Genomic DNA, 70,690 nt, shown 5'->3' with positions numbered 1-70,690 from the left:
ATCAACATTTTTGAAAATCAAAGGTTAAACTCGATATTTCACTAAAACACAGGGTATATATGTGTTATTTTCTTACATACACAAATGATCTGCTACAACCTTGTTTAGCTAAGCATGGATGTGTGATTGCTGACATGGCAGCTCCTTCGACAGTTACTCACCAATCAAGAACCATGCCGATTTGTTATTATGCATATATGCTTATTTCAACTCTATATATCCAAATATAAAATGAATTCCAAATAATGTAATGTTTACACATTTAGTACTTAATTTAGTTTAGTGATAATCTCACACGACTTACAAAGCAGAAGATGTTGGTTAAATGTTCATCAATAGCAAATACTTAAAAAAAGTGATATTTACGCATGAAAACTCAGTCATGATTATTTATATACCATGCAAATGAGAAAATAAAATAAATCATGTAGCGAATATCAATAAGAATAATATATATATATATATATATATATATATATATATATATATATATATATATATATATATATATATATATATATATTGGTTTCGATTCCTACTCTTAATACAGGCATTTTTTTTTAACTTTGTTTTCAGTTTCACCTTATTTACTTATCTATAAAATAATGTCACATTCAATAATATATCGTTTTTAATTTTTAATGACTAATACATACCCTTTTTTAAGCTTTTCATAGTAAGTCCAAGTATAAGGTGACAAAAATCACCCTACTAAATATTTGTGGGATTCTTGAAAAAAAAAAAAAAAAAAAAAAAAAACCCTAACATTTATGCATATTATATATTTAAGGGCTTTAACTTATACTTAGTATAAGGTCCATTAAGACTAACGTTTTTTTTTATTTTTTTATTTTTTTATGTAACCATTAAGACTAACGTTAATGAGTAGAAATATGGATATGTCATCTTCTTTTTTCCTTAACGCACAAGCGTTTCTTTGACATTAAAAAAATTATAAAAGATGACAGCCTATTAAAAATGCAAGTCTGTCATTTTTTTTTTTTTTGAGGAAAAATCACTTGGACTGGTCATTGGTTGGGCATGTTTGCCGAAATGTTCTCCCACAGACCGGCAGGACTGTAGTCATACCAGATGGCTAGGCCAAATCACGGCAGGACTGTAGTCATACTAGATGGCTGGGCCAAATCACTTGGACTTGTCATTGGTTGGGCATGTTTGCCGAAATGCTCTCCCACAGACCGGCATGACTGTAGTCATACCAGATGGCTGGGCCATGAAAACTCAGAGCCATCTTAACTAGGAGATGAGCTACATTATTATATTTTATGGGTGTGTAAATAAGAATATAAAAAAAGAGAGTTGCAACTTGATGTCTTCGAGAATAGCTCCGCAGTCGGTGATGGGAAGGGAGGTGCCACCAAGAGAGTCAGAATGGTGAGACAATCGGTCTGGACTTCAATGGATTTCAATCCATGATCAGTGGCCATGCGAAGCCCGTGAGCGCCTCCGCGTTGAGCGGGTTGAGGTCGTTGTTTGCTTGAGAGAAAAAGGAGCACTTGACGTATCCGGTGCTGCTGCGAAGGACGCCCCTAAAGCCGCAGTTGCCTCCATTGGAGAAAGCAACGTCTGTGTTGATGGCAGTGGTCCCAGGTGTCGGAGGAGACCAGCGTGTGGGCCTGGAAGTCATCTCGGCCGAGTCGCCCGGCTTGGAGGGAGAAGACGCTCGGAAGTCCTCGAGGAGATGCATCGTGAGGTCCGGTCGGCTACGGGTTAGAGAATGTTGCCATGAATCCCAGCGTTACGGTGGTTCCACGAGCTCCACACTATCATCACAAAGACCTCAAAATCACTCGAGCCGATGGAGTTTTGAGTTCGAGTGAGAAAGTCTACCATATCTCCTCGGAATCCATCTTTGATCAACGGCCACCAACCAAGTACTTTCCAGTGTTGTTTGCTCTCTCTGCAGGACCAGAGGGCGTGGAAGATGGATTCGCGCTCCGTACCACAGCGAGGGCACCTGGGGTCAATCTACATGCCATGACGAGCGAGAATACCCATGGTAGGGAGCCAGCCTCTGCAAGTTTTCCAGAAAAAGAAGCGAACCTTTGGGGGAAGGTGAAGCTTCCAGATAGCAGCCCACCAGCGCTGAGTGGTTTCGGGAGCAGAGGATTTTGCCACGTCGAGGGTATCCGAGGCAACCCAGTAGCCACTCTTAGCCGAGTATTCACCATCTCGGCTATGGTGCCAGCATAGAGCATCCAAAGAAGACGTTGAGACTCCCAGGATTCTCCGAATAACAGATCTATCTTCCGGGAAAAACCAAGAAGTGAGGCGGTCGGTGTTCCAGTTTCCATAGGGGAGGGCGAGGTCGGCTACCCTAGTCCCTGGGGGGATGAGGTCCTTGTTCCGGACGTAGAAGTCCCCGGTCTGAGGCAGCCATTTTTTCGAGCGTGCTTCAATCTCCATTTTGTTACCCACGCGCCATCTAGTACCTCGGTCTAGGATCTTCCTTCCCCAAATGAGGCCGCGCCAAAGGCTGGAAGCGCAATAAAGGGTGGACGAGGCGTTGAGGAATGATGAGTCGGGGAAGTAAGAGGCTTTGAGGACCCTAGAGGCAAGGGCAGAAGGGTTTCGGAGAACTCGCCAACACGTCTTAGCGAGGAGGGCTTGATTGGACCATTCGAGATTTCGAAACCCGAGACTTCTTTTCGTCATCGGAGTGCAAAGCTTGTCCCAACTTCCCCAATGCGTTTTCTTACCATCCTCCTCGCTGCCCCAAAGGAAGTTTGCCGCAAGCTTGTAGAGATCCGAGATGATGTATTTGGGGAGTTTAAAGCAATGCATGATGTAGCTTGGGATAGCTTGTATGACGGCTTTAATGATTACCTTTTTCCCGACCATGGCAAAAATGGCAACCTTTGATCTTGTTCCAAACTCGCTCCCAGAAAGTGGTAAGAATCTCGGCTTTACTTCTACCCAAAGAGAGAGGAAGGCCGAGATACTTATGTGGCCGGTGGTGAGCTTAACCCCGAGGGAGCGGGCTAGGCAAGCTCCCACTTCCTCCTTGACTTTTTGATCAAAACAAATCTCGGATTTATCATAGTTGATGAGCTGTCCGAAAGCACGCGTGTACTTATTTAGACAACGAAGCACGGCTCTCCCATCATCCTCCGTGGCTCGGAAGAAGATGAGACCATCATCCGCGAAGAAAATGTGGGAGAAGATAGCCTCATTAAAGCTTGGTGAGTCTCCGGCCATGGAGTCTCCCATATTTTATTAAAAAAAAATGATCACATAGTAGTTTCCATATCATAGGTCGTATTTGATTTATGACCCCATATCTTACAATGATCTACTTTGTGTATTTAAGCTAGGTTTTTCTTATTTATATATGTAACAATTGTTCTAGGGTTTTGTTGTTCCCTTTTGGAGAATCTAAAGGGTTGTTCACATATACATTATATATATATATATATATATATATATATATATATATATATATATATATATTTCTTCTTTCTCAATATAAAAAATAAAATATTACACAAGAGAGATAGAGAAAGAAGAAATATATATATATATATATATATATATATATTTCTTCTTTCTCTATCTCTCTTGTGTAATATTTTATTTTTTATATTGAAAGAGTGTTCTAGTACTCTTCTTAAACACCTACTACATAAGAAAGTCATACAATCCTAAAAATATACATCGAAAAAATTAAAATATACGAGTTAAGAATGACCGTGTTTTATCTAAAGCTATACATAATTACAATAAAATCATTAGGAATTCAGCATACATGACTCCTATATTATTCAAGTAGTGACACTCACTACTACAAATGTTGGATTATACAACCCACTTTCTACAACGCTTAACATAAGCGTTGTAGAAACTAGGGATTCTACAACGCTTAACATAAGCGTTGTAGAAACATAGTGTTTCTACAACGCTTATGGCTAAGCGTTGTAGAATCTCGGTGTTTCTACAACGCTTATGGATAAGCGTTGTAGGATATGATAATTTCTACAACGCTTAAAGCTAAGCGTTGTAGAAGTACATAAATTTCAGATTTTCCACAACGTTTACACTATCCGTTGTAGAATCCTCGCCGCGGCACCACGTGATTTATGCCTCGGCGAGAACTTTCTACAACGCTTTGTAAGAGCGTTGTAGAAGGTTTGGTCTCGCCGCGGCACAATTTAAACATCGCCGCGGCGACTAGTTCTACAACGCTTGTTACAAGCGTTGTAGATTCATGTCGCCGCGGCGAGAAGTATTTCTCGCCGCGGCGAGTTAATTTCGCCGCGGCTAGAAATATCCTCCGCCGCGGCGAGGTGGATACCGTGGCCAAGCAGTTTTTTAAGAAACTGTCTCGCCGCGGCGAGTGAGGTATCTCGCCGCGGCGACATGTTCCTACAACGGATATTGAAACCGTTGTAGGACCGTCTCGCCGCGGCGAAGACATATTTTCGCCGCGGCGAGAGTTTTTAGGTTTTCACTATAAAAGGCCGTTTTCAGTTTTTTTCTCATTTTTTCCAATACCCACACACGAGACAACCATTTTCGGCCGCTTCTCTCCAGTTTTTTTCTTTCAAAATCCCTCGCCACGTCCTCGCCGCCCCAAAATCTCGCCGTCGCCTCGTCCTCGCCGCCAACTCTCTCTCGCCTCGTCCTCGCCGTCACTTTTCTCTCGCCGAGTCCTCGCCGTGCTTCCTCTCGCGCCTCTCTCTCTCTTGCCGTGTCATTGTAAGGTATGATTTTAAAAGTTTCTTAAGGTGTATATTGATTTAATTTGGTGTTGTTGATATGGATTTCTTGTTGTTTACCCGAATTGCATATAGTTTGATTTTTTGAATTCACAAATTTAGGGTTTTGTTTGATTTTCTCTTATTAGAACAAGAAATTAGGGTTTGGGTTTTGTTTGATTTCCTCTTATTCACAAAATAGGAAGCGGAGCCCCTATTGCGCTTACCAGCGCCTCCGGTAATCGACCCCGCCACCATCGACTACATTGCTCATTGCTCCAACTATCTCGTCGGCGGGTTCCAACACACGCAACAGTACATGCACCAACAAGCGGAGTATGGCGCCTCTCACATCAATCAGTTGAACGATCTCTACTCTCGGTGGGACATCAACCAAGAGAATCAGGTGTTATTTCCTCCATATCCTCAGTACTTCGACTATCCGTACGCACCACCACAGTGGCCACCGCATATGGCACCTCCTCAATATCCGGCGAACCCACCACCACCACCACCGAATGACGAGTAAATTTCAAGAACCAACAACACCAACTCTTCCATATAAATTTCAAACTCTTTTTAAATTTAAGTTTCAGTTTAAGACTCGCTTGGTGTGTTTTATTTATGTGTTTGAGACTCGTTTGGTTTGTTTTATTTGTGTGTTTGAGACTCGTTTGGTTTGTTTTATTTATTGTAGAAATTTTAATGGAATGATCATTTTTAGTTGGAGAATTGGTTAAACATTGCAAAAAAGTGAATGAGTACCTGGTAGAGTGCTTCTTCGCCGCGGCTAGGTACCTTTCTCGCCGCGGCGTATCTATTCTCGCCGCGGCACAGTATATTTTCCGCCGCGGCGAGTGATCTACGCCGCGGCTAAAATATCACCTCGCCGCGGCGAGAGTTTGATTTTTTTTATACCGAGAGTCTGTATTTTTTAAGAACTTGTCTCGCCGCGGCGAGTTGATATTCCCGCCGCGGCGGGATACCCTCGCCGCGGCACGTAATATACGTTGCCGCGGCGAGGTTTCTACAACGCTTATTTAAGCGTTGTAGAAGTGTCCTCTCCGCGGCAGGATTTATATTTCGCCGCGGCGAGAAATTGATTTTTTTATACCGTGAGTCTTTGTTTTTTAAGAACTTGTCTCGCCGCGGCGAGTTGATATTGCCGCCGCGGCGGACTGACCTCGCCGCGGCATGGAATATACGTTGCCGCGGCGAGGTTTCTACAACGCTTCTTTAAGCGTTGTAGAAGGGTCCTCGCCGCGGCAGGATTTGTATTTTGCCGCGGCGAGATTTTCATTTTTTTATACCGAGAGTCTGTGTTTTTTAAGATCTAGTCTCGCCGCGGCGAGGTAATATTCCCGCCGCGGCGTGATATCCTCGCCGCGGCATGGAATATACGTTGCCGCGGCGAGGTTTCTACAACGCTTGTTAAAGCGTTGTAGAAGGGTCCTCGCCGCGGCAGGATTTGTATTTCGCCGCGGCGAGATGATCCTGCCACGGCGAGAATTGTACTCAGCCGCGGCGATGTCGGAGAAATGTAATGTTAATGTAAATGACATTGTATAGAGAAATTTTGAATGAAAAATAACGTTGTCCACAGGAGAATAACATAAAATCCAAAATGAAAATACATTATCTAAATGTTCAATATCAAACAAAAGTAGGATCTATATCCTTACGAAGTAGATGTGAAACATCGTCATCATTACAATCATCCACCTCTTGATCAATTGGCGGTAATCCTGATGTGAACAGAGGAATGCTAGACATGTCTTCGTCTTCTTCTTCGTTACCGTTTCTCGCTTTCATATGAACCACTAACGATAACTCAGGATTTGCTGGATCTGAAACATAAAACACTTGACTTGCTTGCGAAGCCAAAATAAATGAATCATTCTCGTAGCCAATCCGTCTAAAGTCGACAATTGTAACTCCTTCATTATCAACTTTAACGTGATTATTGTCTGCCCATTTGCACTTGAATAATGCGACTCGCAACCCGCAATAATCAAGTTCCCAAATATCTTCAATGTATCCGTAATACTTCATAAAAGCATGTTTTGGATTCTTATCTTTTGCCGACGAAACATGTAAAGCTTCAGCAAACAATGTAACACCGCTATTTTGTACGGGATGCTTGTTGTCTCGTTCCCTTGTGTAAAATGTAAAACCATTAACAGACCAAGCAGTGTACCTTGTAACCATTGAGGACGGCCCGCCAGATAGTTTACTCAACGTAGATGAATGTCCTGCCTCTATAAATATGCGTTTTCCAAGCCAGTTCTGAAACAAACGGTTGTGCTCTTCTTGCAACCATTTTTCATTTCTACCCTTCTTTGGATTATTCACTCTCAACTCATTCAAATGAATATCCACAAATGGCTTGACCTCGGAAACGTTGTGTAGCACATGGAGACTTGCTTGCTCCCATTCTTTTCGGTTGACGATCGAATAACTACCTATATATAATGAAACAAATACTTAAAAATAATGTTCATATATAATTTAAATAAACAAATAAAGTGTTAAAAAAAAATACCTTTAGATAGAGCTTTTGAATCAAAATTGGTATTCTTGGGTAACCCAATTTCGTCTGTTTTAGCTAAATACTCAGAACAAAACTCAACCGACTCTTCTGCTATGTAATTTTCAACTATGCTCCCTTCCGGCCTATTGTAGTTCTTCACGTAGCTTTTCAACACTTTCATATAACGTTCGATTGGATACATCCACCGTAAAAACACGGGCCCTCCTAATTTCACTTCACGTACCAAGTGGACGGTTAAGTGGATCATTATGTCGAAAAACGAAGGTGGAAAGATCTTTTCGAGCAAGCACAGAGTTTTCACCAATTCTGACTGCATTAAATCCAATCGAGTTGGATCGATGACCTTCGAGCAAATCGAGTTAAAGAATACACATATCTTTGATATTGCAAACCTCACATCTTTTGGCACAATTCCTCGTAAAGCAAGAGGCAACATTTGTTGTAGCAGCACATGACAGTCGTGCGTCTTCATTCCAGTAAGTCTCAAATCTTTCAAAGACACGAACCTCTTATAGTTTGACGAATGACCTTCGGGGACTTTAATAGAAGCAAACCAGTTACACAATTTCTTTTTCTCCTTTCGATCTAGAGTGTACTTTGCCGGTGGTAATTTTGTTTTTTTCCCACCCCCCTCCTCGGGATGCAAAATGCTTCTTATATTCATCTCTTTGAGATCCAATCGAGATTGTATTCCGTCTTTCGATTTATTTGGATCATCAAGAAGTGTACCAATAAGCGATTCGCAAACATTTTTCTCGATGTGCATAACATCCAGACAATGCCGGACGTAGTGTGTCTTCCAATAAGGAAGGTCGTAGAAAATCGATTTCTTCTTCCAAGGATTCTCTTTGAACGATTCTTTAGTACTAGCACTCCGCTTTCTTTTCCCAAGCACTTCATTGACGTTTTTAACCATCTCATAGACATCTTCACCAGACAAAATTCTAGGAGGGGGTCGTTCTTCTGAATTTCCATCAAACGCTTGTTTCAATCTTCTATACGAGTGATCTCTTGGTAAGAATCTTCTATGACCCAGAAAAACAGTTTTCTTACCATGCTTCAAACGGATGGAAGATGTGTCTTTCATGCAAATCGGACAACCAATCGAGCATTTCACAGAGTATCCTGACAAGTTTCCATAGGCCGGAAAATCGTTAATAGTCCACATTAACATTGCCCTTAAATTGAACGAATCTCCACGGTAAGCGTCTTTGACTTCCATCCCTTTCTCCCATAACATCTTCAAATCATCGACCAACGGTGCCAAATAGACATCAATATCATTTCCTGGTTGATTCGGTCCTGAAATCAAAAGCGTTAACATCAAGAACTTTCTCTTCATACATAGCTTTGGAGGGAGATTGTAGTTCACAAGTATAACCGGCCAAACACTGTATTTACTGCTCATCATGCTGAACGGGTTCATTCCATCAGAAGCTAGACCAAGGCGCAAATTTCGAGTATCAACACTGAAATCCTTATACTCTAAATCGAATGATTTCCACTGTGCAGCATCAGCAGGATGTCTCAACATACCATCATCGATACGCTTTTCGGAGTGCCAAACCATGTTCTTCGCGTGTTTGACACTATTAAACATTCGACGAAAGCGCGGCATTGGAGGAATGTACCATAACGACTGAAATATATTTAACGAAAATCAGTAATAAATAATGAATATGAGCTACATGTATTTCCTAATCAAGTGATGAAAATGTACGTACCTTAACTGGAACTCCTTTAACCCCGTTACATGGAATTTTACCCTTCTTCCACCGTGACTCTTTGCACGTCGGACATTCATCTAGATCTTCATACTCGTGTCTATATAAAACACAATCATTTGGGCACGCATGGAATTTCTCGTACTTCATGCCTAATGTACCCAAAGTCTTCCTTGCTTCATACATACTTAAAGGTACTTTATTGTCTTTCGGAAATGCTTCTTTCAGTGTTTCCAACAATAGAGTAAAACTAGTGTTAGTCCAACCCCCCGACGCCTTCAAATGAAATAATGTAACTAAAAATGACAACTTCGAATAGCTTGTACACCCTTCATATAATGGTGTCTCCGCATCATTCATCATGGACTCAAACAATTCCGGTCGCTCAACAAAATCGTCCTCCAAATCATTCATCATGCCGCACATATCATCAATATCATCTTCAACATCATCCTCATTTGCCGTAGAACGAAAAACCTCACCATGGTAGAACCATCTTTGATACGAGGTCATTATTCCATATGCAAACAAATGGGTCCGAACGACATCAATCGAAAAATGTCTATGATTTCCACATTTAATACAAGGACAACGAATAGATTTCAAATCTACCATGTTCTCTCTAGCAAAATCACAAAACTCATCTACACCTTTCCGATATATCTCATTCAATCTATTCTCCCACATCCACTTCCTCATATTCATAGAAAAACCCTAATTATACAAAAAATTACCAATTCTAATTAGTATAAACTATCAAGAGAACAACAATTAGAAGAAGTTAAAGAAGAACTTACAAGATTTGAATGTGTAGATGAGACTAGTAAACGAGGACGCTCTAGAATGAGTAGAAAAGGTACTGGAAATATTTTTTCGAGTGAGGTTATGAGAGAGTTCAAAGTGAAAAAGACCAGAAATGAGAATTTATATCACCAGTCTCGTGTCACTCGCCGCGGCGAACTTTCTACTTCGCCGCGGCGAGACATTCTACAACGCTTACCAGAAGCGTTGTAGAATGTCCTCGCCGCGGCAAAAATATGCGTTCGCCGCGGCGACGTATCACGCCGCGGCGACGTATCACGCCGCGGCGAGGTACAAATCCCGCCGCGGCAGGAGTCCTGCGCCGCGGCGGGAACAGGTCGTCGCCGCGGCGAAAAACTTACCGAGAGCACCATGTTCCAGACATATCATCTCGCCGCGGCATCATACAATTCCCGCCGCGGCGAATGTATTCCTCGCCGCGGCGGGAATTAGCCTTCGCCGCGGCGAGGCTTCTACAATGCTTACTTAAGCGTTGTAGAAACGTTTCGCCGCGGCGGAAATTGTATACTGCCGCGGCGAGGACATCTAGGGTTACCTCGCCGCGGCGATGACACATTTTCGCCGCGGCGAGACGTTTCTGGGTAACTCTCGCCGCAGCGAGAATTTGGTTTCGCCGCGGCGAGGCTCCTACAACGCTTATTCTAAGCGTTGTAGAATCATCTCGCCGCGGCGAGAAATACACTTCGCCGCGGCGAGCTCCTACAACGCTTAGAATAAGCGTTGTAGGAGCGTTAAAAAATCTGAAATTTTCAAATTTTTTTAACTACCCGCGCCCATTCATATTATACTTAGCGTTTTTTTTTTCCTCTCATTTCTCATTCTCATTTCTTCTATCTCTCTCGTCCTTCTCTCTCTCCGCCCGTCCCTCTCTCTCTCTGCCACTCTCTTGCCGCCCGTCCCTCTCTCTCTCCGCCACGCTCTCTCTCTCGGCCCCTCTCTCTCTCTCCGTCCCTCACTTCGCTGAACTACCGCGCCCTCCCGCGCGTTCTCTCCGACCCTCAACTCCCTCTCCTCGCCGTGCGCCGCGCCCACGCCGCCCTCTCTCACCTCGCCGTGCGCCCACGCCGCCCTCCCTCGCCGCGCGCCCTCACCTTGCTCGTGCCCACCCTCGCCGCGCGCCCTCACCTCGCCTCACCACCTTCTCTTCGCCGCCCTTTTGCTCGTCCAACTCCGGGTAATGTTTTTGAACATTTTTACATGAACTTATTTAGTGTGAATTCGATTTTGATTTGAAATTAGGAGATATTGTATTGGATTTGAGTTTATTGAATTGAAGTTTGATATTGATTTGATTTGAGAAATATATTTGATAGTAGATTGAATTGGGATTGAAATTGTGTTTTTGTTTAGAATCGGATTGGATTTGAGTTTATATTGTGATTAGAGTTGAGTTTATATTTGAATTTTGTTACATTTGAGTTGAAATTTTGATAACATTTGAGTTGAAAATTGAAATTATGATTTGAATTTTGTTTATTAGATTCAATGTCGTCCACTACTACTACTTCTAGCGGTAGTGGTAAAAGAAAAATTAGAAGACAACTAGCGCTTAACTCCGATGAACAAGGAAAACGAAGAAACACTCTTATGGGTCGGGTTAATAAGGCTAAAACACTTGGTAAAAAAATCCCGGTACAATTTGATGATAAAGGGCAACCAATCGGTAAAGAGGGTGATGAGTTGTCGAGTTACTTTGGCGTGTTAGCAAGAGAACACGTTCCACTTTCGATGCGTGATTGGAGATGTAAAGACAACGCCCAAATTAAAGAACGGATTTGGAACGAAATGCAAGAAGGATTTACGATTCCTATCGAACAAAAACACGATTGCCTTATGAGAGTCGGAGAAGCCGCAAGGTTATTTCGTCATGAGATATACAACGATCTACTCAAAGACATAATCAACGAACCAATCGCCTTAAAGAGACCGGCTTGTATTTTGAAATACTATACAAGTATCACCGAAGAAGATTGGATAGCATTTGTTGAGTATAGACGAACCGAAATGTTCAAACAAACATCGGAACATGGGAAATCAAATATCGGAAAAAGTGTGTACAAATCTCGAACGGGCCGAAATGGATATCGAAAGCTTGATCAAGAAAAGGTTAGATTCATTTTTTTCTTTTAGTTATTTCAAATGTTGCAATTATTTTTTAATTTATTATATAATTACTTCTTACTAGCATGACGAAACGGGGGAATGGCCTACAAAAGAGGAACTTTGGATTGACTCGCGAATGAAAGACGTAGATAACTACAAGGATGAGAAAGACAAATTGATGGGAGACAAAATCGTAAGTTCTTTACCTTTGTTATAACAATTAACCTTGTAATTTTATTTTCAAATAATTTTATGTGTAGAAAACGTTATCACAACAAGCATCGCAAGGGACATGGTTGCCGGAATCGGGAAAGAGTGTTTTGCAAGAAGCTTTGGGAATGTCGCGAGTTTGCGGTCAATCCAAACACACGTCGCGTTTTAAGTACTTTGTTCCTCCAACGCCCAACGAAGAAGTAATGAAGATGCGTCGGGAAATGAGCGAGTTAAAGTCTTTGGTGATGAAGGCATTCGGTGGAAATGGTAGCATTAATGTCGAGTCGCCTAGTGTCGAGCAAGTGAAAGAGAATCTCAACGCGAATGTTGTTGATGATAAAGAGATGGCAAATGTTGAAGAACACGTCAATGAAGCGGTCTCTTTAGGTATGTTCAATTTTTTTTTTATCTATTTATTAAAGATAAATGTTTTGGTATTAAGTTATTGATAAAATTCTTGATTCGCTTAGAACACGACGATGTTGACGATCGTCCGAAGATCGATCCTATCATTGTTGATGATCGTCCGAAGATCGATCCTATTGTTGTGGAAAAACCAAATAGTGTCCGTGCTAGTTGCTCTTTGAATCCAACCACGCCGGTGACACCGAGTTCGGATGAAAGCGTCGAGTGTCTTCTTTTCATTGATGACACCGAGTTCGGAGGCACAATTCATGTTGCAAATGGGCGAGCGTACATGAATGGAGGCGTAGTTCATTTCTCACCTTTGGAGGAAGGAAACGTACGCGTGGCCGTTTTGGGGGTTTTGATTAAAAAAGCAAAATTGCCAATTCCCACCGAAGAAGCTCAAACCGTTGAAGATGCTATAGGCGGGTTTGTCTCGTGGCCGAAGAGACTCATGGAAATTGACTCGGGAATAGAGAGTCGCGGTCCGGTTGTCAAACAACTCTCAAAGCTCGGTTTTGAGAGTGAAGCTAGCATCGATGATGCTAAGAAGATTCCGTACAAGGTGATTAATCCAAAGTATCGATTGCTCGCTCAACATGCCAACAAAGTAATGTTACCGGAAGGGGATGTGATTATGGTCAATGTTAGTCCAAGTCTCGCGGCTATCCCGATTCCGGTGTCATTTGAAGACATTTCCGATTTTTTGCAATACTTGGAAATTGGCGCGGGGAGCATAACGGTTTATATGGAGTAAGAGTTTTCTTTATATGCGTTTTTTAATATCAATATTCAATATTTAGTGTTTTGATCAACTAAATATTTGTTTGTCATAGCTATCTACGATCGAGGCTAGAAAAGGCGAAGAAGACTCGAAATTTTTGTTTTATAAATCCGAGCTTAAGTTCGTATATACAAAATGACGACGAGGAGGCTTATTTGTCAAAACGAGTCAAGGACGTTGGAAACGTGGTACGACATTGCAAATTTGGTGAACTAGTTTTGATGCCGTATAACAAAGGTGCGCATTGGATGCTCGTTGTCCTCGACCTTTGGAGAAATAGCGCTATGTTCTTTGACCCGTTGAGAAATAAAATCCCAACGGATTTAAATCGATTGATAAAAAGGTAATATTTTGATTTCTTAAATAATTTTTATTATAAACCGTTCTAGATGTTTTTTCTCTTATAATCTCCGTGTTATATAGGGTTCTTGTTGATTTCAAGCTCGAGCATCAAAACGCCAATAGTAACGGGCAATCAACGTACATCAAGGCTTGGGACGCTCCGAGACAAACGGGAAACACGGAATGCGGGTATTTTGTCATTTCTTATATGCGTGATATAGTCGTAGGAGGTGTAGGAAAATTAGAAAATAAGAAATCCTATACAAAAGAGGATTTAGAGAGAGTTAGGGAAGAATGGGTAACTTATGTACAAACATTTATTAACTGTGACGATTAGCTAGTTTTTTCGAAGATGTATATATTAGATTTTGAATGTTTTAAAGATGAGGATATTTGAGATGAATGTATATATTAGATATTTTTTGTATTGAAGATTATTTTCAGGTGCTAGTATCGTGTAAAAAACAAATTGTGGATTGAAAATAAATGATTCTCGCCGCGGCGAACTATACTTCTCGCCGCGGCGAGACAAGATACCGAGAGCAAGCAAATTAGAAATCTTAGTCTCGCCGCGGCGAGATTTTTTCTTCGCCGCGGCGAGTTTTTAAAAAAAAATTCATCGCCTTCCTACAACGCATTATATCCATTGTAGAATCATCTCGCCGCGGCTAAGATTTGACTTCGCCGCAGCGACTTTCTCGCCGCGGCGAAGTATATTTTTCGCCGCGGCGACGTGCTTCTACAACGGATTGAATATCCGTTGTAGAATATTCTCGCCGCGGCTCGGAACGTACCTCGCCGCGGCAAATAACTCGCCGCGGCGACGTATAATTCTAGCCGCGGCGAGGACCTTCTACAACGGAAAATCAATCCATTGTAGAAGCACGTCGCCGCGGCGAAAAATATACGTCGCCGCGGCGACATGTGTGAAAATATTTTAAAATTACACAATGGAATTAGACCGTTGTAGAAGCTTCTACAACGCTTAAGATTCCGTTGTAGAAGCGTAGTTTCTACAACGGATAATTAAGCGTTGTAGAAAGCTGTTGGATTCTACAACGGATTTTTAAGCGTTGTAGAAGCTTCTACAACGCAGGATTCTACAACGCTTAAGAAGCGTTGTAGAATCATTCTACAACGTTTTTTAAGCGTTGTAGAATCCTATTTTTGTAGTAGTGACTTCAATTACTTTTCTTAGATTTATCTCATTAAAATTGTAATTTTTCATTGCACTTTATATTTTATTCTTAAGTTTCCATACGTAATAAGATGATATACTATTAATTAAAAAAATATTTTGAAAAATACTATATGTTTACAAATTAAAATTAAATTTTTATTATGATACATTTTGAAATTTATGTATCTATCTAAAAATCAATTATTACTAATATTTTACGAAATAACATATTAGATTATTAAAATACCCTTTAATGATAAATAAAAGGGCCGGCTAAAGAACTAGCCAAAATGACACCCCCACTTTAAAATTATAGCCAAACTATTAACATATTTAGGAAAATAGCCAATTTATCATGACAACATTCCAATATTCCAATTATACCCTTAGGTTAATATTATTAACTATCATAGTAAATAATATCATCCATAACAAAAAAAATTAGTAAATCTAATTAACAATAACAAAAACTACATTAAATCTTATTTGTCGTAACAAGAATAATAGTAAATATTATTTACCGTAACAAGAACAATAGTAAATCTTATTTACCGTAACAAGAAAACAATAAATTTTATTTACCGTAATAAGAACAACAGTAAATCTTATTTACCATAACAAGAACAAAAGTAAATTTTATTTACCGTAACATTTTGTAGTTAATCTAACAAGAAAAGTATCAGAGATGATGACTAGTTAATCTAACGGTAAATATGATTTACTAACTATTTCCGTGAACAATCGAGGACTAACAATTCGACAGTAAATCATATTAACCATTGAGTAAATCATTCGTTTCTATGGTACATATGACTAGTCAATCTAACAGTAAATACGATTTACTAATTATTTCCGTGAACAATTGTGGACTAAAAATCCGACTGTAAATCATATTAACCATTGAGTAAATCATTCGTTTCTATGGTAAATATGACTAGTTAATCTAACAGTAAATACGATTTACTAATTATTTCCGTGAACAATCGAGAACTAAAAAAATCCGACAGTAAATCATATTAACCATTGAGTAAATCATTCGTTTCTATGGTAAATATAACAGTAAATCCTACTTCCGCAAGTCCGTCGTCGAGAACTTCCATGCCTCCATCGCTAAGACCTTCCCAATCATACAGGAGATCAAGTTCTCCGGCGTCGAGCTCCCGGAGTTCCGGCAATCTCTGCTCGACAGGTTCTCCGAAACCCTCCGCGAAGGTCTCAAGCTCGTCGACACGGCTCTCCGTTCAAATCACTACAACGTCTATAAGAACTACAAACTCACGCAGAAGATGGAGAGGAAGGTGAGGAAGGTGAAGGAAATGTTGATCGGAAGGGATGACCTAAGCTTTAAACCCCACAACAACGTATAAATAGAATACATATTTACCAACCGATCCTGAAGATTAACTTGATTCTAGGTTAGTTAATCAGATTAACTTACTTAGTAAACTAGATTAACTATCATATTTACCAACCGATTTAAACATTTGCTTAATTCCATGTTAGTTAATCAGGTTAACTTACTTAGTAAAATAGATTAAGTAACATATTTACCAACAGATCATATTAACTTACTTAGTAAAATAGATTAAGTAACATATTTACCAACAGATCATATTAACTTACTTAGTAAACTAGATTAACTTACATATTTACCAACCGATTTATACATTAGCTTGATTCCAGGTTAGTTAATCAGGTTAACTAACTTAGTAAACTAGATTAACTAATATATTTACCAACAGTTTGTGAAAATTAGCTTGATTATAGGTTAGTTAATCAGATTAACTACAAAAGTAAATTAGAGCTTCAGTCAATCAATGCGTTCAAACAGATCAGTGAATCAAACAAATTTGAAGGCCAGATCGACCGGGAGTGCGCGCGACGGAACCGATGACCGGCGAAGGCTGGGAGCAAGCCGCGTCGGAGCGATTGGTGGCGCGAGCGAAGGAGATCGTGTCCGGCGAGGGCTAAGAAGTGCAGAACCGAGCGACCAGCGCGCCAGATCGGGCGCGATTCCTAGATCTAGATCTAGAAATCGCGAGGACGAGGCGCGCGACGATCTTGAGCTTGAGCTTGGAAGCACGCCGGCTGGAGGAGAGTGGGGACTTGGTGGCTGCGCCGTGGACTGTCTCAGCGACTTCGTCTCCCTCACCGTGGACCCGAAGGTCCACCCTGACGAGGTCTCCATAGCCAGAATCAGCGGCGACCATGCCGCCAAGCTCAGCCAAAACCCGCTGTGGGACTGCGCGGGAATCGCTGCCATCGAGGTGATGAAGTCACTCGGCGTCCGCTCCGTGGGGCTCTCCCTGACGCTCAAGAAACGCCTCCCACTGGGAAGCGGCCTCGGATCCAGCGCCGCGAGCGTCGCCGCCAGAAATTAGTCTCCGAAGAACCCTAGATGATTCGAATCTTTTAGGCGAAATCAAGAAAAGAAAAAAAAGGACTGAGATCGAACCTGAAGGATTGGCTTTCGAAAGGCCTTTTTGACCTCGGATACAGAAGCGTCGTGTTCGATCCTCAGAGTCTTGTAGGAATCGGCAACGACATGCGAATAGGAAGCTCGGCGGAGTCTTGGCTGTGCTCGTTTGGAGTTGCGTAGGTCTTCCCGAACCGCTTCTTGAAGAGCGAGAAGTGGTGGTGCTCGTCTACCACGCCTTCGGAGTCCACGACCTGCCTGATGAGAGCATCGTCGCCGTCGGAATCGCCGGAGAGAATCTCCAACGAGGCGTAGCAGAGGAGAAAAAAGGAGAGCGATGGAAAGAGATAATTTCCGACGAGTCGTGGCAAAGGAGAAAAGAGAGAGAGAGAGAGAGAGAGAGAGAGAGAGAGAGAGATGGGAAGAGAGAATCTTTGACGAGGTTTGTGGACGAGCTGATTTGGGAAAACTGATTTGGACGATGCTGGTGGAGGTATTTTTGGTAACTGAATTTCACATTGGCTATTGTTTTAAATAAGTTAATAGACTGACTATAATTTTAAATTACTCCTTATAATCAGGCTAGTTCTTAACAATATGTGCAACTCGGGCATGGCATTTGTCATCTAAAGATAAATAAGTAAAAATGTATTAATTACAGCATCAAAATGTTAGGCAAATGAGCTGACGGTCCCAAGTGTTAGAGTTAGTTGTTGTATAAAGTTTTGCTGAGTTTGGTAAAATTAATTAGAAACTATTGTAACTAACCAATAAATTATAATTGTATGAGTTGATAGTTGATGTATAGGATTTAGATGACAAATGGGATCGTGAATTTTGTAACAACATAAATTTTGATTATTATTGGCTAATCATAAGTTTTGTAATAGTGCAAAGGACCCAATTCAAAGCTAACAATTCAAATTGGTTTTTATTTTTTATTTTTTTTTTATAGGTAGTGATGCGGCCCAATCTGGAGACCCGACCCAATCCATCAAGAAGCAAGCGCTAATCTTTGACGGACCATAACTTCGGCCTCGGCGTCGAAACGGATCCCCATACAAGCTCTACGCCAGGGATAGTTGCCGATCCCAAAAAGGGTATTGACATTTTTAGGAGTAAATTATGGTGTTTGGACATATTACTATCTTTTTTGAAAAATGACACATCTAGGAATGTTCAAATGAAAGAGAAATATAGTCAAAAGAAAGATAAATAAAATTTATCTAATGTACCCTTGTTTTTTTTTTTTGTCTATTTACTACTTTATTCCACTTAATATTAAATATTTAAAAATTATCAACCAATCAATACAATTTTTCTCTCTCTCTTTGACCCCACCATTTTTTCTCTCTCCTCATCTCTTCTTCCCATATCAATTTTCCTCTTCATCCTTCTATTTCTCTATTCCTCCATCTTTTTATCTATTCTTTTTTTACTTATTTATTTTTATTTTATTTTTTTCTTCTATACTTTATTTTTTTCTTTCTTTGTAGCAGTTTTTTTTTGTTATTTCTTTTTTTTTCCCTACTGTTATACATATGTTTTATCTAAAAAATACATTTATAAAATCTTGTTTTAAAGTTTGAAATCTGAAAAACGAAATTCAATTTTTTAAAAAAATCATGGTAATGTTGTACATATGTTTTATCTGAAAAATACATTTATAAAATCTTGTTTTAAATCTTGAAATCTGGAAAACGAAATTCAATTTTTTTTTAAAAAATCATGGTTTTGTTTGTGATTAGTACATAACTAATTCATCTTATTTAGTGAATATTAAGTAACTACTGATTCACCTTATTTAGTGATTAGTACGTAATTAATTCACCTTATTTAGTGAGTATTAACTAATTCACATTATTTTGTGACTATTAAGTAACTAATTCACCTTATCTAGTGAGCCACTCAACCGTTGTCCAGATCTTGTAGAACCAATTCTTCAATGCAATGATTTCAACACGAAAATCGAAAGGTGGTCGTAATTCTTTTTCAGCTTCGTTGTACATAACTTTAGCTCTCTTTTTTAACAGCAAATATTACATATATGAGGATGCTTTGATGGATTGGGAAATCCTCTTGTAACCTTTTAGAAGATCTTCAGCTCATGTGTTGGAGTATAGAATACTAGAGCCCGCCTTACTTGTGTGATCTTTCCGGGGTGTCATAAAGTGAAATAAACACAAATATCACTATCTTTGCTATATAAGTAACTAACATATAAGCACCCCTCCAGCCGCCGGTGAATTAGCTCCAAACATGTAACTAAAATATGTATATTAGTTACATACACGTAACTAATATATGTTTACAAGAATGTAATTTTGTGTATTAGTTACGTATATGTTACTAAGCATGACGTAAGGCTGAATTAGTAACTACGTTATGTGAATTAGTAACTGATGTGTAACTAATTTACCTTATTTTGTGACGGTTAAGTAACTAATTTACCTTATTTATTGATTATTTAGTAAATAATTCACATTTAGCGACAATTACGTAACTAATTCATCTTGATTAAGTGACTTTCAACTAATTCATCCCTTGTGGACTCCTCTTCTGCGCATGTTGGTTCCACTCCGAGCACCAGAGAGAGTGGTTTTCCGTGAATTGAAGATCCAAAAGCAGCTCTCGTGCCGCCTGCGATGAATCGTGATTCTGATATCTCCGATAACATCTCTAAAGAGTCTCATCTGCTTTCTGGAGAACCATCTCATATCACCAACGACAGAAACATATCTGACACAAGTGAGAGTGAGTCCCCTCTAGTCGCCGATGAACCGAGCACCCCTCCAATCGTCGGTAAATTAGTTACAAATATGTAACTAAAATATGTATATTAGTTACATACACGTAACTAATATATATTTACAAGTATGTAATTTTGTGTATTAGGTACGTATATGTTACTAAGCATGAAGTACTGTTGAATTAGTAACTTAGTTATGAGAATTAGTTACTAACGTTTAACTAATTTACTTTATTTAGTGACTGTTAAGTAACTAATTTATCTTATTTTGTGATTATTAACTAATTCACCTGATTTAGTGACTAGTACGTAACTAATTCATCTTATTTAGTTACTTCTAACTAATTCATCCTTTGTAGACCCTCTTTTGACTAGTACGTAACTAATTCATCTTATTTAGTTACTTCTAACTAATTCATCCTTTGTGGACCCTCTTTTGCGCATGTTGGTTCCACTCCGAGCACCGAAGAGAGTGGTTTTCAGGGAACTGAAGATTCGGTTGGCGGCTAACGGAGCACCCCTCCAGCCGCTGATGAATAAATTACAAACATGTTGTTAAAATATGTATATTAGTTACATACACGTAACTAATATATATTTACAAGCATGTAATTTTGTGTATTAGTTACGTATATGTGACTAATAAATATTTATTAATTAGGAACACGTAACTAATATATATTTATTAGTTACATATACATAACTAAAATCTGTTTTTTAGTTACAATTTTTTTTTTGTATAGGAGCGACTGTCATCGGTGCACGAGTTTGAGGTCATTGCACTACAATAAATATGACATTTAGCTACGAAACTATTAGCGACGACTTAATCGTCGCTAATATATCGTCGCTAATCATGCTTTTAGCGACGAAATTATCGTCGCTAATTATTTGGTGCCAAAACTTTTAAAGTTTGGCGGCAAAGATAATTAGCGACAATAATTTCGTCGCTAATTGTTTTTTGTCGTCGCTAAGTTCGCGGGAAATGATTTAGCGACGATAATATCGTCGCTAAATTGTTTTGAATTCATTTAGCGACGATATTATCGTCGCTAATAATTTCGAATTAATTTAGAATTTTTACGAATTTTAAAGAGGAAAAAATCCCTCCAATTTAATTAAAACAAAATGATTTAGCGACGATATTAGCGACGATTAAATCGTCCCTAATAGTTTTCCTACATATTTATTTTAAATTTTGACGAATTTTGAAGAGGTAAAAATCCCTCCAATTTAATTAAAATGAAATGATTTAGCGACGATTGAATCGTCTCTAAATATGTAGGAAAACTATTAGGGACGATTTAATCGTCGCTAAATGCCTGGTTATGAACTGAAAATGTAAGTTCATTTAGCTACGAAAGTTAACCATTTAGCAACGATTTTATCGTCGGTAAATGTGTTTAAATACCAGGTCGCGCATAAGTTTTCCCCATTTCATTTCGTGACCTAAATCTGATTTTTCCTCTCTCATCCGCCGAATTCTCGCCCATTTCCTCCTCTCCCGCCGTCCGCCGTGTGCCGTCCTCCGCCGTGTGCCGCCGACGTTGTCCTCGTCCTCCCCGGTTAGTATCTCTCTCCTCACTTCTCTCTCTCCTCACATCTCTCTCTCGTCACTTTTCTCTCTCTCCTGCCTGCAGCGTCTCCGCCGTTCCTCCGCCGCTCCGCCGCCGACGCCGTCCTCGTCCTCTCGGTCCGGCTCTTCCTCCGCCTGCACGGTAAGTTTATATATATATATATATATATATATATATATATATATATATATTAGTTATAAATATAAAGGAATTAGTTATATTTACATAATTTAGTATAAATATTTATGGATTGTGATGTTGTTACTTGGATTCATGGATTAAGAACATTGTTTGGAGTTTTTCTTGAGATTTTGGCCGAATTTACAACAAGTTAGGGTTTATGTGGATTTTTTATTTGGGGGTTTAGTCGCGGACGTGTATTAGTGATTCTTGGGTTGGTTTATGATTAAATTTGTGATTGTTATGGATTTTTGAACGAGTTTGGTATGGTTTTTCATATTTTTGACGGGTTTGGTTTAAAAATTTTGGTGTTTGGCTGTGAGTTTGTGAACGTTGATGTTTCCGTGGTGGTTAGCTTGAGATGATGTTAATTTTGTATTTCCTTAATTGAACTGAGGATTCAGAATGATTTTTTTATGTACGGAATCTTATTTCAGTTTTGGTAATGGTTGTTCGTCAAGGCCTCGGCGGCGTGACTTAGAGGCAGAGAAGAAGAAAAGCGACCCGAGGATTGTAAAGAAGAACGTCGGAGACCACGTTAAGGCAATGAATCTTTGATTCCGTTTTCTTTTGTTCGAGTTTCAGAATTGGAAAATTTGATTTGGGATAGTATGATCTGATAATGGATTTGAGTTGTTTGATGAAAATTACTTCGCTCGTTGTAAGCTGGCATGACTATGGTTTTGTGATTTAGACTCGTTTATGAGTTTTGGGATTTAAAACTCAGCTTTAATTTAACGTTTAATTTCTCGGTTTTAGTGTTTTCTAGGTTTCTCAAAAACGAAAAAAAATTAAAAAAATTAATAATTAACGATGAAAAAAATTAATAATTTCAAAAACAAAAAAAAAATAACAATTTAATAATTAGCGACGATAAAATCGTCGCTAAATATATTTCACAAAATTAAAAAAAAAAAATTGTTTATACATTTAGGGACGACTTTATCGTCGCTAATGTCGTCGGTAAATATTTAGCGACGATTATTTCGTCGCTAAATATATTTAGGCACGGACATTTAGCGACGATAAAAATCGTCGCTAAAATCGTCGCTAAATAGATTTAGCGACGATTATGGGGTTATTAGCGACGAAAAAAATCGTCGGTAATGATGAGATTTGTTGTAGTGTTGATAGAGATAGTCAGTCCTGAGCTATAAATGTGACGATTAAGACATGCTCATGGGCTGTAAATTTGACGAATAAGACATGCACGTGAAGAGTAATAATCTAGGCATATGTAGTGCTAATAAATAAGGTATACATCAAAGGAATAAATCAAAGGGATAAATAAGACAAAAAAAAATAAATAAGATATACATCAAAGGAATACATAACTTTGTGACTATTAAGTAACTAATTCACCTTATTTAGTGGCTATTAAGTAACTAATTCACTTTATTTAGTGACAGGTACGTAACTAATTCATCTTATTTAGTGCCTTTTAAGTAATTAATTCACTTTATTTAGTGACTAGTAAGTAACTAATTCAACTGACGTGTAACTAATTTACCTTATTTAGTGACTATTAATTAACTAATTTACCTTATTTAGTAACTAATTCACCTGATTTAGTTACTTTTAACCGATTCATCCCTTGTGGACCCTCTTCTGCGCATGTTGGTTCCACTCCGAGCACTGGAGAGAGTGGTTTTTTGGGTACTGAAGATCCAGAAGCAGCTCCCTTGTCGCCTGTGATGAATCGTGATTATGAAGAGTCCCCATGTTGCCTGCCGCCGAACCATCTCATATTCGCAACGACGGAACCAAATCTGACACAAGTGAGAGTGTATGTGACTAATAAATATTTATTAGTTACGAACATGTAACTAATATATATTTATTAGTTACGAACATGTAACTAATATATATTTATTAGTTATATATATGTAACTAAAATTTTTTTAGCTACAAGTTTGTAACTAAAATCTATTTTTTCGACGTTGTATAGATGCGACCGTCATCGGTGTACGAGTTTGAGGTCATTGACGATTAAGACATGATCTTGGGCTGTAAATTTGATTAATAAGACATGCACGTGAAGAGCAATAATCTAGACATATGTATTGAATTTGTAATTGAATTTGAATCTCCTCTCGATAAAGAGCAAAGATCTCAGTATGCATGCTACTAAACTCTTTTTCCAAGTTTGCTAATCTCTCCTGAAGTAAAGGAACATTAAGTCTATGAATTAGTTACAAACATGTAACTGATATATAAAAATTTGTTACATATTCGTAACTAAATCTATAAATTAGTTACAAACATGTAACTAATATATATTTATTAGTTACATATTTGTAACTAAAATATGTGAGTTTGTTACAAACATGTATTAGTTACATCATAGGTATTCTTGTTGAAATTCGAGTTATTAATGCATTATGTATATTGTTTCATGAATGTATAATGGGCGTAGGATGAGTTCTCGCATATGATGCCTATGGGTATTAGTTCTTTATATCTTCTTGTATTTAGTTCCGGGGGAATACGTGTAAAGAGAGCAAGTTGGAGTATAAGGTATAGAGCCTAAGCGCGGTGGGGTGTGACAAAGGACGTAAAATCAAGTCTTAATTCACAATTTGCGACTAATTTCAGAGAACTAGTTACAAGTTTGTCATTAATTTCAAAATTAAGTGATGTAGTGACAAGTTTGTCACTAATTTCAGAGAATTACAAATTCTTCATTAATTTCAAATAATTAGTTACAAATTCGTCACTAATTCTTGAGAATAAGTTACAAGTTTGTCACTAATTTATTGATGAATATGATTGGAATATATATTTTTAATTAATCCATTTAAAACAGCGATAACTTTGTTTGTAACTAATACACAAAATTTAGTGACAACTTTGTCACTAAATCAATGTAACCCTTAAATTACAAAATTTACAAATGTAACCCTTAAATTTGTAAAAGAAAATGCACTTGGATGTTGGATCTCAGTTAGAAGTTATCAATCATGCATAACACCACACATACACTATTCAAGAACTGAAATCGGTTTGAAAGACATAGATAAATCCACAATGAAAGGTTTTTTTTTTATTGACACAATACAATACGAACAACAAGTTGGCAAATTTTGAACATCAATAAATGTACCCAAGCTCACATGAATGAATTTAGCTAATACTTGAACTATAAATTGCACTGGTTTCAAGTTGGACAATTTGATCAAAAACAACCTTAATCGCCTCTTCCCGGATATTTGATCGCCATGCTTATGATCTTCACCCGTGGTTTCACGTTTTCTGCTTAACATTGAAAAAAATCTATGTACAATTCTTGAGGCAAACCCATGAAGAAGCTATGTAAAAGAATAATTCTAGTAAATAAAGCAAGATTCTTCAGCCAATTTTATCCTATTCAAAGTTGATGAAAATACTCTTTGTTCTTTAATTCTTTTGTGAGTTGATGAAAATACTCTTTGTTCTTTCAATTCTTTTGTCACTAACTCACTGGAATTAGTTACAAACTTTCAACTAATTTTATATAATTAGTTACAAACTCGTCACTAATTTCATAGAATCAGTGACTAACTTGTAACTAAAACAAGAGAATTAGCGACAAACTTATAACTAAACACTATTTGTAACTAACTACATGGAATTTAGTTACAAGTTTGTCAATATAACCAGAGAATAGTTACAAACTTGTAACAAATGATAAATCTCAATGTTCCCGAATCAGCAAAATAATATGAAACATTGCTCTCTAGATCACCTATGCATTAGTATTTTATTCCTATAGCCACAAACATGTTAACTAGAAATACATAGCTTTCATACAAAATATAATTATATTTACCAAACAAATGACATTAGGATTTCAGATCTCGCAATAGAATGAACAAAACTCAGATCTCGCAATAGAACGAACAAAATAGGCATCAGGAAACAAAAAGGGAAATAAAACGAGCTTCTCAAATCGGTAAAGAAAATGGAACACAGATCAGGGATCGAGATGCTCACCAAGCTCCGTTGGAGCTTAAAGGGCGAGATCAGAGAGAGACTGAAGCTCTTGTGGAAGCCACCATTAAAGATGAATCGAACGAGGCTAGAGAGAGAGAAACAAAAGAGTGACAGGAATGAAGCCAATTGATTTCATAAAATAAAATTCTTTGAGACAATTCTTCAAACACATGGCGCTGGAAAAATGAAATCAAACAAAACACCAACAAAATGACAAGCCTAATTTCTCAAAGCTACGGCCACAGAACATATTCAAACAAAAATCATAGACAGAGAGAGCTCAGGGTAATGAGAAAGGCGTAGCGGAGCTCTTGAGTGTATGTACCGGAGAAGAAGAAGCGGAAAAATAAGAAAATAAAAGGAAAAAAATGAGACCAACAAAATCCAACAAAAATCCGTCTAAATTCTTGAGCGAGAAGAAACGAATCCTACCTCAACAAACTCCGGTGATACTACTTAGTGAATATGCCGTACGACCTCCTCCTTGCGACGACTGGTCTATCACCATCGGAATCAGCCCGTACCTGCGCCGACCGACCTGAACGTGTTCTTCGCCACTCTGGACATTGCGCTTCTCATCTCATCATCATCGATGGCGGAAGGAGGAGACAATGGAGAACGAGTAAGAAGTGGAAGTAAGAGAAGCCGGAGGAAGAGAGAGAAGGTCGGAGAGAAGGAGATGGATCGTACCTTTTTTCAATGGGTCTGACAGATGGTATATAAGGTAGTATTAAAATAAGATTAAGATGGTGTTAAAAAAAAAAAAAAAAAGGAAAAGAGGGTATTAAGGTCTTTAACTAAGTCAAAGGTAAAGTCAAGGTCCTAAATGTGCCATTTTTCAAAAAAGAAAGTAATGTGGAAAGTGGCACTAATTTACTCCTAGTTATGACAAATTCTAATCCCAAAACGAATTTCAGTCCCAAAAAACAATGTTTAGGGCACTTTCGGCTTATTTGAAGTTTTATGTCGTTTTTTTTTTTTTTTTTTTTTTTTTTTTTTACCTTTTCCTTGTCATTTTGTTTGTGTTGTCTTTTGGATTTTAGGGTTTTTGAGCAAACTGTTTAAGACTCTATTTCATGAGTTGTAAGGGGATTTTGGCGTTCAGAAAACAAACCTCTTATTCCCATTTTTGAAATTCATCCTGAATTCGTGTTGGAACCCTAGAATCTGGTATTTATCGGATTGAATCAGAAGAATCCGAGTATACATGCAGCTATCTTACTATCATTTTGGCTATTGAGTATAGGATTTACATAGATAGCAAGCTATCACAACTGATTAACTTGACTTTGATCCAAAAGCTACTGCAAATTAAACTCTACTACTTCTCTTTCATTGTTCATTATTTTTACAAAATTACCAATACAGTAAAGTAAACGCCGAGATAAATTTAATAAGGACAAAAAATTAAACTTTAAATAGGGTTGCGAGTGCCAGATATGCTTTTTTATCTTGAAATAGAATTTGTAATTTTAATACTGAACATATATAAGGGATGATAATTTTTATTTATTGATGATTTATTTACAATAGACAAAATAAATTCAGCATTTCAGCACTCAGATACATCAGTAAAGTATAAATGGAGTTTCACTTTCATCTCTAAACTAATTGACAGATCGGAATAATCGTGATTTTATTTGATATGTGGGATTTATGTCTTTTTAATATGATGACCCTTTGTGTTCACTTATTTTGGACCGAATCTCAACACGAAAATTGAATAGCGACTTTGATACTATATGAAATATCATGAGGTTTCATCTCGAAATTAATTGAGTAAGGTATGGCTTTTATAAATTGATTGAGTAACCTATGACTTTGTTAGGCTTTGTTAGGCTTTTATTTTTTAATTACTAATCTATATTCAATCCCTGAATATTTTTCAAAATCCAGAAACGAACTATGGAATCAAGTATAGTTAGGTTAGGTAGCTTCCAAGTCGTTAATAAAAATTCCAGTCAAATCTTGGCGTCTGATTTTCATTGTTTCATTGCGGATATTGATAATCAGCAATTAGTTTTAAAAAATAATAATAGTCAGCTTGAAATTGTATGATGTCAAGAAAAGTACGTTGCTCTTTGTCTACGGATTAGTAGTTAGAGTAGACGGCCAAATTTTTTTCTCAAGTTCATTTCGGTATGTGGCTTATATTTTATATACGTATATAATTATATCAACAACAAAACCTAATATTAATATTTTTTTATTGAAAGAGAAAATTAATATTATTAATCTAATTCCTTGCTTAAAATATAATCTAATTCTTGATTAGCAAAGTCGTTCATATGTAGAAACTGCGACGATAGTAGACGCATTATGTTTACGGATATATTAATGAAGAAATGTCCTGATAATAATCTTGCCCTCGCGCGAAATAACATAATCGATTAACTGCGTTGAAAAATAGCAGTGAATATAATAAAATATTGGCACAATATAATAATGGGATAGATAATATAGCTAGCTTTAGTATAGTCAGAGTCTTCGTATGTAACGTAAATAGAATTTGCTGACTAATTAATGGATCAGGTCATTAAGTACGTGTATTTACCTATGGTACGGCTTGAAAATTAACATAAAATCATCAATATCTACATATTTCCACTTCTTTTTTTTTTTTTTTATAAAGCTTACCATACAAAACCCTATGAGTATATTATTCAATCTATGAATTAGCATGTCATCACACATGTTACTGAAGAACAAAATGATATATATATATATATATATATATATATATATATATATATATATATATATATTATTTTATTTCTTCAGTAACATGTCATGATATATATCAAGTAAATAGATAAAAGTTAGAAAAGAAAATTACGGCTGAACTGCCAAGTTCTCAAAAAATCAAACGTACAATAATAAGTGAATTTTTTTTTTTCTCTTTCAGCTATATGCTCATATACTAAATCATATAATTTTGATCAATAATATTACTTTTATAAAAAGTCAACCGCACAATTAATGCCAATAAAATAATAATAGAATACAGCCTGTCATACTCATAAATCATAATATAATCAATGCCGGAAATAAGCCTTATTATTATTATTATTATTATTATTATTATTATCATCATCATCACATTGAGGTTTGACTCGCTGCTCACATTGGGTTATGGCTATTAATTACTAACGACATAGTATGTATTAACCACTGATTGAAATGTCCAAACATTTGACTTGATAGAACAAAAAATTGAGTCTTCAAAGTTTGGCAATAGTTTGGTAGTGAAATTGATTACTTCACGTTTCTTTTCTTTTTATTTCTATTTTCCTTTTTTTAAAACACGATCATAAAGATAAGTACGTTAATGTAACGTACGCCATGAACATATATTCATATGCTTTGTACCTCAAGGAAAATTTTAAGAATTTGTCTTGACCAAAGGTCAGATAATTCTTTTTAGGAATATACCACTCGCGGGTAAAAAAAAAAGTGCACGATGATCAAATTATAATAGTTTATTTTGTTCAAGCTGCATAGTGCCTTATTATTTATATCTAAACTTGCTAGTTTAACTACAACTACGTACTGCTATAACAGATTTTGTGGATGGGATATTCACTAGCTAAATTTTTTAACACAGTTATAAAATTTTAAATTTTTCGTGAAATAACCAACCATTAAGCAACTAATTTATGGAATTTGATCCCTCACTGTGAACAAAATAAGTCAACTACATTAATAAAAAATATATTCTTGTATTTTCCATAAAATCCTTTATGCCAGACCATAATTAGTCTATAGACAATAATGTTAAGGTATTTGCTACAGAAACAATTATTGTTCCTTTTGTTGTGCTCAGTCGCCTGATAAGCTATTGGGTGGTCGCCAGAACAGAACGCAACTAATTATTTAACGTTTGGTTTGAAAATTTACGATGGTTATCATTGTGAGGCTAAAACTGGTTTTTTTTTTATCTCTTTGATCTTGAGGCATTTTTTTTTTTTTTTAAAAAGAACAAAGTCGAAAAGAATACTAGTTATTCGTAGAAAGGATTACTTTTGCAACCGAATCTTGTGGTTGCAACTTGAAATTATATAATCTGTTAGATGTGACATACAATATATTCTAATATTTTTTTTGTTACAAGATGTACACATAACAATCAAGCAAAAAATCAATGAAATCAATAACCGCATAAATCACACATAATATTTTAACCTAGTTTGGTGATAACAGCACCTCCATCTGTGGGGTAGTAAAACGTCCGGGGGTGCAATATTTTACCGGTAGAAAGAAATTTACTGATCAAGATAATATGTAATACACGTCTTAGTTGGTAGACTCAATGCACCATTTTTTTTACTATTACGTGTCAATTCCGACTTAAGCTTTTTCTGAATTTGAGAATTCATGATCATTTCCAAAGAAACACTCTCTCAAGTATTTGACACGCTCTCAACACACTTTATGAGTAAACATATCGCAATTACAAACCATGTCTTGTACAAATTTCTCACCAATTTGTGTTCAACCCACTACATAGATAAAAACACACAAATAAGAACAACACTACAGGTTCAAATGATGAAACCCTTCCGCACAAAATGATTGAATCGATATAATACCGAGTGATCTATTCGTATATTGACCTTATTATTGTTTCACGCATATTTATTTTACTTTTGTAACTCTAATTAATTAATATTATTGTAAATACCACCTTATTCTCGGCTATACTAAATTCAATAAAGAAAATTAAGAAAATAGACAACTTCAACGTTTGATATTATTAAATAGCCAACGTTTGATAAATCTTATATAAATAGTCACTTCCAGACGTAAATCTTAAATAAACAATCAATGTTTGGTCTATTAAAGTGGTTATTTATTTTAAATTTACATATGAAAGTAATTATTTATTTAAAATTTACCAATCGTTAACTATTTAGCAATGTCAAACGTTTAAATTGACTATTTTTCCAATAGACCTTATTTTAATATTAAGTGTTAACTATTAACATCTGCCAAACTTTGTATAAAATCCATCTGAAAATATACTTTATAACCAATGAACCCATCTGAAGGTAACACCGTGGTATAGTGTAAGTGTAGCCATCTGAAGCCCTATATATATTATATATATATATATAGGCGCATTACACTCACTTACAATTAATAGTTGCTTAATGTGTGTCATCAGATTTCGATCGGTGAAAATAAATGGCAACACAACACAACTATATCTTTTTATTTACAAATGGCAATTTAGTCGGTTACGCTTTGTATATATGCATGCATGGAGACGCTTCTGGTGATTACTAACACGTACCGTATCTCCATGCCAAGTCACCTCTCTCACATTTGCCATATTTTAGACACGTCATTTGGTGTGACAATTTTCAGTTCGTATAAGATCGAGTTTCTACATCAAAAAGCCCGGTCCTAGTTAAAGTAATGTCATTCATGGCCTTCAGTACCATACAAAGCTTACGAAAACTTTTCCAGGAATTATTAATATTAACCACCATTAATTATCAATTAGCATTGGCATCGTCTAAGGTTTAGTATCCACGGACACACAAAATTAATTAAGCTAATTTTTTTTTCTTTAATTGTTATGATTTACGTATTTTCTGTACTTATATATATGATTACGTCTTTTTCTATATATATATATATATATATATATATATATAAGTATATATTTTATAATTATAAATGTCTATCATCCCAAATTTTAACATGTTACTAAGCTCCGAAATGCAACATTCTACACAAACATAATAATTGATGCCCTCTAAATATTTTTATACACTCTAAAAATAGGAAAAGCCAACAGGTTGACATCATGTTCCTTTTCTTCATTTTGAAGATCTCCATTTTCAGGTCATGGTATGGATAGTAATTACATGAAATATGTATCTAGACTTCTTCGCATGTTGAATCTTCCCCCTATGTGAAAAACGTAAATTTTACTCATTGTATTTTGACAATTATCACAAAGACACAAACTATATGACACATGACTATACCTTTGCGTACATGTTTTTGATTCTACGTACGTTTATTCATTTAAAACCATCTTTTCATATCATTCCAACGCATGCATCTAAAAAACGCAGAGAGAGAGAAAAAAAAAAAAGCTCTCATTAAAAAATGTCCAATACTAGAGTCACAATAACATGCACGTTATTGCTTCTCTTAGCCATCACTAACTCCACATTTGCCCTCCAAAATCTCAGCCCTAATAATGCTACTTCTTATACACTTCAAACAGCCCAAACCAATCTCTTGAACGCTAGGGTTTGGGTTCAATCATCTATGGCACAACATGTCAGTTTTGGAAGAGGTGATAATCGGTCTTCACAAATAAATGATGTAGTCTTAGCTTGGAGAGACTGTGACAAGCTCTATGACGAGAGTGAGCCTCGTGTGGCTCGGTTGATCTCGCCGGAGTCCGGCGACACAGTGGACGACGCTCTCACATGGCTGACCGGCATTCTCGCGAACCATAGAAGTTGTTTGGAAAGCTTGGAACAGAAGGGTTTAGTGGAAGCTCACTCTCATGTTGTGCCACGAAACTTGACCTCCTCTGTTGAACAGGCTCTTGCTTCGTATGCGAATGTAAAAAAGGGCTTGGTCGGTAATGGAGAGAGTAAGTTAGTATCACTTTCTTTTTCTTTTCTTTTTTATTTTGTCAAAATGTCGAGATACTGAAGTCTCACATCTAAATGGCAAAGAGAAGAAAACGCAGCACTAAAAATTGTTTATCTACGAAAGGGATATGAAAATGATGCCTTATTGGATGCCGTATATACAGCTAGTTAATAGTTTAATTTATTTTCAATCTTGGTTTAATTGCTAAATTCTTTTTATTAAATTATGAACAAATCTCTTTCCACTTCTTTGCAAATTGCAAGGAATAATAATTTTGGTAATTTAGCAAAATAGCCAATTTAAACGTTGATAATTGCTAAATAGTCAAGGTTTGATAAATATTAGGTAAATAGCCAATTTTATATATTTACAAACGTAAATATTAAGTAAATAATCACTGTCATATTAAGTCACGTCATCATTTATAACTATTTACTTAATATTTACCAAACTTTAACTATTTAACAATATCAAAGTTTAAATTGGTTATTTTTCAAATTTATTTAAATAATAATAACCCCCATATATAATCCCTATATATAATAAACCGTTCTCAGTGGGATTTGGTTATGAAAAATTAAGATAAAATTCAAATATACGACTCCTTATGTAACACCATCGATAATCATTCTCATTAAAATATTTGTTTGACCAAACATTTTCAGAAGTAGTACGAAACCCTAATCCGAACCCAGGTGGGCTTTTAGCTTCGTGGAATCCGGCGACATCTAAAGCGGATTTCGTGGTGGCAAAGGACGGCTCAGGAACTCACCGGACCATCAACGAGGTCGTGGCGGCTTTGGCTAGAATGGTCCGCGGGCGATCCCACCGAGCGATCGTCTACGTTAAGGCCGGCGTGTACAACGAGAAGGTTGAGATTGACCGGAAAATAAAGAATGTCATGTTCGTCGGAGACGGCATCGGAAAAACCGTTATCACCGCCAGTCACAATGCTCGTGACGGGGCTACCCTCCTAAAATCTGCCACATTTGGTATGTTCCACATTATCATAATATAAATGTACACGTACGAGCTAGCTAGGGCTAGTTTTGGAAGTTTATGATAAAAATGGCAACGAGTCTTGAGTCAAAAGGAAGGAACAATGCAGTTACGGAGTTACCACCTGTATTAATTCATATATGTCTACTCGTCGTAGGAAATATACTACAAACCTTGCATGTCCAAAATAACGTGTCCCATGAACACTATACGATCGTTTAGAGGACACGTTCTATTTTATTGATACTATCGTCCCATCAATTTCCGGTTAAAATCAGAGACATTATGAATGTTCCACAGATCAAGGCGTCTATTAATTACACATAAGACAATATATTTGTTAATCCAGTTCGCAAATGTTACGCAGATACATAATGCTAAGAAGAACTGATTAGGAATTTATTACTTTAGAATCATATATTATTACTATTATATATCGAGAATCTACGAAAATATTTGTCATCAATTTTAATTTTATGTAATGAACTAAAAAGGACAAGATAACTTAGCTGTCATATTAATTTTACGCAGTTTTCGATTTTCATATATTTTATTTAACCTTTTGTGGAATAAGAAGTTTGTAGATAAATGATATGTTTGCAGATTAATAATCCAAAGACGTGTTAATCCATAAAATTCATTTATATGACCATCTCAAATTCAATAACACACTGCTGGCATAACAATAACAAGATTGTTGATAATAAGTAAGCTTTATTATGATTGTTCTTCAGTTTTGTAAATGGCTGTTAATTGCTAATGATATATTAATTATAGGCGTATCCGGGGATGGATTTTGGGCTCGAGACATGACGTTTGAGAACACCGCGGGACCGGAGAAGCACCAAGCGGTGGCGCTTCGGGTGAGCTCGGACATGTCGGTGTTTTACCGATGCGCAGTGGTCGGGTTCCAAGACACACTCTATGCCCACTCGCTCCGCCAATTCTACCGTGATTGCCAAATTCACGGCACTGTTGACTTTGTCTTTGGCAATGCCGCCGCCGTCGTTCAAAACTCCGACATCATTGTCCGCCGCCCCTTGTCCCAACAGGTACTCATTTATCATTCCTAACGTGCATTCTTAAGAATACCATGTTTAAAGAAATAACTATAATCAAGTAGTTATTTAAATGAGAATCTCGTATTTGAAAAAAAAAATTATCAATTAATAACATAAAATTTATAAGGTTGTGAGTTATTCATTTTATTTCCATTAATTTTGAGTTGAACTTCGAGATACTTCATACATTAAATTTAGGTATAAAGTTGAATAATAGTAATAAATAAATAAATAAAAAAACATACACACACACACAAAAACTAGACTTCCGTTCAATATTTTATTACAATTACATAGTATTTTGGAAACCCTGCTCAATCTAACAACCAATAATAATATTCAGTAATAACATGTTCGCATCACTGGAAATTATAATATATATATTTTTTTTACAAATTTAAAACTAATTAAATCACCGAAGTTATGAGATTTACTAAATAGTAATGTTTATGTAAATTTTAGATAAATAGTCATTTTAGTAAAGTAGCATCTATGGTTGGTTTGCGCTTTTCAGTTTTACTCTTTCAATCCATAATGTATTTACAATTATTTTCATCTATTAACTAATAATACAATAAATTATATTTATAATTATTTACTATCATCATTCAATTTTTGTTTTGTCAAACTACGAGATTCAAAACATTGAAGATGAAAATCAATTACTAATTGTAAATAACAGTTCATAAACATTATAAATTGGTTAATATATATCAATAATAGTTAATAACATTTACGAACAAAATAATTATGAAACTGGAGAAGAAAAAAAAATGAAGAAAGCTAGAATAGTTTGAAACGAAAAAATTAAAAGAGTAATCAACATAAATAATAAGAGAATAAAAAAAATAACTAGGAATCAATATTAATGATAAGTTACTTGATTTAATTTAATTAATAAAACTTGATTCACGTGGGGGGAAAAATAATTGGGCAAATGGTTCATTTTGGCCTTATTATTTTATCTAGATAAAACCTCTATTATTTTTGTCGCAATGTGGGTATACTAGAATGTTCTCAACCAACTTGCTTTCCGATTTTTTTTTTTTTTTTTTTTTTTTTTTTTTTTTTTTTGAAAATTAGCTTGCATTCCTATTACTTTTGTCACGAACCGAACTGAGATTCACGGTCTATAAATGGCAGAGCAACATGATCACAGCCCAGGGGCGAGATAACCCGGGCGAGAACTCGGGATTCTCGATCCACGCGTCGCGAGTTCGGGCGTCCCGCGAAATGGAGCCGGTGAAGGGGCGGTTCAGGACGTTCCTGGGGAGGCCGTGGAAGAGGTTCTCGAGGACGGTGTTCATGAAGACCGACATGGACGGCCTCATCGATCCCAGGGGCTGGACCGAGTGGAGAGGCAGTTTCGCTCTCTCAACACTCTTCTACGCCGAGTTCAGGAACACCGGTCCGGGAGCTTCCACCGCCGCCCGGGTCAGGTGGCCCGGTTTTCACTCAATAACCCGCGATGAAGAGGCCAACGCTTTTTCCGTCGGGAGGTTTATAAACGGCGGCGACTGGATTCCGGCCACCGGAGTTCCTTTCACGCTTGGGGTCTGAAGATAGATATATATGTGTGTATACGTGTAATCGATGGACCATATTAAGGCAAAACGAGAAATGTATTTGCTAGCTGCTACAGTACATAAATGGTTCTATTTTAAATAATCCGATATGTCATAAATTATGGTAGTGTTAAAGTAAATTTAAGTACATCTGTTCCACTTAAAATACATAAAAATATACTTAAGAAGATGTATATAAGCTATGTAGGATATGAAACTTAAAACATGTTCCCAGTATAACATTTATTATTAGGAAATTATATTAATACGCCTTAAAAATGTCCTTTCAGATTTTGCTAAATATGCCACATACAAAATTCATGACATGCATGCATTCTTGCAAACTTTTCTCACTTCATTCTTAATGCTTCCATTCCTATCGAAAATGAAAAGTATCCTATCGTCTTCGTCCCATGGATTATCATTTTTTCAGTCCACACACCAAGCAATATGATAACTGTTATGCCATCTTTTTCATAAAGAGAAAATGACAATCCGAGAGCAAAAAACGACATAAAACCGGAAGATCCTTCCGCCGAAACATCGAGACCAAAGGATCCCTCCGCTAAGACTCTCAAAACGAGAGGATTTCTCTGTCAAAAGTCTCAAAACTAGAGGACCCATCCGTCAGGACTTCCAAAACCAGAGGATCTCTTCGCCAAAAGTCCTAAATCAGAGAACCCCTCCGCTAAGACTCTCAAAACCAGATGATCCATTTGTCAAAGATCCCGAAACCAGAGGATCCCTCCACCAAGACTCTCAAAACCGGAGGACCCCTCCATCAAAATCCTCAAAATCGGAGGATCCCTCCGGCAGAACCCACAAAAACCAGATGATCCCTCAGGTAAAACCCACAAAACCTGAGGATCCCTCCGCCAAAATCCCCAAAATCGAAGAATCTCTCTGATCAAGTATTCAAGACTTTGCACACTCAAAATCATACAAATACCCCCTCATTTTTTTTTTATAATTTGAAAGGTCATTCTCTACCAAGAAAAAGATATTACAACTTCTCTCTCTAAAATTCTTTCTAGAGTTAAAAGAGAACTCTCTCTCTCTCTCTCTCTCTCCCATAATCGAGACAAACTATCTAATCTCAAAACACAAAGAGGAATGATCTATTTTCTTTCTCTCTAGAATTGAAGAAGAAATATTCTCTCTCTCATATTTCTTTCACAAACAAAAGCTAAAATTACATTAAATTACATTCTCTCTCAAATGTGTCCAAGAACTTGAGAAATCTAATTCTCTTGTTCTTCACTTAATTAGAGGAACATTCCAAAATATATCACCATTTGTGTTTTCTCTTTCATCTAAGGGAAATGAAGGGCACAGCGAAACACACCACCCACGCCGAGTTCCCGAACTCTCCACCACGATCGTAACACCATCCCCGACCCGTCACAATTTATTCGGAACCATAGGAGATTCGACGCTTCGCAACCCATGATCGAGACACGTCTCACGCTCGCACCCCTACATGTGTCTCGTGAATGTTGATCTAAAAAACGCATTAACAATAACAATGACAATAACACCATCATATGGTACCTCTGTATTTTGTTTTCAAATATGTCCCAATAACCTTTCTTTTGCATACATATCCTCTAATTCAAATGCTTCTTCGAATGTTAAGTTTTAACATTTTTTTTTATATTTAAAAGAATATATCAATCATATCCCTGAGTTTTAGTCAAATGATATATCTATTCCTTGAGTTTTCAAGTCTATCACAATCAAAGTTGATCATAATTATCTCTTCAGTTTCTCGTGAAATTAATCACTCACTTTTACAATCACTAAAATATATCGCTTGTGGCGAACGATCGTGAACTTAGCCATGGAAGGACTAGAGAGCCTCACCTTCTCGAATCCTTCCGCCACTTGCTCGAGGATTGCGACCTTGTAGACCTTGGGTTCGTCGGGGCTGAATTCACGTGGCGTCGCAGCTCTCAACCGGATAGCATCGAAGAAAGGCTTGACCGATGCCTTGCCACTCCGGATTGGGGAGCGTTGTACCCGAAAGCGAAGGTGCGTCACCTTGAATATTGGAACTCGGACCATCGCCCGCTCCTTCTTCTCACTCATGGGGGGAGGGAGAAGCGGGGAAGGACGAGAGAAAAAAGATTCTTCTTCGAGGAGGCTTGGTGCGACGAGGAGGGTTGCGATGAGCGGATTCGCGGTGCTTGGGAAGCCCCGAGTAGTGGGGACGATCTCACAGCTCTTATCGAGTCTCTTGGTCGGTGTAAAAATAGGCTCGAGTCGTGGGGGTCGGGGAAAAAAAGGACTTTGGCTAAGAGAATTTGTAGGCAAAAAGACATTGTTCGGAAGATCGGAGATGGTGAGATGGGAGGCTCGCGATCCGATTTAAAGCGCGAACAACATCAACTTGATGCGCTCCTTGAGAAGGAGGAGCGGTTTTGGAGACAAAGGAGCCGGTTGGGGTGGATGAAATGTGGAGATAAAAATACTTCGCTTTTCCATCGAAAGGCCTCGGCGAGGAAGAAAAGAAACACTATCCTAGGCCTTTTCGATGGGAATGGCGTGTGGAGGGAAGGAGAGCTCGGAGTTGAAGAGGTGATCACCGATTACTTCAACGACATCTTTTCTTCCACCTCGCCGAGCCCGGTGAGCATTGAAGCGGCCTTGACGGGAGTGGACACGGTGGTTTCCCCCGAGATGAATATCGAGCTCCTTAGACCCTTTGACGAGAACGACGTGAAGAATGCTCTCTTCTCCATGAGCCCGATTAAAGCCCCCGGGAGGGATGGATTCCCGGCCCTCTTCTACCAAAAATTTTGGGGTATTATTGGCAAGCGCGTGACCAAGGCATGCTTGGGGATCCTCAACACCGGCCAATCCGTGTCGGAGATCAATGACACGATTCTCACCCTTATTCCCAAGGTCGACAAGGCGGACAAGGTTAGTGATTTTAGACCTATTAGCCTATGTAACGTGATGTATAAAATTGTCTCTAGGTGCCTCGTGTGGAGAATGAAGGGCTTCATGGAAAACATCATCTCGGAGAATCAAGGGGCGTTTGTAGGAGGCCGCCAAATCTTCGATAACGTGATGGTGTGCTTCGAGGGGATTCATACGATGAAGAGGGGGCGGTTCGGTAATGGGGAGTGTGCGGCTCTCAAAATCGACATGGCCAAAGCGTACGACCGAGTTGAATGGTCCTTCCTCGACGCCATGATGAGGAAGTTAGGCTTCGACGAGGTTTGGGTGGAAAAAATCATGAGATGCGTTACGTCGGTTAGGTTCTCCTTCAACATCAACGGTTCTACCCGGGGGAGCGTGATTCCCAAACGGGGGCTCCGGCAAGGTGATCCCCTCTCTCCGTTCCTCTTCCTCTTTTGCTCGGAGGGCCTCTCTAGCCTACTTCGGAACGGAGAGAGGAATGGAAGAATTTCCGGAGTCCGGTTCGGTAGGGATAATATCCGGGTCTCCCACCTTCTCTTCGCGGACGATAGTCTCATCTTCTTTCGGGCTTGTGTTGAAGAGGCCTCGGCGATTGTGGAGTGCCTTGACACTTATGCGACGGCCTCGGGGCAACTTATTAATCTTGGGAAGTCCGATGTGTGTTTTGGGAAGGATGTTGAAGAGGAGGCCAAAGGGGACATCGCCTCCACCCTTCGGGTTAATGTCACGACTTGCCACAAACGCTACCTCGGATTGCCGACGGTAACCGGTAGAAGAAAGAAGGATGTGTTTGCCTTCGTGAAGGAGAGGATATGGGATAAAATTAAGTCTTGGAGAGGTATTTGGTTTTCTCAGGCGGGGAGGGAGGTCCTCATCAAGTCTATCCTCCAAGCGATCCCGTCCTATGCGTCTAGTGTCTTTCGACTACCCAAGACTCTCATTGCCGATATCCACAAAGCCGTGGCTAAGTTTTGGTGGGGAAACTGTGACGAGAGGAAGACTCACTGGTGCAAGTGGGAGGTTCTCACGCAACACAAAGCCTTGGGAGGTCTTGGATTCCGCGATCTCGAGAGATTTAACCAAGCCCTTGTGGCGAAGAGCGTCTGGCGACTCATTCGACGGAGGGGCAGCCTTGTGGAGAGAGTGTTCCGGGCTTGTTACTATCCGAGTGGCGACCTCCTCGAAACGTCGTGCAAGTCCTATGGCTCCTCGATTTGGAGGAGCTTGACGTGGGGTAAGGAGATCATTAAAACGGGTTCGAGATGGAAAATAGGGGATGGTGAATCCGTGTTCGTTGGGAAAGACAAGTGGCTACCCCACACCCACTCCTTTACCCTATCCGATCCCCCGTTCATACCCGATGATATGCGTGTGGCGGAGCTAAAACATCCTGGGGGGAAATGGAATGAAGGTTTAATCCATGCTATGTTTGCGAGAGAAGACGCGGAGGCCATTCTTGGGATCCCGGAGAGCGAGTCGGGGACCGGTGATGTGTTGAGATGGCATTACTCGAAGGACGGCGAATATTCGGTGAAGAGTGGTTATCGGGTGGCCATGTCGGTCTCAACAATGGCTTGCTCTTCAAACCCGCGGGCATACGCCGATTGGTGGGAGAGACTTTGGGAGCTTAAGATCCCCCCTAAGATCAAACTTTTTGCATGGAGAGCGAGCAAAGGTTGGTTACCGGTGAACGTTGCTCTCACCCGGAGAAAGATCATTGAAGACGAGGCTTGCCCGGTTTGTCATACCGGGCCGGAGACGGTGGAGCACGCCATTTGGGGGTGTCGGTGGGCGCGCAAAACGTGGAAACTCGCGGGGTGGGCCAACGTCGTGGCGGACATCCGGGACGAGACCGCCATCAACATCTTCTTGAAGGCCCTAGACCACGGAGAGGTACGTAACTTAGACTTCTTCATTACTTTGGCTTGGGAGATTTGGAATGTTAGGAACAACATGGTGGCCGGAGGTGGTGGGTGGGATCCGAACGAACTCATCCGTTGGACCGGCGACTTCCTCGACGAGTTCAAGAGGGCCAACACCGTGACCCGAGTCGAGAGCGGCAGTCCCGTGGCGGCCGCGTGGCCCCCCCCTAGCCAAGGTTTGGTGGCGGTTAGTGTGGACGCGGCGTTGGACCGTCCCGGGGGTCGGTTTGGTACCGGGTGTGTTATCCGGAATAGCCATGGGGACGTGATTGCTTCGGAGATTACGGTTAAGAACGCTGCCTTCGCTCCTCCTCTCGCCGAAGCCACCGCCATCCTCCGGGGTATGTCATTGGCCAAAGATCTTGGGTGGAGAAAGGTGATCATTCAATCCGATTGCCTCGCCGTGATTAACACATTCGGTATGAAGACGAGTCCACACACGGAATTGGGTACCATCATCGAAGACATCAAGGTTAGTGCTTTGTGGTTTTCCGTTTTTTCCATTTCTTTCGTGCCCCGTGCTTGTAATGCAGTTGCCCACAACTTAGGCCGCTTTGCTCTTGTGATTGGCTCGGATGTGCGTTGGGAGGGGCTTGTCCCTCCGTGCGCCATGCGAGAGGTTTTGAAAGATAAATCTCAATCGTTGTAACCACGGTATTCCTCCGCCATTTAAGCGAGGGCTTTTAATGTAATCCTCCGTGGTTCCGCCCACGTTTACTCAAAAAAAAAAAAAAAAAAAAAAAAAAAAAAAAAAAAAAAACATTTATTATTAGGAAATTATATTAATACGCCTTAAAAATGTCCTTTCAGATTTTGCTAAATATGCCACATACAAAATTCATGACATGCATGCATTCTTGCAAACTTTTCTCACTTCATTCTTAATGCTTCCATTCCTATCGAAAATGAAAAGTATCCTATCGTCTTCGTCCCATGGATTATCATTTTTTCAGTCCACACACCAAGCAATATGATAACTGTTATGCCATCTTTTTCATAAAGAGAAAATGACAATCCGAGAGCAAAAAACGACATAAAACCGGAAGATCCTTCCGCCGAAACATCGAGACCAAAGGATCCCTCCGCTAAGACTCTCAAAACGAGAGGATTTCTCTGTCAAAAGTCTCAAAACTAGAGGACCCATCCGTCAGGACTTCCAAAACCAGAGGATCTCTTCGCCAAAAGTCCTAAATCAGAGAACCCCTCCGCTAAGACTCTCAAAACCAGATGATCCATTTGTCAAAGATCCCGAAACCAGAGGATCCCTCCACCAAGACTCTCAAAACCGGAGGACCCCTCCATCAAAATCCTCAAAATCGGAGGATCCCTCCGGCAGAACCCACAAAAACCAGATGATCCCTCAGGTAAAACCCACAAAACCTGAGGATCCCTCCGCCAAAATCCCCAAAATCGAAGAATCTCTCTGATCAAGTATTCAAGACTTTGCACACTCAAAATCATACAAATACCCCCTCATTTTTTTTTTATAATTTGAAAGGTCATTCTCTACCAAGAAAAAGATATTACAACTTCTCTCTCTAAAATTCTTTCTAGAGTTAAAAGAGAACTCTCTCTCTCTCTCTCTCTCTCTCTCTCCCATAATCGAGACAAACTATCTAATCTCAAAACACAAAGAGGAATGATCTATTTTCTTTCTCTCTAGAATTGAAGAAGAAATATTCTCTCTCTCATATTTCTTTCACAAACAAAAGCTAAAATTACATTAAATTACATTCTCTCTCAAATGTGTCCAAGAACTTGAGAAATCTAATTCTCTTGTTCTTCACTTAATTAGAGGAACATTCCAAAATATATCACCATTTGTGTTTTCTCTTTCATCTAAGGGAAATGAAGGGCACAGCGAAACACACCACCCACGCCGAGTTCCCGAACTCTCCACCACGATCGTAACACCATCCCCGACCCGTCACAATTTATTCGGAACCATAGGAGATTCGACGCTTCGCAACCCATGATCGAGACACGTCTCACGCTCGCACCCCTACATGTGTCTCGTGAATGTTGATCTAAAAAACGCATTAACAATAACAATGACAATAACACCATCATATGGTACCTCTGTATTTTGTTTTCAAATATGTCCCAATAACCTTTCTTTTGCATACATATCCTCTAATTCAAATGCTTCTTCGAATGTTAAGTTTTAACATTTTTTTTTATATTTAAAAGAATATATCAATCATATCCCTGAGTTTTAGTCAAATGATATATCTATTCCTTGAGTTTTCAAGTCTATCACAATCAAAGTTGATCATAATTATCTCTTCAGTTTCTCGTGAAATTAATCACTCACTTTTACAATCACTAAAATATATCGCTTATCATAAAATTTAGTTCACTTTTACATGTGAAATCACCAAAAAAAATATAAATTATAGTTTAATTTATCTCTTGGTATATTTATCCGCGAAATTCAATGAGATCTTCGGAAATCCTTCAAAACACTCGTCACAAATTGATGTCGCGGGAGGTGGTGGAAATGATAAACAACCACAACTGTTGATTCGCGCACGAATACTGGTCAATGACTCTTCCTAAATATTGTTGATTTGGTAAATTACGAATATCACATTAAGGCCATCTTGAACTCGTTAATTCAAACATAATACCGAAAACAATGATTTTAAAGGAACTTTTTTTTTCATTAATCAAAATCTTAATTTGGAACATAGGATGTTACATATATTTATAGTACTCTGAAATTTAATTACAACCTAAAAAAAACGTATAAAGAGAAATAAAGACATGATAAAATTTGAGAATTAAACAACGTTAAACCTAAATATTCAAAATTAAAGCAAATTGCTAAAAAATATTAAAGTACCGATTCGAGGCCTTAAAAATGATGGAATTCGACCAAATTTTTGGGATCTCAATGCATAACATTGAGTCTTTTATTGGAGAGTTTCCACTCGAAATTTACTAGGCCCATGATACTTTTCGATTTTGCTATCCCAAGCTCAAATAAATTCCTGACCCTTATGATGTGCATCACAAATTGACTTCAACAACATTCACTCTCAGCTGAAAAAAAAAATGTTTACTCTTAGTTAGAACTTGAGAGTAGGATAATCTAAACTCATAATTATTTATGTCCTTTTGTTAATTTCACAGGTAAAAGTCAACTAAAATTTACGACAATGAATTTAGTGATTTGTAAAATTGAGAGGTTAATTTAATAATAAACAATAAACTGAATGAATTATTGTGATATATAGACTTGAAACTCGGAATATTGATGCAACATTTGTCTAAAACACAGGGGATACAATTGATCGATTGATGTTATCAAAGTTGCATCAAAATCATGAGTGCGTGTTACAATAAACTAATATACATTGATTTGTCCTAGATATCTAATACCATCTAAATCATTATCATCCAAGTCATTTTCATCAACTTGAAATTGCTTATCACTTTCTATTTTCATTAGAAATACTACTCGAAATGATTTATATGATTTATTAGATCACGGCCCATCAATAACCTATAAAAACCATCATCAACTTCTATGTAAATAAGATCTAACGCATCATATAATATTGTCATAAAACTTAGTTTGAATTCTAGCTTACTTCGATCCACTCTGAGTTTTAGATTCAACTTATACATTTATAATAATGAAAACATGCTCACTAGTATTCTTGTCATACCATCTAAGCGAGTCTTTTTTTCTAATACTATCATCATGATAAATAGTTATCGTTGTCTTTGTCATTGTCTACAATATCATAATTAAAAGGTAAGAATAATACTAATTTGACATATAAAATAATTTTATTATGATTGAGTACATATTTTATACAATTAATTGAGTAACTAAGATACCAAATCTTGGAGATTTGCTAACCTTTGGCAAATTTTAACTAAATAGTCATTGTAAATTTTGGCTCCTCTAACAGCGGGTTTTTTTTTTTTTTTTTTTTTTTAAATACACATTTTGAATTTTTGGTTAGTTGATTTTTTTTATAAATAAAGAGGTATCAATTAAAAAAACAATGGAACTCATTAAACATTTTAATAAAGTAAACGACATCAGTCGTGTACATGTCGTTGCTGTAATTTCTTTTGTCTCTCAAATTTTGTTTGTTTTTTCTTTCACTTTTTCCAGTCAAATATTTACTTTTTAAATTTTTAATTGAAGAAAAACTAGTCAAGAACATATATATGCATTATGCACACAACTACACATAATTCTCGAACCCTAACTCGCTTCAGATTTCCGTCTGTATCGCTCTTTGACCAATCTGTCTGATACAGATACTATACAATCCATCGAATACAGTCCGAATCTACATAATAAGCACGGCGTATGTTTTTTTTTTTACTTCCGTTCAATCAAATCCTACAAAAGCTCTAGTTTTCCTCGCTATAATTTCACGGCGTATTATCATCAATCAGTGACTAAATTGCTCTATTTAATCTGAACCAAACAGTTACGAATCGAAAATTCAAGGACTTCGACTATAGTATATCTGATTCGCCATGGCTGAAGCTTCTAGCTTGTCCTGTGTTCAGTGTAGCAAGCCCGCCCATCTTCAGTACGCAGTTCTTACTCGCTTTTATTGATTTGTATTGGATTTTGAGGGCTAGGTGTAGTTTTTGGAGTTGTTTATTGAGGTTTAAGGTTAAAGTCTGGCTTTCAGGCAACTCATTATAGAATAAAGGAAAACGCCTTTAATAACATTCAGAATTTAGCTCATGAATTCAATTATCTCACTCTTTTCCGGTATCTCACTGCGTCATTTTGATATTTCTTACGAGCATCTCACTTTGTTCGATATTTCTTACGAACATCTCATACAGGGATTCGTTTGTTTGTATTTAATGGTGAAAAAAGTTATTGAATTTAGTCCTTAAAGGTTTAATTTGTTCTTACTTCTGACTATTTTATCTCAACGGTTGACCACTAATTTACCTCTGCGCCATGTTCAGGTGTCCGAAGTGTGTCGAATTGAAGCTCCCTCGTGAAGGCGCTGCTTTCTGGTTCGAATTAGCACAAACTTAAAATTTAAATTTATGGCAATGTAACAATGCTTAGACTATCAGTAAATATTCTTGGAAATTTCGTATCTTTTAACAGCACTCAAGACTGTTTCAAAGCTTCCTGGGGCTCTCATAAATCGGCGCATTTGAAGGCAAAGTTGTCCGCGTCGGACCAGAACTCGGACAAAACATGGCTGTACTGCATAAAGAGAGGACAAGCTCGAACTCCGAAACTTCCTTATTTTGATTGGGCTGGGTATATATAATCTATGATTTTCTTTCTTCTTTTGTTTCTTGTATACTATCTTGTTCGCTTTAAAACTTTTATTGCCTTTTGAACTCGTGTAGAACACTGAGACCGTATCCAATATCAGTCAAGCGAGTTGTACCCGCTCATATTGAGAAGCCTGATTGGGCTGATGATGTAAGCACTTGTCCTCGCGTTATTGATTTTTTTTTTAAGGATTTTATTTTCCTATTCTTAATTGCCAATATGTAATTAATCATTACCATCATATTTCGAGAATTGCGAATATTGATCCAGTTTCTCTTCTCTGTTTTCCTTTCCCCAGTATCAATTTTTTTTTTTCTAATGGATTTTTTTTTACTTTGTTAACTTATAGGGAATCCCGAAAGTTGAGCCCAACAGTGATCTACAGCACGTAGTTGAGGTAAAAACCTTATGCTTTATAGAAAATATTTCTAGTCAGATTTCAGTTTCTGCAGATGTAGTAATTTATGCTCCCGTTTTATGTTCTATATTTTCTGATCCCTGTTTCATTCGTTTATTAAGATTAAGACTCGTGAACAAATTGAGAGGATGCGAGAAACTTGTCGGGTAAGTTCTAGCTGTATTCTTCACTGCTAAGTTTTGAATAATGTCAATTTCGTGCATTTAAAGTCGTCACCCAGATATTTTCAATTTTATTTATTATTTTTGCCTCCACTTTTTAATTCTTTTAGGTTGGAAGAGAGGTTTTGGACGCAGCTGCTCGGGTGATAAGGCCTGGGATCACCACTGATGAGATTGATAGAGTGGTCCATGAGGCAACTATCGCTGCTGGTACGCCATAGCCTTGTCATAAGGAAACGGACGATAAATACATGATTAATATGAGGGCATTGTATCTATATAACTTTGGCTTTTCTTCAAATCGCCAAATGTTTCGCTATATCGAGACAACTTTACAACAAATAAACTACAATTAAATTGCTGATGAATCACAAAGTAGAAAAATTTGGATATTTTGTGGCCATTCTCTTAGATTAATTGCATTGATTGGGATTGTTTTTCATTCTTCTTCTTCTTTGTAGGAGGTTATCCATCTCCTCTCAACTATCATTTCTTCCCAAAGTCTTGCTGCACGTAGGTACCTCTTTTTGTGTTCGTGTCTCGGTGCTTAACTTAGACTCGGCAATACTAAGCAAGTAAATGTATTTTGTCTTCAATACTATGCTCTGCTCTGTTCTTTTGCAGGTCGGTTAACGAAGTAATTTGCCATGGAATTCCTGATGCCAGGTTCGTGTTATTCTCGTTGAAGCAATTATTAGCCTTGAACTTTGTATTAATGATATCTCATAGCATATATGCATCTCTCTTTGTTTAGGAAACTGGAGGATGGCGATATCGTAAATGTGGACGTGACGGTGTATTATAAAGGTGTACACGGTGAGTTGTATTCTTGTCTTGCGTATTGGCTATCTTACTTGAACTAGTGCATAGAGAAAAGTGGGTTCCTAAATCTGCCAAATAAACGTTTTGACTCATAATACAGGTGATTTGAATGAAACCTTCTTTGTGGGAAATGTCGATGAAGAGTCTAAAAAACTTGTCCAGTGTACTTACGAGTGCTTGGAAAAGGCAATAGCAATTGGTACGTTTTGCACAAACAATCACCTCATATTATCATCGTCACTCTTTGCAAAGTTAGCCGTCACTCAAAAGTTGTTTCTTTCTGAATAATACAGTGAAGCCCGGAGTGAGATTCCGTGAAGTTGGGGAAGTAATCAATCGCCACGCCACTATGTCGGGCCTTTCTGTGGTAATTTGCGATTTCCTTATAGCTAAATACCAATTTGAACATCTGAGATTTTTTAATTTATTTATATTTTTCTTACTGTGGTGTGCCTTGTAGGTGAAATCATATTGTGGTCATGGCATTGGAGAACTCTTTCACTGTGCACCAAATATTCCTCACTACAGCAGTATCCTCAACTAAACGGAATTGTGAAATCAAACATATACATACATTTATGTATATATATATATATATATATGTGTGTGTGTATAGATATATGTGTGTGTATGTATGTAGCGTATCTTGTTCTACTGCATTGCTTTGCCTTAACACAGGCAGGAAATAAAGCGGTCGGTGTCATGAAAGCCGGGCAGATCTTCACAATTGAGCCGATGATTAACACAGGTATTTAAAAGATTTCAAATAAAAATATTAGCTATCATGACGTTGTGTGTACAAATGATTTTTTTTATGATATTACTCATTGCAGGAGTTTGGCGTGACCGCATGTGGCCCGATGGCTGGACAGCTGTCACGGCCGACGGGAAACGCAGCGCCCAGTTCGAGCATACTCTTCTGGTGAATCTTTTGCCGTATTCGAATTTCTCTTTTTTGTCCTATTATTGTAGCAATTTTTTTTAATTTTTCTAATTACCGAATTCTTTGTTTGATTGATGGTATTTTAATTTCACAGGTAACGGAAACGGGAGTTGAGGTTCTCACGGCACGCTTGCCTTCGTCGCCGAATTCGTTCCCGTGGCTAAATAAGAATGCCTAAGTTGTTTTACTCAGGAATTCACCTATTTTATCATTGCTTTGGTTGATGAGAATAATGTCTTTGTACTATTACAATTTAGATTAATTATTGGTTCAAATTGATTTTTTTGTTGGTGATGGTGGTGTGCTAGAATAGTGGTTATGGGCTGTTATTCATGGCTTATTTATGTTGCTCGACGTGTCATCTTTCTTATAATATTATACATCACTAAACAATGAATGAGATTTGCATATTCTCATTTGTTTTTGAATGATTGATCAATAGATTTGCAGGTTATATGTATATTACTAGGTGCACAAATATAGATTCTTGTTCGGAAATCTATTTACTTGCCCTCTTTTAGGGATGGGCCTAAACGAAACTTCAAAATGATATGGAGTCCATCTTCTGCTTTGAATCTGACTTGGAGTCCATCTTCATTGCATACTTGCGCGCTTGTTTGTGAAAGAAATTTCAAGTCACGTTCCTCCATGGAGGGTTGTTGAATTGATCCTAGTCCTCCACAAGCATCATCCAGGACATGTTTTGGATTGGGTTGTGAGCTGGAGCGGCAGGGAGAATGTTCATGAGAAAGTGAAGCAGTAAAAACTTCACTCGCTTCTGACTATTCTCCCTAGACTTGCTCTTAGTCAACATTAAGGACATCACCCCGCGATTCTTGACAACGCCACCAAGGAAGATTTTCTTGTACAAATTGTCGTCCATATCGGTCGAATAATCACAGTGACTAGTGACTGTAATCATCAACACAACGAAGACCTGTAATCACCGTAAGCTGCTTTCCTGTAAATGCTTTTGGTTCACCGCCAATCTCTAAGTACATAGTATCATCTGACTCGATCCCATAAAAATTACCCACCCTCATCAACAAGTGGTTGATAAACTTCGAGGATTTTATGATTTTGGCTGATCAAGAAATTGGCCAAAGCCAACGCGCTAAAAAGCGCCTTCTCCTCAGATGATATGCCCACATCCTCCTCGAAAGTGCACCAAAGAAGCTGAAGTTGTGGTCGACTATCTCGTCGTCGGGGACAAATATGACAAATCCCTACATATGTCAAGAAACAAACACGAAACTCTACATAGCACAGTCAATGTGTATTCCTAAACAGTCTACGATTTGAAAGTATTGTAGATATACAAATCTACAATTTCTGTGATTGTAGACATTTAAGTCTACAGTTATGACACTGTTGACATATAAATCTACAATTTTAAACTTGTAGACTTCGAAGTCTACAATCATAGATCTTGTAGACTTATATATCCACAAACACAGAAATTGTAGAACAAAATATTCTATGATCACAGAAAATGAAGCAATGCAAGTCTCCAACTACCATAATCTCTTTACATACATATTTACTCAAACTCCAGCACATGCAAACAAATTACACAAATTTACCTCATTTTTAGTCGACTTTCGCTTTTGGACCTCTAATTCGAAGTGCGATGTGTCATCATCCAATGAAGATGGCGATACTGACAATGCCTTCTTCAATCTTTTCGCCCATTTCTTCGCCGGAGAACCCTTCTTCGTCACCTTTTTTTAGAACGACGGCGCAATATGAGCCTTCTTCGTCCTAGGACTCCTACGAACCGAAGTGCCTGTTTTGGACTTCGTCATTTTGCAATTTAGGGAATAGAGAAGAAAGAGGAAAAGAAAACGATTTAGGGTTTCGTTCTAGAACAAAAATAAAAAATCAATCCACTTTTTGGGTTTCAAATGATACCTGTTTAGCGCGACAGTTATGGACGAGGAGATTTTCACCGAGATTGTAGACAGAGAGTGAGACTGTAGAAAGAAAGGAGAGGGAGTGCACGAGAGAGAGGGAAATTGTGTTTATACCTCTCGTATCTCTCAATGCGATTCCTCGAGTCCTCTATACGGCTTCGATACCTCTAACATGGGTTATATCGTTCTTCTCCAAGTAGGGTTATTATGTTGACTAAGGTCTGAAACCCCAGATAGATATAGATTGTTGAAAGAGTTATCTCTAGAACTCCATCAAGAAAAGAACAATAGATATACGTAACCGATTAAATGATAAAGTTTATTGCTATAATCGTTTTTACTGTTTTTTTTTTAAGTTTTTAGAGGGAAAGTGGGTAAGTGGGTATTTGTTTTAAGAAAATTAAAGTTCACGAAAACTTTGTACTATCATGGCTTCTCATAGAAGTCTCCAAAACTATGTTTAGGTTGATTTTGGTCAAAAGTATTGAAAGCACTCCTAGTTATGTCCAATTCCCTTTTCAAATACTATATAAAAAAAGGAAAATGTGTTGGGCTAAAATGCCTTTTTCGCCCTTGACTTATTTAGATACCCATTCTACTGAAGGATGACGTTTTTGTAGGTATGCGTTTCAGCCCACGCATCTTGAAGAGACAACCCAAGGTGTTAATAGGAAACGTACTTTCGACACTACCACACTCAAGAAGCCGAAGAGCCATCAAAATTTGAACGAGTATATACAAATTAATCAGCGATATAGTGGGTGGGTGGTCAATGAGTGCAAGCCTAAACCTGTGCGTGCATTAGGAGAAAAAAAACACATTTACAAATGTCAAAACTAAAAGGGCGAAATTGACCCGCCTAATTTTCGCAAAATTTTGCGAAATTTTAAGTGGAAAAACATTTAGAAGCGACGATTGTCGCTTCTAATCTAATTTTTTTTTTTTTTAAAGGAACGTCCTCAATAATTGGAGTAGAAGCAACAAGTCGCTTCTAAAAGCGAATTGTTGCTTCTAATTAAAATGACATGTCGCTTCTAAAATAAGCGTATCTTCTAAAAGTACTTTTTATAGTAATGGTGTAAGTTGTAAATATAATATACAAGTATATTATTTATCTTTTATTAAAAAATTACAATTAAATAAGTAGTTACAAAACTTCTAAAAAGTCCCACATCGACTAAACAATAGTGGAATGCTCTACAGGAAGGAAAACAAACTTGTTCTAGCGCTCAGCCTATTTGCTAGGCATAAATGTTTTTTTTTTTGCTCTTGACTTATTTGGAGGCTCACTTCACATTTAATTTGCGAGGAGAGTTCTGACTACCCATATGTGCATAAAGAAACCGAAGCGTACATACTCTATTTTTAATTCTTGTGTGGGAAATAAATTTGGTCTATGCTCGTTGACTCTGGTTCGAGGTTAGTGTAACACATCTAATTTGCGAGGAGAGCTCTCGCTGCCTATATGTGCATAAAGAAACTGAAGCGTACTTACTCTGTTTTTAATTCTTTTGTGGGAAATAAATTTGGTCTATGTTTTGGTTCGAGGTTAGCTACACAATTGAGAGACATTGACGAGACTCGCTATTCAATATATATATTTACTCACAGCTAAATATGTTCTATGTAGAGATGACAATGAGTAGGGTCTGTGTAGGATCCTGTAAAACCAGATCCTACCCACGAAAAAAAAATTGTACTCTATCCATACTTATTTATTTTTAATGGCTTTGGGTTTGTATAAAACACTATAGGAGTCGGGGTGATACACGGCCACATGAGTATATTTTACCTATTTGATAATGTAATTTTGAATGAACAAGTAAACAAATCTTGCAAAAAATACTAAAATCAATAAAAGCATATGCCAAAATTTGCTTAGAATTCATAAATATAGTCATAATTTAAAACGGGTAGGGTATGAGTATGGTACTTACAAACTGTACCCTATACATACCCATATAATATTTATTGAGTAATATCCGTACCCTATCACTATTGAGAAACTTACCCGCTATGTAATGTATGTACCTAAGTATAATTTGTTGACGAACCGTATGATGCCGGTGCGAGGGAAAAATAAAAATACTTGTTGACTGCGAGTGTAGAGTTCTGTCCTCTTTAATAAAAATGTTATTTGCCCGTCAGGCCCAATAATCTACGAAGCCCATTCATAATATAAATTGTATTTTTAAAGTCAAACACATATAATAAACACACATAATAAGTTGAAAATAGTAAAGTCAAGCACACATAAGAAACAGACATAATAAATTCTAAACATGTCATAATTTCATGAAGCACCCCAATATAAATTTCACTAACAAGTTATCATTTTACATATTTTCAAATACTTGTTTACAAATACATATATTAAACTACAATTTCCTAATAATTAACTTCCAATTAACATCAATTTAAAATTTGTAACCTCTCCAAAAAATTAAAACAATTATATGTTCACCATGAAACAAGTACAAACAAAATCCAATGAAAAAAAATGAAAAAAATCTTAAAAATACAATTTATAGGCTCAAAGAAATAAATGTACACAAATAAACACAATTTTGACGCAATTTTCCGAAATATTGCTGAATTTGCACTAGTTTAGTCAACTTTTAGATGACGCGACCAAAATTGCGGCGTGGAATGCAACAAAAATTGTGACGAAAATGACACATTTTTTTTGTGATTTATACCATGGGCTAAACGACATTAATGGATGCAACGATATGAAAATCTCCATGCAATTTCGACACAATACCCGCTACAAAAAATGGCGAAACACACGTATGGTCGTAAACGTGTCGGACTTTTCAAAATACCGCAATTTTGGCACAATTTCTATGCAATTTCTCAAAATTTTAAACCTTGGTCCTGACTAGGGGTTACTTGTCGATATTGCACCCCGTTTTTTTGGCTCGCTCGTGATATTCAGCACTCTTTTTTCAAACCATAAATTACTGACACCAACAAATTATTTTACAAGCCAACTTCAAATTCATGCTCAGCAACTATTTTGCAGGCATGGCTTCGACATGAAAACCATAATAAATAATATATGAAAAAACGAGCTCACAGAACTCCCATGTTTCGCAACTAAAAACCGCTCGAATCTACTAACGAGGAGTACGATGCATTTTCATCCGCAGCCATGAGCTTTGTCTCGGCAATCCTTTTGGACACGCCGCTAGGCTTCTTAAGTAGACCGGCGTCTAGACCAGCCAACTCGTACAGCTCCAACCTCTGCTGCCTAACCGCTTCTATGTCCCCGTCCCAACACGACTCCGAGACTATTTCGAGAGATCTGTCAATCTTGCTCTCGTCCACAAGATTCGCGTTTTGTAGTAACACGAGATAGACTTGTTCCGCACAAGTTTTCCTTATCTGGGCAAAGCAACAGCAAGAACACAAACACGGGTTTGAGTAGTGTTTTGGGTTATGAACAATGTCGGAGTTCAAAGAAAAGACAAACCTTAGGATATCGGTGACCTAAGAAGCTGAGAAGATGCTTGAAAGCACGAACATTGATTTTGGTGTCCAGAGTAGAAGCAATGTATCCTAGTATTGCGATGCCCGTATTTAGCTTGGAGAAGTCCTTTGTTGCTTTTAATTCAACTACCAAAGAATCCAATACGCCACCACAGAACACTGCAGTTTGAGCCTGAGAATCGAAAGACCTCATTCTTATCAACTAAGTTGAAAAAATAAATATTTTAACATACAATGAATCACTAATCAACTAACCTCCATGTTCAGGAACATCTTGTTACTGAAGAGAGTATCAATGGTCTGTCATTCATACAGAAGAAATTTCATCAAAACTACGATGAAAAAAGAACGCAACACTTTTATGTATCTTAGGAAGATCGATCTATTTGACTTTTTACCTTCAGTGTAGGAACAATGACTCTGTCGCATTTCCTGTATTTATGGAGGACCCACAGCATGTCCGACGATAGCATATACTCTCTGGAATTTCTTTCATCCTCGGTTTTGACACCTTGAAGATATTCCAACAACGCCGAGAGTGACGGTTTCCTCAAAGACTCTTGCAAACCACCAATAGAGATCACTAGACCAGATAGCAACGATCTGCTATAACAACTGAACCGAAGCAATTTCACAAAACGCGGGTACGAAAACGAAGGTTCCTACAAGTGTAAAATTTCCGATCCATTTAGTCAAGCTTAAATTGCCTTTTAGAACTATGAACGAGAAAATGATCAGCATAAACTCACCGCCCATCTGAGGTCGGACTTTTCAGGGACAACTTTTTCAAGCTCTTTTCTGTGAGGTATATTTGGGATATGAAGATTCTTGTTATACAAAATGCCCTGTAGAGCCTTCACAGCAGCTTCTCTCAATTTATCCATCTTTTCCACGGCTTGTTTACACACACCCCCAATAATATCAGTGGCAAGACTTTCATCGAAAAGTGAAGTTGACTCGTTATTCTCGGGTGTATCCATTTTACAGAGGATATGTGTACATCGACCAAGGCCATCCATGGCAGCCTCACGGACCCAAGAACCAACATCGCCTCTTTTGTCAACAGAGTAGTCATCGAGTGCTTGTATCAGCCTTGTCATTACTTCGTTCTTGATCAGGAGTGCCAATTCATTGTCGTCCACGTCGATTCTTTTGTCTTGAGTGAGTATTTCACAAACCAATACAAGGCCTTTGACTGCGTTGACCCGCGATTCAGCGTCTCTGTCATCTGGATTGTCCTACAAAAAGAGGAATTTCCGGTCCTGGTTTTTGGACTGACCACAAAAGTTTAGTATGTCATAATGGAATTTCGATAACTACGTACCTCGATTGAACAACAGGTAGAGAGCTTCATAAGCACATCTTTCCATCTCTTGGCCAACACCTCGTACGGTAAAACAGCTATAGCCAATGCCATTCCTCTTCTCACTGCCACATTTTGATCAGTCAACAAATCCAAGTACTTTGACAGCATATCGCTACCATCGCCTCCAGTACCAGGAGTTACTATGTAAGCTAGAGCAAACTGTTTTAGAGCTCTTACAGCAGCATCCTGTATAATGTATTTTTAGAGTAAAATAAGATTCCTGGGAATTTCACAAAAGAAAGGAAAGAAAACTAAGATTGAAAATAAGTACCTGTATTTGAGAATTGGGATGTCTCAAATTCTCGTTTACAGTGTCGAGCAAACCTCGTTTTATCTTCGGTGTCAATGGAACGCAGATTGAGGACATGCATTCAATAAATCGCGAAACAGCTGAACGCATTATCTCTCCACCCTTTCCACGATACAGTCTTGCTTTCTCAATAGCGGGAACGACACTAGCAATGACTTTCTGTTGATCTGCATAATTCATACATGGGCTTTAGTAAGACACGGGCCATAGAAAATCGGGCATATATATACAGTGCTGACAAGAAGAAAAATGATATTTTGATCTGCTTATAGAATTTTTTATTTTAATACCTTCAATTAATCGCACAAAACTTCGAAAGCCCAGATTAAGAAGTTTAGACATACAAGAATACCAACATAAAATTTACTAGCTTCCAATGTAAATAAGGCTTGGACAAGGCAAGATTTTAACCTGGGGATAGAGAGTAATCGCAATGATGCAGAGCTAAAACAAGTTCTCCAAGAGCCAAAGTAGCTCCGTGGCGCATGCACAAGTCGGGAGACAGAGTAAAAGGAGTCAATTTCTCCATAACGAAGTTTGCAAAATATGCCGGATCATACTTAACAATAGCAGATAGGGCCTCGGAAGCAAGTTCTCTCAAACCCTTTTCCTGATCATAACAAACAAATGGTCCAACAAGAACACGTAAATGCTTACATTGAATAGTTTGGACAAACGTGCTGAGAACAATTAAATTTTAGAAATCCAAATCAAGGCCTACCCAGTGACAAATCTTGTTAAAAAGAAGCTCCTCCGCAAATGGATAAAGATAGCCCTCAAACTGAGCAATAAATACAGCGACGTGCATGTAGGAGTTTATTCGCGAAGAGAGCGAGAAATAATCAGCAGTGTTTACAATGTCAATGCCATGAGGGTAATTCCCTTGCCTTCCAACATTTTCCTGAAAAGCGGCGGCCGCGGCCCGTCTACAGTTGACCTAGAAACATAATTTCAAAACTTCAGTAATGACTAATGAAGAAACACGGAATCAGAAACAACATTGTATTTCAATGATAAAAGAGAGTGCGACACCTCACGGTCATAGCAAGCCACGGTGAGAAGGTGCGGAGCAAGCTCGTCCACCACATTTCGCACATCGGAGTGATAATAAGCACGGCCAAGAGCCCAACAAACATACGCCGCTGCGTCACGAACGTGAGACCCGACACTATGTGGGCCTCTTCGTATGTCATAGTGCAGTGCCTGTTTCAAGGGTTTACTCTTCGTCATTGCTTCGCTAATTCAGATAGCTATCTTATGCCTAAGCCTAATGAAACTGAAAGATAAGAAGATATTCACCTAAAAGCTTTTAACTTGTACCTTCATAACAACAGGTATTACTCGAGGGAGACTACTAGGCAGAATCAATCCTCTACGCACCAATTCAGCCAAAGCTAAGCAACCTCCATGCCATGAACCATCACCCTGTAGATTTATGATCACAAGTCGGAAAAAATACAGTTTGCGTTTTTTTTACCCCCTTCTGGCAGGAAATCTGAGGAAGTTTATATGTATAATGGTGGTTATATCGATGTACCTCGCCAGGAGAAAATAGCTCAAGGACAGAAGACAGGACCTCCTCCGAGAGGGCAGAAGTAAGGCGCGAAGTAATACGGCCTATACCTTTCGCAGCAGACCAACGCACAACAGTGTCCTTCATCGCATTTGCAATCAACAGAAAAAAAAAAAAAAAAAAAAAAAAAGAGCACAGATTACGGAATATAAAATCTTACTACTGAAACAAGTGAATTAGGTTCATAAAGCTAATTGGCCACCGTAGTCATGTACAAGAAATCAATTTGATAGCCCATGCGGAGGAATTTAACGAGTAATGGTGCTTATTTTCCCCAATGTACATACCGTGTCTCTTAGACCAGTAAGCAACATCTCCATGATCTCTTCAACGATTTCTGGAACGTCCATGTCTTCATCTTCCGGGAAGCTTGGAGTTTCCTCGGAGTTGAAGCCATCAACATTTGCACAAGAATTTACTTTGTCAGTTTCCTTGGACGCAGAGATAGTATCACCCAACGAGGTGGTTTTGCTCTGCAATAAACCATATCAAAAGTTTATAGCGTGTAAGAGAAGAGCTTTTGTGGATCAATCACCCAAAAAAAAAAAACACGAGCATTTCTTACCACATAGCGCCATGAAGGTATGCGGTGAGGGAGGCAAATAAAGCCAATGCGCTGAGTCAATTTCATCAGATATTTCCGTAGCAAAGTACTCCGCGCAGCAACACCTGACTTGATCAACAACGAGCTGTCCTCCCAAACTTTAGGAACCACGTCAACTAACAGCCTCCGTCCACCACACTGTCTATTATGAATAATACATAAGAGGCGCTTAACCAAATCGCTAATTTATTTTAAATAATGAACTTGTTTCATGTTGCTGTCTCCAAAATAGCATTAAGACAGTTACAGACCATACTTTCTATCCAACTAAAACTCGTACCTTAAATATTGCGGTCAGTGCCTCTACGGCTCCAAGTAATCGAAAGTGATTGACTACATCATCAGTGGCAGATGACAGGACTTCATGCGTCCAATCAACAAAGCTGTAGAAATCAATTTTAACGAGTAAGTCCACAAAAATTACCGGAAATAGAATTTACAGTCTCTTTCTCTGCAATCAGTCTATGAAAGAGGAAACCTTGAGAAGGCCATTGGCATATCTGGGCGCGTTAGAAGCTTTGAGAGCACTAAGGCAGCCATGGACCGCATAGGGCCGGCGGACGATAAATAATCCTTGGAGAACCCGACAATCTTCAAAACCAGAGGAGTCTGTCGGCTTTCCCCGAGATCGGCATCGCAAGCGATACTCGAATCGACGGTCGAGATATCAAACGGAACCAGCACGAGGATCGAGAGCCACAAGAGCATCACGCACTTTGCTTCCATCTCTCCAGTGCTCTCGTGCCTCGAAGACTTTGTCGCGGCGTTTGAGTGATGACACATCTCCATGAGAGAGACCGCGAGCTCCAAGTCCGAGACTTGGTGTGGGAAGAACCTCACGACGGCCTTGTACCCACAAACCGTAACCAGGGAATAAATAATTATGCAAATCGGCTTGATCAGCCTCAGAATTTTCGCAGAAGCCATGCCCAATTCGAGAGTTTTCGAGCGGATGATGAACATCAGAGGCGAGACTATGGTCTCCAAGTATGGCTCTATTAATTGACCTTGTTCTTGATACTTGTCCATCTATACATAATAAAAGAACAAATTAATAAATTTCTCGTTGCATAGATTTGGCTAAAATACTTTTATTCCTCTACATTTATATTCAATATCAATTGATAGAGCCGCTTATAAAATAAAAGAAAAAATTAATAAGAGTCTTTACCGTTGTCCAGCTGAACAAGTTGCAAGCTTTGCTTATAATTCCTCTACAGTTTTTATAAGCTAATTCGGATTATATACTGATCTGACGGAAATGCCAGAGCTTTAACGGAAATACAAGTAAGTGAACACAGCAAAGAGCCCTATATCGACCATAAAACGAGAACAGAGTCAAGAACGATAGAGAGAGAGAGGGAATACAATGGATCGGATCTTGTGAGCAACGGAGGGATCGGAGACGAGTCCTCGGGAAACGATGTCGTCAAGGAGGGACTTGACGAGGTCCCATTCTAGGAGGAAGTACTTCTGAAGGACCTTTTCCTTGGAGCCGTGCTCGTCATCCTCCTCTTCCTCCGCTTCACAATTCTCCGGCAGCCTCGCCGTCTCCTCCGTCACGCCCGCCATTTCTCTGCCGAGATATATTTTTCAGTTCCCGCCGATTTGGCCAATTTTGAGAGAGAGAGAGAGAGAGAGAGAGAGAGAGAGAGTGTGTGTGTGTGTGTTTGTGCGTTAAAAGTTGTTCCGCTACACTGAAGCCACGGCCGTCCGATCTTCCCAAATCAGGCGGTAGTAGTATTTATCCTTCAAATATGCGGGTCCTGATAGGTTGGAGGAATTTGGACTTGGATATCAATGAAAGCCTATACTTAGCTAAAAAAAATAATAATAATTATTAGGAGTAAATATACTCCATATTTTCGATTTATTGTAATTTAATAATCATTTTTTAAAAGTTGCGATAAAAATACTAAATAGTACAAAACCGTACCCCTGTTACTATATGATCATTAAATTAGATGAAAACACACATATAAGCAAATGAAAATTTTGAAAATATAAAAATAAATTTTTTATGTTTAAATATATAAAATATATATATATATATATATATATCTCACACACACATATATAAGCATATATGCATATATTACCATATACACGTTGTTAACGTCGTTTTTGGGTCAACACCTAAAATCGTCCGTGGTTCGGTCTAGGACCGGACCCAAGAAAAACTTATTTTGAATGGTGCAACGACTCAAACTTCTCGTGGCTGGGCAAGTCGCTTTCATGGCAGTGCCCGATGTCAGAAGATCAGGGTCTCGATAGACCATGCCTCATAAGGTGGGCTTTGCTCGGGACCAACTCGAGCCACTAGTGGCATGGGGCATTGCACTCCTCGATGTAGATTTTTCGAGGATCTCTCTAAGGATCAACTATCTTTCGAACAGCCAGGAGTTTAGGCAAACTGAACTTCGAGTAGCATGACAACTCAAACCAGTTATGGACAGGGTCAATGCCTCTTTGGGCTTGGCTCACTCGTACCCCTTGAGGTCGGGGCTTCGTCCTTATTGGGACTAACCCAAGTCATATCGTATCGGAGTCATTATCCCACTCAGAGCCGATTTCACACTTGGCTACCCAGGGTCGGATGGTCAAATGTCAGGGAGAAGGGAGACGTTGAGCGGAAATAGTCTCGGGCCGAGGTGGCGTTGAGCGACAAGGATCGCGGTAGTGGACTTTGTCTTGGTAAATTGATTGAGGAGTCGAGTTGAGGACTTCGTCAATGTGTTTTGGTTCCATCTTTGGTCGAAGCGGTTCGTTAGTTTTGGGGTTTTGGATGGTGAGTCGGGAGTGAAGCAAAGATTTTTAAGACAAAAAAGACTTACATTGAGAGTGAATGGTAGAGGGGTAATTCTTGAGTTTGAGTGGCCTAGAGGGCAATTTGCCAAAGAAATCATTTTTACCGTGGACCTTGGCCGAAGGTTTTTTATGTTGGATGATAGTATCTCGTGTACATATATAAATTTATATAATTATTTATGCATATATATTCCATGCATGCATTTACCGTATGTACTTATTTATATATACATATATTTGGACGGAGTTACACCAAAGGTTTGTGAATTTGCGTTGGCGATAGTTGTCCATGCCAAAGGTTCTCAATAATTATATCGTCGGATAGTTTACTTTGCTACAATTTTGTTATATATATAAATATATATTTATACTTATCTCTGTATTTTTTTTCATGCATATGTTCACGTATGTACTTTCTTTATGTTCTTGTGCATGTATATAAATATATATATATATATATATATATATATATATATATATATTTATGTTCATGCTGTATATATTTATTTGTATATAAAAATTCATGCATAACTTAACCCATTCATAAATATATGTGTATATATATACATATTTATTTATGTACATATTGTTGTTACTCTAATGTTGGCTGTTTTTATTATGGTGAAACTACTGTTCTATCTGATGTTGGAAACATCCTATAGAACATTATATGTCTGCTTCACACGTCAGAGCTGTAACATGGACATCTGCTGACAGACTTTTTTGTCTGATTCTCTTTCCCGTTATTTCGGATCGTCTAATGAGCGTTCTCCATGTGCATTGGAAAACCCTATCTCCTGACATTATGCATGTATGTGTCTTATAAAAGGTTCACTTTCTCTTTTGGGTAGGGTTGCACATCCTGATATCTTGTTGCCATCGTCATTGCAAATACTCTACATTTCTAGGGGGGTGTGTGTGTGTGTGTAACTATGTTTGGTTATTGTAAACACTTATTGTTATAAGTGTTGTTGAAATACTGGGAGAGTGTGAATGGAAAGTGATGAAAGCTCAAACACATGGAAAGCCTGAGTTAGAAATCATTAAGGTAACTTGAAGCTGAGGAGACCTGAAGCGTGAACATCCACGGTCGTCCGAAGTTGTACTTACTCTACCGTCTAGTGAAGTTTCTCTTTCCATTGAGAGTATCATCCTCCCAGAAGTAGGCACAGTTGGCTGAACAAGGTTACCATCTCTTGTGTCCATTTACTTTCAATTTACATTCTTATAATTCAACTTTTATGTGTTTTGAAGTCTATTTTATTAAAAACTCTAAATAAAATTTAAAGAGAATCACTTTTATGATTTTATCGCATAGCTTGGGAAGTATTATTATAAAAAAATTAACAGAATGACGTTTTGTTTAATTATATAATAACATAGAGTAACAAAATGTCTCATAATAATTATGCTGACAACCGAAATAGCAAAACAAATTTCCGTTGCCGGGACTTGAACCCGGGTCTCTCGGGTGAGAGCCGAGTATCCTGACCAACTAGACTACAACGGATGTTCGGTGATCAGGTTCTTTATTTTTATAATTAACCTAGTAAACCAGGAACTTTTCCCTCAAAGAAACTCTTTAAATCATGGATTTATGATCGCAAGTCCGAACATTTATTTTGTCTCAAGAAAAAAAAAAAAGTTCGAACATTTATTCAAATATCCATATTGTCCAAGATTGTGAATTTGTGATCTAGATATATACACTCTCATCCAATGACCAAACTTCAAAGGCACAAAAAGATTGCAAATTGAGTATTCAATATGGACTTTTACGTCATCCCTAAAAGAGACGAAACTCTTCGACGCACTTCCAAGTTTTCGCCCCTTTTTAAAATTAACAAGTCAACCAACCATTTACCCACGACCGGCTATAGTTTATTTCAATACATTTAATCGACACAGGCACAACAGCAAATTTTACTTATTGATACATAGAATTCATGAACAACATACTTCAGAATACACATGATAGACAAGATTCATGAACAAAAAAAAAAAAAAATTACAAAGACAAAGACTTTAGTCTTGAGCAACTATGGCTTTCGGTAACAAGAAGCAAATCGGTGAAACAAAGCCAAGGCGACGCTAGTGACCTCGGCGACGTTCAAGACCTTGGCTCTGACCGTTGCCCTGAGCTTGCTCATCCTCATCCCGTGAATCTCGTCCACACAGTTGCTCGCCCCCGTGAGTGCCGACCCGACCCACGCCTCCACGTTGCTTATGTGCCAAGAAACCTCGTTACTATCGTGACGACGACGACGGCTCGGAGCCACACGAGCAAACCCGTGGAGCTCCTTGATAGACATCGAGAGCTCTTCGATGCTGAGGTCGATTTGGGCGAGGCAGTCCTTCAGGGCCCGCGAGTCCCTGAGCTCCCCGGCGGCTCGCACGAGGAAAGCCCTGGCTGAGCGGGCCCGGTAGAGGCTGTACAGCAGGGCGTGTTGGGCTAGGTCTCTTGGGGTTAGGATCGTCTTTTTCGCGGCCTCGGCATAGCCCGTGAGGCTTCGGGTGCAGAGCTCGGGGTACCTTGTGTGAAGGCACGAGGACTTGATGTAGGCCCGGGTGCGGGCCCGCGCATTGTGGCTCTGGCGAGCTGTGATTAGGGGAGAGAATAAGAGTAGTAGAATGAGGAGGATTGGTCTTTTTGAGTTAGCCATGAAGGAGTTTTTTTTTAAGACTTTGTTGTGAGAGCTAAGGTATGGAGAGAGTTGAGATGGGTATATAAGGAAGTTTCACATCACATGGTGTGACCTTAGAGTGCGCTTTAAGTGGGTAAGAGCTGGACCAAATCAGGTGAATCTAGGACAAGCTGTACCTGAGTTTCAGTGCACGTGTACTTGTTGAATAGACTTGGAATTGCATGATGAGACATGACTTTCTTTGTTTATAGAGACTTGATTGCCTAAGATAACACTGAGATTGAGTGGTACCTCAACAAATGACTAGCCAGCCAACTATGAATAGAAGTTAACCCCTTTTTTAAAGAATATTGATAAAGACAGAGTAGACTCGATTCTACTTCAAATTCACTCTATTTTATTTATAATAAAAAGATATGTAAACTCTACAACAAGCAAATACACAAAAAACGAAGAAGCGTGAACAGAGAGGCACGTAGATAGAAAATAGTAAGACGAGGAAGGATAGTTCATTTCGAGAGGGCGAATAACCATTACAAGGAAATACACAAAATAACAGTTACACCATGCTACATTTTTTTTTAATAATAATAATAATAACAAACAAAAAACCCTCTACCGAGACGGAACTGAACACTCGAAGTTCCAACCGGGTCGTCTGAGTTACTCGGCGACCTTCATTCCGGAGAGATAAACTCGGCTCTGAATCACGGTGCCACCGATCCAGAAGCCGGGCATGACCATGAGTCCGACGGCGGGTTTATTCTCGGCCTCGTCGACGACCAGATTCTTCACAACGCTCTCCATGTAGACCTCGGAGAAGTCGCTCCCGGTCTTGACTTGGAAGACCTTGACAGAAGGGTCGAAGGAGAAAGCGAGGCGATGCAAAAGCCAGACCGACTTGGCGAGCTTCAAGAAAGCCTGGTAGAAGGGCGTCCTCGGGTGACCGCCGCCCACCACGTAGTTCCTCTGGTCCAAGTTCCCGAAGAACGAGGCCTCCATTTTCTGGTGAACCACGGCCAGGTATTTGCTCCGGCAGAACTTCCCGAACACCGAGTCCGGGCTCTGCCCGAGCATGTCGAGCGGGTCGATCTCCCTCAGGGCCAGAAACTGGGCGAAGAAGCTCTCCTTCGTGGCCGCCTCGGGCTCGGGATCGGCGCCGAAGCTCTCGCTCTGGAACCCGCCGAACATTTGCTGGCAAATGTTGGACTCGAAGGCGTACTTCTTGTGGGCCCGCTTGGCGTAGGCCACGTCGGGCTCGATCGAGCTCGCGGCAGCGTCGAGGTCCCAACCCGCGGCTTTCATCATGTTGATCAGCGGCTTCGAGAAGTCGTGGATCGCCCTGAACGTGGCCTCCACCGAGGACGTGAAGAGCTCGGGGGTCAAGTCCACGTGGAAGAACCCGTTCCCCTCGGGTTCCTTGCTCAGCAAGCCGCGGAGCCGGAGATTCTTCTCGAGCTTGGCCCGCTTCTGGGCCGCCTCGTCGACCTGCCTCTGAAGCTGGGCGATCTCCGAGTCCTTGTTCTGAATCTCGGATTGGAACTTCTTGACCATGACCTCGTAGGTCCTGAGCAAGTTTTGCTGCTCCTGGATCTCGGCGGCCAGCCGAGAGTCCTGCGGAGAAGCGCAGACGGGTTTCGGGTTGTGCTCTCTGTAGAAGTGCTTGAGCTCCGAGAGGGTCTTTAGCTCGGAGATCACGAGCTTGTCGGCTTCTTGGATCTTGTCGGGGTTGTAAGGCGTGTGGGCGGCTTGGAGCTGAATGTAGGCCGATTTGAGGGACGAGATGTTGGAGAAGATTTTGGTGATCAAAGCCTCGACGGCCTCCGAGTTCTGGTTCGTAGCGTCTTCCATGGGTTGTGGGTGGACTTTTTGGCTGTTGTTGCTCTCACGGAGTTGTGTGTCCCTCGCTCCACCGGGTAGCATAGTTGATGATGCCAATCTCGAGGTCGTTATTACTAAGCTCTCCTCTTCCAGATAAACCGCCGAAAATACGGGACCTAGAAACTCCTAAAGAAGCTTTAGCCGCCACAGTTTCAACAACAACAAATATATCAACGAGAGATAAGGAGGAACGAAGTAAGGAATCCCGTGAAGCTATTTCAACTTCTTTGTCTTTTTTATTCTTCTTCCAAAGTAATTTGAAATCTTCACTGTGAATTGGGCTTAATGGGTTATTTTGATTCTTCTACGTAAACTACCAAAAAAACACAGGACCTAGAAACTCGTAAAGAAGTCTTGGCCACATTTTCAGCAACAAAGAATATCAACAAAATAAAAAATAATATTATACAAATCCTGCCAAGCCCTCCACGAATCCATTTGAAATTCTTCCTCATTTTTGTTTTCTTTGTTATTTAAATATTTTTACCAGGATTTGGGTTTAAACTTTAAAGGATTATTTTGATTCTGAATTTGAAGAAGTTCATAAAAACGCAATAGTTTAAAACAAATCAAATTGGCTCGTATTTCGGGGCCCAAAGTGCAAAATATCAAAGCACACACTATATTGGGCATTTCCAGAAAACCATTGCTACTCAAACGAATATCTACAATGGCAGGACGATAATTAAGAAAAATGATAATGACAGTAGAGAATTAACAACGCAAATGGATTTATCTTCTTACCTATATGAACCACATTTCTTCCCAGGACTATATCCAACAATCATAATACCCTTCAATCTACAACACAACATGAAAAAATACTTTTAGAAAGAAGAAGGGAAAAATTATAGACAAAACCTAGTAAAATCATTCCAGAAATTTACATTTTTTTGCGAAATGGACTGTATCAACACGATTACCCATCATAAACTTTCCAATGAAAGACCAATCAATTTTCGAAACTGGCGATGCATAGATTCTTCCAGAGAGCTTCTCGATAACCAAACAGAGAGATAGAGAGACAGAGAGATGTACCTGATCTGGGTGAGCTAATTGAATTGTGACGATTAAGAAGAAGAAGTGTAACGAATCAATGGAAACCGAAGTAGGAAGAGACTAGTTAAACTGGACAAGTTTGGTAAAGCGAGCCCTAAAGGAGAATTAACTCTCACGCTCGGTTTTATAGAATTTTACTTTCATTTTTCAGACATATTTTTGGTACCTTTTTGCAGGTTTTTATTTTATTTTTTATTTTTTATATATTATATAATTATGTCCACTCTTGAAGTAGGTGAAAATTACTTGATAAATAAATAACTTTATTTTAATAATAATTACCAAAAATATGATTAAATAAGCTTAATAGTTTCCAAAAAAAAATTAATAAGCTTCAAACACCTTTATATTTTTTTTTTACTTTAATTGTAAAAAAAAAGATACATTTATCCTTCGGAAAAAAACATTTTAACCATAAAACTAAACGTATTCATTTTCACTCAAACAAAAAAAAATTCCCCGTATGACGACGGCACACGATATGCACCTTCGTTGCAAACTAAACAAGTCGTGTATCTTCGCATACAAGTTTTTTTTTTCAAATTTAAGATTTATTATTGTATTTTATAAGTTTAAACTCATATCCCAATTAATATTTTGTTCATTTTAGTTCGTAGGATATATTATATATTTATTTTATTTTTTTACATTTTGGAGTTTAATTTGAATTAAATGTTAATTTTCAAAAATTAAGCTTCGTATATGTTTTTTCAAAAATACCCTTGTGATCTTAATGAAATCATGTGTATGATGATACACAAAGTTGCAACTCGTTGCGATCAAATACATGTGCTCTTATGAGTACCTCTTGTGTAAATCAATATTTTCGTGACTATATCCATAAATAAGTTTGCAAATATACCTTTAAATCCTCAAAGTATACATCCTAATAGTATCTCGGTGCAGGAGGGATGACCTAGGTGCAACATACGGAAGGAGTCTTGACTCACTAAGGTAGGTATAAAGAAAATAAAGAACTTGGCTTGGAGATTTTCTTGTGGGAAGTAGATTTTTCAATGAAGAACTTGTAACGTGTTTACGAGTACCATATTTTTTGCGCTAAAATATTAGTATCATTTTCTAGATCAAAGCTTAGGAGCACACATGGCTTTGCAAATGGTGAACTCGATATGCCAAGTGCACTAAAGAAATTATTGTTGTCATTTCTTAGTTTGATTCGAGAGTGTCGTAAATATGAAAGGACGCATTTGATATACTATCTAGAAAACAAAAATCAAAGATGATGATCGTCGATCTTGATCATCTTTCTATAGGGAGCATTTAGATAATATATGATGTGTTGAATAAGTTTTGCGTAACATAATTTATTTACATTGATATCATTTCTCTGGAAGCGGAAATAACAATTTTTCATAAGTAAATAGTTTTTATTTTACTATGTACCATCGTTATTATTTGTTAAAACAAGAGTCTATCACAGAAGTTGCTCTCATTTCGTGAAAATTTGCGCCAGATTTTTGTCTATTCTCAAGAGTAAGCTATGTATTTATTCCGTGTCATTTTTCTTGTATATTAGGCTTTTGTCTCATAAAAATTTGTACCTTTGAATAAACACAACTCGTCAATTTCCAAAATATATTTGTATTTTCTATCTTTATGCTATCTACTTTGAGGTCCTTTTATTTATAAATATATATTTTATCAAGCGAGTGTTTTTTTTTTTTTTTGCTCCAAATCAAGTTAGTTATCTCGGGTGGAGATTAATACTTCCCCCCCAGCAAATACGATATCGAGAGTTTAAGTTACACATGAGACAAAAACTTTCCTATTTCTTTTTATCAAGATATCTTATTTAAGAGTTTTTTTTCCAACTATATTATTTTAGCGTGTGAAAAAAAAAATAGACAAATAGTCCCTCTAAATCAATAGTCCACCATCTTTTTAAAAATAGTTAAAGTTTTATTTTATTAAAAAAATAATCAACCAGGACAAAGTAAATTAAATTAAATGCTTTATAATTTAATTTACTTCGAGCGGATAAATTATTTTATTAATAAAATGAAATTTTGACTAGAGTATTAAAAAAAACTAAGTGATTGGTTAGTTGCAACAATTTTTATTTTTATTTTTTATACTCTAAAACTATCAAAATTATTTTCTTATAATAGAAATCATATTTTTCAGTAAAACAAACTCAGTAAAAAAATTTAAAAAAAAATTATGAAAAATTAATAAAAATAATAGTTCATAACTTATAAAAAAAAAAATTAATATCCTAAAATGTTTAGTCATAGAGATAAGCTGGGTCCTGAGAATAAAATCCATTATTGGGCCTAAAGACAAGAAAACAAAGGCCCATATGAGTTTGTCAAATCATGGGCCGGGCCTACACCGATCTTCGCTGCCTAGGAGTGCGTAATGCACCCACAGACCACACGTGACTCAATTCAGTAATCAGTTATCCCCAGTACACGTCAGCAACTCCCCTCTTATCTTTCTTATTTTTTTTAATTTGTTTATATAGTATATTTGCAGAGTCGTACATTTGTCAATCTGAGTCATCCTTACCTTAGCAAACGTTTCGTCATAATCATAGGATATCGACAGATTATCCTTATTGAAAACGTGATCCACCTAATAAAATAATATCTCCGTCTGAATGACAATATCACCCTCACAAACTCGACCTCCTCACACGTCGCAGTCGAGGGCAGGATCGTCAGATGCAAAATAAACAGCGCACTTAAAAAAAGAAAAAAATTGACGAATAAAATCAGCTTCAGCTTCTTTTCGAACAGTATTCGAAGTTTTTCCCTAGCAATAGAAATGGCAGCAATGAAAATATGCAGAAGAGGGATTCATAATTACCTTCAGAAACGTAATTTCACGAATATCCCTGCTGAACTGTTGGAGAAAGGCCAAAATCGTGTAATCGACGCTTCTCTCACTCTAATTCGCGAGCAAGCTAAGCTAAAGGTATGTCGTGTGTGTGTGTAATAGTATACACAAAAAGTTTGTTCATTTCTGTTTTTCTTTCTTTCTTTTTAGCTGCGAATCTTTTATACATGACAATGAAAAGTTTATTGCTTTAACGTGTATCAAACAGAATATTTCGTATTTACTGTATAAGTTTGATGTTAGAGAAAAGAGTATAAGTTTTTGAGTTTCTTAGGTTAGTCAATAGCAAATATCATGGCATCAGATAGATACAAAATTCATTTTTAACCTATAGCTACAAAATATATAAAAAAAAAGGTAATTTAGCAAAATAGCCAACTTGAACATTGAGAATTGCTAAATAGCCAATGTTTGTTAAATATTAGGTAAATAACCAATTTTATATATTTACAAACGTAAATATTAAGTAAATAGTCACTGCCATTTTAAGTCACGTCATTATGACTATTTACCTAATATTTACCAAACATTGGCTATTTAGCAATATCAAACGTTTAACTTGGCTATTTTTCTAATTTTTTGATAAAAAAAATATCCCAAATTAAATGAATGGGCTTGTGTCCGTGACAGCAAAGAATCGCGGATCACCACTCAATACAGATTACAGACACATGTGTATATACACATTTAAGCACCAGTAGATATACACACTTTATGTGGAGAGTGTAAAAGCCATCAAATAGCCAATATATTTATAGAAAAAAATCCAAGCGAATAGACAGTTGAAACTTTGACAGTTCTGATTTCTTAAAAAAAAATGGACAGTTGGTCAAGGACTACAAACTGAGAAACAACTCATAGAAAAGGCTCCGAAGAAAAAGGTCTGATTTTTTTTTTCTTAGTTCCAAACAAGACAAGGAAGCATTAATATTTAAAAATTAAGACAATTGGATGATCGTGTGGATTTCAATTTTTTTGCTAAGTTCTGCTTGGTCTGGATTATGAAATGGTTTTCTTTTTATAAGCTGTATTTGGTACTTGCTTAAATATTAGTAGTAAAAGGATGAATGAACATTGTTTATAGGGAGAGCTAGTGCGAGCACTGGGCGGTTCTAAAGCCTCGACTTCGCTGCTTGGCGTGCCATTGGGACACAACTCCTCGTTTCTCCAAGGCCCGGCTTTCGCTCCTCCTCGCATCCGAGAGGCCATTTGGTGTGGCAGCACTAACTCCACCACCGAAGAAGGTCTCTCTCTCTCTCTCTCTCTCTCTCTCTACACACTACTAGACCATCTCTATTACTTATGGCTCAAGCCATCATCTTTTTATTTCTTTGGAAATTTTTGTCGTTGGGAAATGTGAAACAGGGAAAGAGTTAAGGGACCCGCGAGTCCTCACCCGCGTCGGAGACTTGCCGGTCCAAGAGATTCGCGATTGTGGCGTGGACGATGAAAGATTGATGAGCGTCATCACCGAGTCAGTCAAGCTTGTCATGGAGGAGGTTCATATATCGATAACAATTGTTTCTTTTTCGTTATTTTTTGTATGCTTGAGTTTGGTTTGACTTTGGATGTTTATATATTAGGAGCCGTTGCGTCCGTTAGTCCTTGGCGGTGATCACTCGATTTCGTATCCCGTTGTGAGAGCCGTGTCTGAGAAGCTCGGAGGTCCTATCGACATCCTTCACCTCGATGCTCACCCGGATATTTATGACGCCTTTGAAGGGAATAA

The 70,690-nt window shown here is 38.1% G+C and overlaps 7 protein-coding genes and 1 non-coding gene across 17 annotated transcripts in view; 4 read left to right on the top strand and 4 right to left on the bottom strand.

The window, feature by feature from the left end:
* The first annotated feature begins 31,853 nt into the window (after positions 1–31,853).
* On the top strand, positions 31,854–36,047 carry LOC149400502 (Plant invertase/pectin methylesterase inhibitor superfamily). The gene is made up of 4 exons (XM_089610441.1): positions 31,854–32,352; positions 33,020–33,346; positions 34,131–34,405; positions 35,558–36,047. Exons 1-4 carry the CDS (start codon positions 31,854–31,856, stop codon positions 35,972–35,974), a joined length of 1,518 nt encoding a protein of 505 aa, XP_089466567.1. The 3' UTR covers positions 35,975–36,047.
* Positions 36,048–37,301: 1,254 nt separating this feature from the next.
* On the top strand, positions 37,302–42,253 carry LOC149400501 (uncharacterized). The gene is made up of 4 exons (XM_089610440.1): positions 37,302–37,360; positions 37,818–41,245; positions 41,360–41,445; positions 41,873–42,253. Exons 1-4 carry the CDS (start codon positions 37,302–37,304, stop codon positions 42,251–42,253), a joined length of 3,954 nt encoding a protein of 1,317 aa, XP_089466566.1.
* Positions 42,254–45,031: 2,778 nt separating this feature from the next.
* Positions 45,032–48,911, top strand: MAP1A (methionine aminopeptidase 1A). Of its 2 annotated transcripts, XM_089611394.1 has the most exons (17): positions 45,032–45,157; positions 45,284–45,388; positions 45,783–45,833; positions 45,931–46,089; positions 46,182–46,257; positions 46,457–46,504; positions 46,627–46,671; positions 46,797–46,896; positions 47,148–47,199; positions 47,311–47,352; positions 47,441–47,502; positions 47,609–47,707; positions 47,802–47,875; positions 47,969–48,038; positions 48,191–48,256; positions 48,342–48,430; positions 48,546–48,911. In XM_089611394.1, exons 2-17 carry the CDS (start codon positions 45,333–45,335, stop codon positions 48,627–48,629), a joined length of 1,173 nt encoding a protein of 390 aa, XP_089467520.1. In that variant the 5' UTR covers positions 45,032–45,157; positions 45,284–45,332; the 3' UTR covers positions 48,630–48,911. The 2 variants fall into 2 exon arrangements, with proteins under 2 accessions (XP_089467520.1, XP_089467521.1); XM_089611395.1 differs by having other exon boundaries at positions 45,034–45,388.
* A 4,417-nt stretch (positions 48,912–53,328) lies between these two features.
* Positions 53,329–59,495, bottom strand: TTN1 (ARM repeat superfamily protein). Its single transcript, XM_089611392.1, has 17 exons — positions 59,078–59,495; positions 58,188–58,738; positions 57,990–58,092; positions 57,671–57,847; positions 57,393–57,578; positions 57,070–57,186; positions 56,853–56,957; positions 56,565–56,735; positions 56,254–56,469; positions 55,944–56,142; positions 55,494–55,699; positions 55,181–55,408; positions 54,606–55,094; positions 54,255–54,518; positions 54,112–54,156; positions 53,840–54,028; positions 53,329–53,751 (listed from the first exon to the last, which is right to left on the bottom strand). The coding sequence occupies exons 1-17, from the start codon at positions 59,279–59,281 to the stop codon at positions 53,464–53,466; spliced, it is 3,738 nt and encodes a 1,245-aa protein (XP_089467518.1). The 5' UTR covers positions 59,282–59,495; the 3' UTR covers positions 53,329–53,463.
* A 2,459-nt stretch (positions 59,496–61,954) lies between these two features.
* On the bottom strand, positions 61,955–62,027 carry TRNAE-CUC (transfer RNA glutamic acid (anticodon CUC)). The gene has a single exon. It is a non-coding gene; the product is annotated as a tRNA-Glu (tRNA).
* A 315-nt stretch (positions 62,028–62,342) lies between these two features.
* On the bottom strand, positions 62,343–63,199 carry LOC149400497 (pectinesterase inhibitor 9-like). Its single transcript, XM_089611396.1, has one exon. The coding sequence runs from the start codon at positions 63,178–63,180 to the stop codon at positions 62,557–62,559; it is 624 nt and encodes a 207-aa protein (XP_089467522.1). The 5' UTR covers positions 63,181–63,199; the 3' UTR covers positions 62,343–62,556.
* Positions 63,200–63,536: 337 nt separating this feature from the next.
* Positions 63,537–66,262, bottom strand: LOC149400496 (myosin-4 protein (DUF641)). Of its 9 annotated transcripts, none has more exons than XM_089612558.1 (3): positions 66,082–66,262; positions 65,788–65,844; positions 63,537–65,169 (listed from the first exon to the last, which is right to left on the bottom strand). In XM_089612558.1, the coding sequence occupies exon 3, from the start codon at positions 65,083–65,085 to the stop codon at positions 63,826–63,828; it is 1,260 nt and encodes a 419-aa protein (XP_089468684.1). In that variant the 5' UTR covers positions 65,086–65,169; positions 65,788–65,844; positions 66,082–66,262; the 3' UTR covers positions 63,537–63,825. The 9 variants fall into 9 exon arrangements, with proteins under 9 accessions (XP_089468684.1, XP_089468685.1, XP_089468686.1 ...); XM_089612559.1 differs by having other exon boundaries at positions 65,931–66,259; XM_089612560.1 differs by having other exon boundaries at positions 63,537–65,159; positions 66,082–66,259.
* Positions 66,263–68,839: 2,577 nt separating this feature from the next.
* The window catches only part of LOC149400495 (arginase 1, mitochondrial), a 2,841-nt gene continuing 990 nt past the window's right edge, over positions 68,840–70,690 (top strand). Inside the window, exons 1-4 of the mRNA XM_089612222.1 lie at positions 68,840–69,039; positions 70,046–70,205; positions 70,327–70,460; positions 70,545–70,690. The exon at positions 70,545–70,690 is cut by the window's right edge and continues 64 nt beyond it. Of these exons, the coding sequence (XP_089468348.1) occupies positions 68,890–69,039; positions 70,046–70,205; positions 70,327–70,460; positions 70,545–70,690 (590 nt within the window). The 5' untranslated portion in view covers positions 68,840–68,889. The remainder of the gene's footprint in view (positions 69,040–70,045; positions 70,206–70,326; positions 70,461–70,544) is intronic.

The sequence above is a fragment of the Urtica dioica genome, chromosome 4, assembly GCF_054948205.1.
Source record: "Urtica dioica subsp. dioica isolate 48M chromosome 4, U.dioica_male_clone48M_v1_H2, whole genome shotgun sequence".
In the NCBI taxonomy this organism is placed as follows: domain Eukaryota; kingdom Viridiplantae; phylum Streptophyta; class Magnoliopsida; order Rosales; family Urticaceae; genus Urtica; species Urtica dioica.
This window is presented reverse-complemented; position numbering and strand designations above follow the sequence as displayed.

Excerpts from the sequence above, each read along its gene's own strand:
- LOC149400497 (XM_089611396.1), bottom strand. The coding sequence starts at position 63,180 with ATGGCTAACTCAAAAAGACCAATCCTCCTCATTCTACTACTCTTATTC.
- LOC149400501 (XM_089610440.1), top strand. The coding sequence starts at position 37,302 with ATGAAGGGCACAGCGAAACACACCACCCACGCCGAGTTCCCGAACTCT. Across the intron at positions 37,361-37,817 it reads CCGAACTCTCCACCACGATC|CCATGGAAGGACTAGAGAGC; the intron begins GTAACACCATCC and ends TCGTGAACTTAG. Across the intron at positions 41,446-41,872 it reads CTCCGTGCGCCATGCGAGAG|ATCCTTCCGCCGAAACATCG; the intron begins GTTTTGAAAGAT and ends TAAAACCGGAAG.
- LOC149400502 (XM_089610441.1), top strand. The coding sequence starts at position 31,854 with ATGTCCAATACTAGAGTCACAATAACATGCACGTTATTGCTTCTCTTA. Across the intron at positions 33,347-34,130 it reads CCTAAAATCTGCCACATTTG|GCGTATCCGGGGATGGATTT; the intron begins GTATGTTCCACA and ends TATTAATTATAG. Across the intron at positions 34,406-35,557 it reads GCCGCCCCTTGTCCCAACAG|AGCAACATGATCACAGCCCA; the intron begins GTACTCATTTAT and ends TATAAATGGCAG.
- LOC149400496 (XM_089612558.1), bottom strand. The coding sequence starts at position 65,085 with ATGCTACCCGGTGGAGCGAGGGACACACAACTCCGTGAGAGCAACAAC.
- MAP1A (XM_089611394.1), top strand. The coding sequence starts at position 45,333 with ATGGCTGAAGCTTCTAGCTTGTCCTGTGTTCAGTGTAGCAAGCCCGCC. Across the intron at positions 45,389-45,782 it reads AGCAAGCCCGCCCATCTTCA|GTGTCCGAAGTGTGTCGAAT; the intron begins GTACGCAGTTCT and ends CGCCATGTTCAG. Across the intron at positions 46,505-46,626 it reads ATCTACAGCACGTAGTTGAG|ATTAAGACTCGTGAACAAAT; the intron begins GTAAAAACCTTA and ends TCGTTTATTAAG.
- TTN1 (XM_089611392.1), bottom strand. The coding sequence starts at position 59,281 with ATGGCGGGCGTGACGGAGGAGACGGCGAGGCTGCCGGAGAATTGTGAA. Across the intron at positions 58,093-58,187 it reads ATGCCAATGGCCTTCTCAAG|CTTTGTTGATTGGACGCATG; the intron begins GTTTCCTCTTTC and ends TGATTTCTACAG. Across the intron at positions 54,519-54,605 it reads AGTCCGACCTCAGATGGGCG|GAACCTTCGTTTTCGTACCC; the intron begins GTGAGTTTATGC and ends TTACACTTGTAG.